Source organism: Gorilla gorilla, chromosome 22 (assembly GCF_029281585.2).
Source record: "Gorilla gorilla gorilla isolate KB3781 chromosome 22, NHGRI_mGorGor1-v2.1_pri, whole genome shotgun sequence".
Lineage (NCBI taxonomy): Eukaryota > Metazoa > Chordata > Mammalia > Primates > Hominidae > Gorilla > Gorilla gorilla.
The window spans coordinates 24166800-24238888 of NC_073246.2; the positions used below are offsets into that span (position 1 = coordinate 24166800).

The window sequence follows — 72089 nt, forward strand, 5'->3', positions numbered from 1 at the left end:
TTCAAACCTTTCTGAGGTAACAGAATATAAACAGTAACCTGCATCCCCCCCCAATTTTCCTAAAAACATTTTGTCTGAATTTGTACAAATAAACATAAAATGTAAACCTAGGTGAAGTTTTTCATTGTGAGCTATCTATTATATATTCTTGCCATTCTGCAGTCATCATAGTGTTAAATTCTAGGAAATATGAGTTGTTATTTATTTTCTAAAAATGCTTATTTATGATTCTTAATTACTTTTGTGTTTTATTATATAATAGCTTCCCATGGTTATGTTATCTGTACATAGTGAAATGTGATCGAAAAAGTTTGATTACAATACAAATGTAAAATGTGATATAGATCTTGTTTAACCGAACATTTTAACATTTGTTATAGAAATAAAAGTCAAAGCTAATGGGGATAGCATTATATAGACTTAGTAGTATGAGATAAACCAAATGGACTACTTAAGCTGTAGCCTATATCAATGTTGTACATTAAATGGTATATAACTTTTATGTGACTGATATAGTTTGAATGTTCTTACCCTCCAAATGTTGAAATGGGTTCACCAATGTTGGACGTGGGCCTAGTGGGTGGTGTTTGTGTCATGAGAGCAGATCCCTCATGAGTGGCTTGGTCTTACCATTGTAATTGGTCCCACCACTGTAATGAGTTCACATGAGATCTGGTTGTTAAAAAGTCTGGAGACCTCCCTCTTCTCTCTCTTGCTTCCTCTCCCACCATGTATCATGCCTGCTCCCCTTCATATTGTGTCATGAGTAAAAGCTTCCTGAGGCCTCACCTGAAGCTGAAGACATGCTTGTGCCATGGTTATACAGCCTGCAGAATCATGAGCCAAATAAACCCGTTTGGCTATGAATTTCCCAGCTTCATGTATTCCTTTATAGCAACACAAAATGGACTAATACAGCTACTACATGTGATGGTTGTTTATCAGTCTAAAATTCACTGACCTATTGACAGCATCTGCAAACCTTGAGATTTTTCTTCTCTCTCCCTTTCACCATTTTGTTTCCAAGAGACAACATTCTCTTGCTTAACCTTAATATTTACAGCCCATACTCTTCCCTCACACTAGTCTCTTTACTCTTCTTTATCTCTGTGAATCCTAATAGTCAAGTGTCTCATCAGTAATTCCATATACAATGACTCCCTAATTGATCTCATTTTCTCTTGTTGCTTTATAAAGCATCTGTATGCTGATTTCATTGAAAGGTAATTCTCCATGAATATTTTCATCTTTAGTCATAGTCTGGGCTTTCTGAGAAAAGGGCATTGACAAATTTGGCTTAAAGATGATTCAGTAGTAAACATGTTATGTGTGGTAGGTGGAATAATACCAAAAATTTCAGTTTGCTATTCTTGGTAATTTGTAAATTTTTTGTATTACATAACAAAAGGAAAATTAAAATGAGATTGACATTACTAATCAGATGATCTCAAAATATAGAGATTATCCTGTACTATTTGGGTGGGCTCAGTATAATCTTGAGGGTCTGTAAATGTTGAAATGGTTTGAATGTATGTCCCCACCCAAATCTCACGTTGAATTGTAATCCCCAGTGTTGAAGGAGAGGCCTGGTCTTAGGTAATTGGATCTTGGGGGAGAATTTCCCCTTTGCTATTCTCATGATAGTGAGTGAGTTCTCACAAGATCTCTTTCTTTAAAGTATGTAGCCACACCTCCTCCCACAACCTTCACTCTCTTCCTCCTACTTCAGCCATGTAGGATGTGCCTGCTTCCCCTTCACCTTTTGCCATGACTAAGTTTTCTGAGGTCTCCTTAGCCATGCTTCCTGTACGGCCTGTGGAATTGTCACCCAATTGAACTTCTTTTTCTAAATATATACATGACCAAGCCTCAGGTAGTCCTTTATAGCAATGCAAGAATAAACTAATTTAGAAAATTTGTACTGGGAAGTGAGGCATTGCTATAGCGATACCAGAAAATGTGGTGGCAGCTTTGGAACTAGGTAACAAGCAGTAGTTGGAACAGTTTAGAGGGCTCAGAAGAAGACAGAAGGATAAGCGAAAGTTTGGAACTTCCTAGAGACTTCTTAAATTGTTGTGACCAAAATGTTGATAGTGCTATGGATGATGAATTCCAAGCTAACGTGGTCTCAGATGGAGATGAAGAACTTACTGGGAATTAGAGTAAAGATCACTTTTGTTATGTATTAGCAAAGAGACTGGTGACATAGTGCCCTGCTCTAGGGATGTGTGAACTTGAGAGAGATGTTTTAGGGTATCTGGCAGAATAAATTTTTAAGCAGCAAAGCATTCAAAAAGTGTCTTGGCTTCTTCTAACAGCATATGCTCATATCCATGAGCAAAGAGATGATCTGAAACTGGAACTTATATTTAATAAATAAGCAGAGTCTAAAAGTTTGGCAAATTAACAGCATGACCATTTGCTAGAAAATAAAAACCTATATTCTGGGGAGGAATTCAAGCTTGCCTGAGAAATTTGCATAAGTAAAGAGGAGCCAAATGTTAATTACCAAGAAAATGGGGAAAATGCCTCAAAGGCATTTCAGAGACCTTCAGGGAAGCCTCCACTATCACAGACTTGGAGGCCTAAGTGGGAAGAATCATTCTGTGGGCTGGGCCCAGAGACACACTGCCCTGTGCAACCTTAGGAAACTGCTCCTTATGTCCCAACCACTCTAGCTACAGCCATGGATAAAAGTACCCCAGATAAATGTCAGGCTGCTGCTCCATTTGTTGCCAAACGTAAACCTTGGTAGACTTCTACGTGGTGCTAAGCCTTAGGATACACAGAGGGCGAGAGTTGAGGCTTGGGAGACTCTGCCTAGATTTCAGAGGATGTGTGAATATGCCTAGACGTCCAGGCAGAAGTCTGGTACAGAGCCAGAGCTCTCATAGAAAACCCCGGCAAGGTCAGTGCAGAAAGAAAATGTGGGCTTGGAGCCCCTACACAGAGTCCCCACTGTGGCACTGACTAGTGGAGTTGTGAAAAGAGAGCCACTGTCCTTCAGACCCTGGAATTATAGATGCACTGGCAGCTTGCACTATGTGCTTGGAAAAGCTACAGACACTCAACATCTGCCCTTGAAAGCCACCATGGGATCTGAGTCCCACAGAGCCACAGGGGTAGAGCTACCCAAGGCTTTGGGAGCCCACCCCTTGCATTAGTGTGGCCTGGATGTGATGACACATGGGGTCAAAGATTATTTTGGAGCTTTAGGATTTAATGACTGCCTTGCTGGGGGTTGGACTTTCATGGGGCCTGTAGCCCCTTTGTTTTGGCTGATTTCTCCCTTTTGAAATGGGTGTATTTACCCAATGCTTTTACCCCCATTGTATCTTTGAAGTAACTAACTTGTTTTTTATTTTAGAGGCTCATAGGTGGAAGGAACTTGCCTTGTCTTGGATGAGACTTTGGACTGTGAACTTTTAAATTAATGCTGAAATGAGTTAAGATGTGCGGGACTGTTGAGAAGGGATGATTGCATTTTGTAACATGAGAAGGACATGAGATTTGGGAGGGATCAGTGGTGGAATGATATGATTTGGATTTGTGTCACCTCCCAAATTTCACATTACATCATAAGCCCCAGTGTTAGAGTTGGGGCCTGGTGGGAGGTGATTGGATCATGTAGGTGGATTTCCCCTTTGATGCTGTTCTTGTGATAGTAAGTAAGTTATCATGAGATCAGTTTGTTTAAAAGTGTGTAGGACCTCCTGCCCCTTTCTCTTCCTCCCGTAAGATGTACCTCCTTCCCCTTCACCTTCTGCCATGATTGTAAATAAGTTTCCTGAGGCCTCCCCAGCCATGTTTCCTGTACAACTTGCAAAACTGTGTCAATTAAACTTCTTTTTTTAAAAAAATAAATTATCCAGACTTGGGTAGTTATTTATAGCAATGTGTGAACAGACTAATATAACTGAGCAAAAGAAAGACATAGAAGTCCGTGTTAGGCAAGATGGCCAAATAGGAACAACTCTTGTCTGCAGTTGCCAGTGAGACCAACACAAAAGGCTGGTGATTTCTGCATTTCCAACTGAGGTACCCAGTTCATCTCACTGGGACTCGTTACGCAGCGGGTGCAGTCTACAGTGGGCAAGCAGAAACAGGGTGGGGCACTGCCTCACCCAAATGTGCAAGGAGCCGGAGACCTCCCTCCCCCAGCCGAGGGAAGCTGTGAGGAACTGTGCTATCCAGCGGAGATACTATACTTTTCCCATGGTTTTTGCAATCTGCAGACCAGGAGATTCCCTTGTGTTCCTACACCACCAGGGCCCTGGATTTCAAGCACAAAACTGGGCAGTTGTTTGGGCAGACACCAAGCTAGCTGCATGAGTTTTTCCCTTTTCATACTTCAGTGGTGCCTGGAACTCCAGCAAGAGAGAACCGTTTACTCCCGTGGAAAGGTGGATGAAGCCAGGGAGCCAAGTGGTCTCACTCAGTGGGTCCCACTCCCACAGAGCCCAGCAAGCTAAGAACCACTGGCTGGACATTCTCCTTGCCAGCACAGCAGTCTGAAGTTGACCTGGGACGATCAAGCTTGGTGGGGGAAGGGGTGTCTGCCATCACTGAGGCTTGAGTAGGCAGTTTTCCCATAACATTTCTGCAAAAATTTGTGGGTTAAGAAGAATGTTGGGTAGAAACAGCCAAGGTCATGTGTGTGACCTCAACCTTTTATTTTACTTTAGTTTTCTCTGTCATGGTGGTTAATAGGTATAAAAATGAATAGTATTATTACTCTTAAGAATGAAATCAAGGCAATTTGATAAGAATATGGAAATGCATGACATTTTGTGACAGACATTTTGTCTATTAGCCTTTATTCTTTTTTTTAGTGAGTGTATTACATTATTTGCATATTTAGTGTAAAGATAATAGGTTTTCTCTACAGTGAAACTCTTTTTGATAATTTATCCATAATTGAATTCGGCTCTTAGTTGGTATCTTGTGTGTATGTAAGTTTGTGTAGTTTAGCATCCTTGTATTATATTGCATGGGTTACTGCTTCAAAAAATTATGCACCAAGGAGATAAATGTCAAGCTCAAAAAGTTCAAATTCTTAATTAAATCACCTGCCTTTTTTTCTCAGGCACAGTGCATAGCAAATGGTCCAAATTTTAAGCAACACTGAGTTACTCTCTTCAATTTGACTAGCTTTGTTTTTTAGCTACAAAATCTTCTTAGACTTAACAATATTTAACAAAAATGTATTGTGTGATACATTTACTTTTGGAGTGTGTGATCACTGTCAGTTGTCTGATATTTTGCAGTGTTTTCAGAGAAGTGTTGTATATTAACAATGATTGTATCCTTAAGTTGAATGATTGAATAATTGTCTTTTAGAAGTGATTTGGAAATAGTAAAATGAATGTGAGTTGACAGATACCAGTGATTTTAACAAGCCATTCAGAAACTACTCCATGTGATTCACGTGAGCTTTAACCCCTCAGTTTTAATGTGAGCTCAACTGAATGGCCAAATATATTGCAATCATTTATATATTGCAATCCCCTGGGATTCTAGAGTTTAAAAAATATAGGATTGTTCTCTTAGTGCTAGAAGGTTAAATCCTTTAGAGAATGTACAATAAGTTTTTTAATAAGAGCAGTGGTGACTACAGCAAACCTACTGTGGAGTAAGCTGTTCCTATAATCATTGAGTAAATTAAAATTTATGAATTTATGAGTTTTATCTAATACACGAAACAGATAATGAATACATTAGGTACATATTGTCTCTATACAGTTGTCCCTTGATATCCACGGAAGATTGTTTCCAGGATCCCCCATGGATACCAAAATTCACAGGTGCTCAAGTCCTTTACCTAAAATGATATCATATTTGCATATAACCTATGCAGATCCTCTCATACACTTTAAATAATCTCTGGACCACTTATAATACTTAAGGAGATATAAATTCGATGTAAATAGTTGATAAATGGTATTATTTAGGGATTAAGGACAAGAACAAAATGTCTATACATGTTCAGTACAGATGCAACCACCTATCTCTTTTTTTCCCTGAACATTTTCTATCCCTGTGGTTTTGTGGTTGAATCCATGGATTCATGGAACCTATGGAGGGCTAACTGCATTGGCTTCCCTGTATCCTTTGAGAAACTGCTTCTCCTTTGCTCCATATAATTAGGGTGAAGCCGCAAGTCCTACGATCCTGCCTTTCATGTCGTAAAGATGCATATAAGACCCACATTGGCCTATCTGTGTCAATTCCATCTCCTTGGATACGTGATTGTGTGGCGATAGGGATTAGTAAGTGACTAAGCAAAGCCAGAAAGCTTTCACTGATTAAGAATGTAAAGATGTTGTCTGAATGAAGCGACAAATATCAGTTTTAAAATTTAGAACAAACTGCCTAACAGGTTAGTATAGAACAAATCAGACCTTATGAAGAGAGAAGTGTAAGGGTATGAGAATATGTGTGCAGTTACGTGCGTGCATGTGCATATAGACTTGCGTGAGTTTGGCTGAAGGGTAAATATTTGATGATACTTTCTTTGTTCACACTGCTTGAACGAAATACCACAAGTTGGTAGCTTATAAATGACAGCAATTTATTTCTCAAAGTTCTGAAATCTGGGAAGTTCAAGATCAAGGTGCTGGTGAGTATTAATTCTTCAATGACCAAGATTTTGTTGTGTTTTTACATAATGAAAAGGGCACACAAGCTTGCTTGGGCCTCTTTTATTAGATCACTAATATCATCCATAAGGGATTCACCCTCGTGATCTAATCAACTCCCAAAGCTCCCACCTTTTAATACTATCACACTGGGAATTAGGTTTCAACGTAGGAATTTTGAGGTGATGCAAACATTCAGACCATAGTAAGACTATTTGATTTTAATTCTGTTTTGGATTAACCCATTTCTTTTATTTTATTGTAGATGACTACAAGCTTAAGATGAGCACTGTCCTCCGAATTACTTACAAGTGTACAGAATAATATTGCTGAGTGTAGGTACGATGTTTTTCAGCAGATCTCTAGAGCTTGTTCATCTTGCTTGATTAAAACTTCACAACTGTCGATTGGTACTCCCCATGTTTTTTTCCCCCAGCCCCTAGTAAACACCAATCTACTCTCAATTTGATTAATTTAGATAACACATATAAGTGAAATCACAACATATTTGTCTTTTTGTAGTGAACTTATTTCACTTATAGGTTTTCAGGTTCATCCATTTGTTGTCTATGCAGAATATTTTCTTTTTTTGACTGAATAATATTCTTTTGCACACATATGCTTCATTTTCTTTATCTACTCGTCTGTCAATGGACATTTGGGGTGTTTCTATATCTTGGCTATGGTGAATAATACTGCAATAAATATAGGAGTACACATATCTCTCCGAGATCTTGATTTTAATTCTTTTAGATAAATATTCAGTATATATCCAAAGGACTATAAATCATACTGCTATAAAGACACATGCACACGTATGTTTATTGCGGCATTATTCACAATAGCAAAGACTTGGAACCAACCCAAATGTCCAACAATGATAGACTGGATTAAGAAAATGTGGCACATATACACCATGGAATACTATGCAGCCATAAAAAATGATGAGTTCATGTCCTTTGTAGGGACATGGATGAAATTGGAAATCATCATTCTCAGTAAACTATCACAAGAACAAAAAACCAAACACCGCATATTCTCACTCATAGGTGGGAATTGAACAATGAGATCGCATGGACACAGGAAGGGGAACATCACACTCTGGGGACTGTTGTGGGGTGGGGGGAGGGGGGAAGGATAGCATTGGGAGATATACTTAATGCTAGATGACAAGTTAGTGGGTGCAGCGCACCAGCATGGCACATGTATACATATGTAACTAACCTGCACAATGTGCACATGTACCCCAAAACTTAAAGTATAATAATAAAAAAAAAATAAAAATAAATTCAAAAGTGGGATTGCTGGATTATATAATAGTTCTATTTTACAGTTATGTGGAATATCCATATTGTTTTATATAGCTTCTGTACCATGTTGCCTTCTCACCAACAGTGTGCATGGGTTCTAGTTTCTCTATATCCTTAAAAATATTTGCTGTGCTTTTTTTTTTTTTTTTACATAATAGCCTTCCTGACATGTCTAAGATGCTATGTCATTGTGCTTTTTATTTGCATTTCCCTGATGAATAGTGAGGTTGAACATTTTTAAATATACTTATTGGTCATTTGTATGTCTTCTTTGGAGACATGTCTGTTCAATCTTTTCCCTATTTTTAAAACAGATTATTGATTTATTTACCATTGCATTGTAGGAGTTCCTTATATACTTTGGAAATTAATTGCTTATTAGAAATATGGTTGGCAAATATTTTACGCTATTTCGTAGGTTGTCTTTTCACTCCATTGGTTGCTTCCTTTCCTGTGCAGTGAATAAAGCCACTTCGATTTCCATTTATGAATTAAGTTTTTGTTTTGTGTTTTACTTCACATTTTTTAAAAGTTGATTTAAGTTTAATATCTATTACTAGGAAGCTTTATTAATTCGAAATTATACTCCCAACTCAATAAAATATTTTAAAGATTATCTGACAATTAAAATGCTGTAACAATAGTATTATTTTTTATGAACTACAACTACAATATGTGAGTGCCATTTTTGTTTTTCTCCTAAATGTCATTGAAAAAAAGGAGAACATTTTTGCCTCAAAATGTATATTTATGTGTTCCTTCCCATAATAAAATAACACTTCAGAATAGCCAACTTTACCTTAAAGATTTTGTTCTAACTCTGTATGTGTGCAATAAATACATTATTAAGAATTTATTATATACTAGATAGAGAAAGAAACTGAAAGCCAGACAGAGACAGAGGTTACAACCTTCCTTTGTACTTGTGGAGTAGTCGAGGAAATGGTACAAAGAAAGTAAGAAGGAATTCAATAAAAAGAAGTCAATAGACTAAATTTTTCGACAGGAGTGAAGACATAATTTGTGTTTAAAGGTATTCCAAAAATATTGTGATGAACAACCATTGACCACTTTAAGGGAGAAGCATTTTCTAACACAGTGGTGACAGCCTCAAACAGTGCTTACATAAATAGCATATGATAGACGGCAATTAAATATAGAAAAGCTTACACAAAACCCAGCTTCACTCAATGATTTACTGGATAAAGAAAACGTGGCACATATACACCATGGAATATTATGTAGCCATTAAAAGGATGACTTCATGTCCTTTGCAGGGACGTGGATGAAGCTGGAAGCCATCATTCTCAGCAAACTCAGCAAACATCATTCTCAGCAAACACAGGCACAGAAAACCAAAAACTTCATGTTCTCACTCATAAGTGGGAGTTGAACAATGAGAACACATGGACACAGGGAGGGGAACATCACACACTGGGGCCTGTCCGGGGGGTGGGGGCAAGGAGAGGGAGAGCATTAGGACAAATACCTAATGCATGTGGGGCTTAAAACCTAGATGAGGGGTTGATAGGTGCAGCAAACCACCATGGCACATGTATACCTATGTAACAAATCTGCATGTTCTGCACATGTATCCCAGAGCTTAAAGTAAAATTTAAAAAAAAAAGAAAGAAAAATCTTCTTTGTCAGGGATTATCACTACATTTTTCACTGATTTGAGAGAAACATGCAGCTTTCTGTCTTTGAATGAATACAATTGTGGGAAATCATATTTATTTCCATCTTAAAAGTACATTCCTCGTGAACAGAGATACACCAAAGTCCTAAGAAGGCCTCAGTGACTAGTAGGTGTCATTTAAGTTTGCAGTAGGTGCACATGGAAGGCAAATCAATGATTTTTTTTTTCTGTAAGGTTTAAGCAGATAAAGAAGAACTTTTGCAAAATGTCACTTGAAACTCAAAATAAAATAGAAACTTATAGACGGTTCTCAAGAGAGTGAGAGTAATGAAATACTTTCTCCTTAAATCTCAAACAGTGTTTATTAACTATAAAAATAGAACAGTCAAAAGTCAGAACACTGTAAGATCTTTTCACAAGCTTGTTTTTTCTCTCTACATACACAAGCTTTACTTGCTAAGCAGGAAACTATGGAATTGTTTTTCCTTGTAAGTAAAAAATTAAATAGTTTTTTACCTCAGAAATAACTTGTATTACTAGTGGCCTTCTACTATGTATTACATCATACACTCATTTATTTCTTTATAAGGAACTTAGGATTTTAGCATCTAATATATACAATGTTCTTTTCAAGGCACCACAAGGCTATAGTTTTTGATACGTTTGACAAATCTTATGCCCTCATTGAAGATATACTCTAGTAATAATATAATAATAGATATAATAAGCAGTGATATGATATATACATAATAAAAGTAACTTTATGATTATATTCGTATTCATCTTTATTTTCATTTTAGTAACTACTTTGTATAGGTTATATAAACATACATTATGTATTGTTATGAATGAGTAGCTTTGTAGCCTTGGTTAATGTTGAGTGATTTTAATATGGTAAGTATGGGAGTATTTTGAACAAAAGTAGTAATTGCTAGACAAATATTTATTTTAACTGCTATTATATTTTAAAAACACAGTTGCACTGAAATATACTGTCATTATTCAATTTAATTGAGTGCATTTTAGGACCAGGTGCTTGCTTACCCTCCCACTTAATTGGGTACTTGTTTTTTCCACTTTAAAGATTTTTCTTCAAGTGCGTTGCCACGTAACCAATGTATTTTCAACTTATAGTCAGTTCTTGATTACCTCCTGGGATTACTCCATTATGGATTACCTGTAACAAACCTTGCTTTTCAATACTTATTGACATTGCTATCTTCTACACTTCTAATTAAGTCATTTCCTGACATTCAGGCTGTTTCTCCAACTAGTAAAGTCTGTTTTAAAAGTCAAACTAGTTTCTGACTGCATTTATACATTGTAAATTTCAGCCAACCATCATAGTTGAATAAGTTTTTCAATTTAAGTATTCAAAATTTTCAATGTATTAGGGAATATTTTCTTATATCCAGGAAAGTAAATCCAATAAATCAAAATGTTTAATGGCCATATTCAAATCTAAGTCATTACAAACCAGAAATATGACAATTACTGAGAGACATAAGGTCATAAAAGATGTATAGTTTTTCCTCATGTTGTTATGCTTGAAGAATGTGAGTGCGTTGCAAGGGTACAGGGATCCATTCTTTGATTCTTCTCTCAAAGCATCTTTTCCACCGATTAGCTGATTTTTAAAATTAAATTTTAAAGAAACTTTTCCTAATTATGCATAGCATTTTAATGCAAATTACTAATCTCAGAAATGAGTATTTCTGAGATCAGTAAATATTTAAGCAAAATTCTAAGCCTTTGTATGTGGCACTCTTGAGAGGGAAGTAAGACACACATTCTCTCTCTCTGTTTTCATTAACTCATCTTCGAGGGTCAAGTCCTGTGGGTACAAATGAGTCCGTGACATTTTTCATAGTCACTTGCTCACCTGATGCTAACCTCACCCTCTTCACTGCTGAAATGCTATTTTTGTAATCCTACTCACAGCTCCGTGCCTTATTTCTTAGCATCTCTGGAATTGTCTATATTTGCTCATGTACAAATCCTACGACATTGTTTCACACATGACTTACAATTGCATATTGATTATGCCTTTTCATGTTGTTTCTACAAGTGCTGCCTTTTGTTAGAGGAATCTTTCTCTTCCTAAAGTGTTCTACACCCAATACTCTCAAAGTAGTAAGACCCAAAAACTAAACAGTGCTGTGTTCCTATGAGTATTTACTGAACTGGGGCTGCGTGGAAATACATCCACATATAAGTCAAGTGGCCCTCTCCTATAGATTCAATTAGACTCTTAAAGTCCATAAGAACAACATCTATAGTTTAAATTTAGGTAAGTAGATGCCCTGCCAAAAATACTTAGGTAATTATATATTATATGTCACATAAATGTAATATAATATAAAATATGTATTTATTATATTATTCTAGATATGCATAACTACAGAGACACAAGCATTCATACACATACACATGTATACACATAAATACATATAATTACATACGCATGTGTATGTAATTATGTATGTATAATCACATATACGTGTATGTAATTATGTATTATAATCACATATACATGTGTATGTAATTATGTATGTATAATCACATATGCACAAGTATGCATATGTAATTATGTATATTATATGCATAATTACATATGCCCATGTATGTGCATGCAATTATGTATATTATGTATGTACAATTACATATACACATATGTGTAATTATACACATATATGTATTTATGTGTATACATGTGTATGTGTATGAATGCTTGTGTATCTATGTAGTTATGCACATATAGCATAATGTAATAAATACATATTTATATATATGCATTCCAGTTCTAGCTCTCTTGCTTAAAATTTCTTCCTCCACTTACCTCTTTCCTCTGTCACTTTACTGTAAGTACCAAGAAAAAAATGAGCTGCATCTTCAGCACTTGCTTGAAAATTTCCTCCAGTAAATATCCAAATTTATTGCTTACAAATTCTGCTTTCCATATATCTGTAGGTTGCACGTTTGATTCTATCACAAGCAGGATATCAAGAGTTATAAATAGTAGGCATTTGACTTAAGAGCTAGAAAGAAAGCTAGGAAAAGTTCAAGTTTCTAAGTCATCACTTAGGGATAAAGTACATGAAGCAATTCCATTGAAATGAATTCCCTCAACATTAAAATAAATGTTGCAAAAAATTATCCTCACAAAATATATTTTTTGTAACACTCTTCATTCTTCTAAATAATTATCTAAACTTTTCTTGTCTTTGCTTACTATTGACTACATTTTCGACTTTTTGTTAGACTGTAAATATTTAAATATTTACACTTTTTCTAGGAATGCTGTATATATGCATCATGTCAATCAGTAGATGAACAAAATAGAAGAAAAGAATGTGATCTGTCTATATCACTTAAATATGAGATACTTTGCATCAATATCTTAGGTTTTCACATATGTGTACCTTTTAAGGAGAATTAAATAATTTTGGCATGAATAAAATATGAGTAAAGAACTGTATACCCAGTCTAAATAGTTGAAAATTCAACACAAGCTATTTTGAGTAATATTGAAAATTGCCTAAAAATGTCTTTGGTAGACTTTTAGTTTATCTATTAGCATCTATCTATCCACGTATCATTTATCACTTATTTGCCTATCTTTCTATGATGTACCTATATATTTTTGTATCCCTGTATTATAAGTAAATATAAGCTTACTAAAAGGATCTGAGCAACACAACTGGGGATATTTCTAGCCAAATAGAAATTAAAAAAACACAGAAACTGGTTTTGTATTTCGTGTTTTTTTGAGACGGAGTTTCACTCTGTCGCCCCAGCTGGAGTTCAGTGGCAGGATCTCAGCTCACTGCCACCTCCACCTCCCAGGTTCCAGCGATTTTCCTACCTCAGCCTCTTCAGTAGCTGGGATTACAGGTGCCAGCCACCACACCCAGCTAATTTTTTGTGTTTTTAGTAGAGACAGGGTTTCACCATATTGGCCAGGCTGGTCTCGAACTCCTGACCTCAAGTGATCCACCCACCTCAGCCTCCCGAAGTGCTGGGATTACAGGCCTGAGCCACCACTGGTTTTGTATATCATCAAAAAAATTACATTTCGATAACTTAGTCATGTCATTCGTTCAACCTTCTTTTTTGGGGCGGGGGGGTGGGGGATGGAGTCTTGCTCTGTCGCCCAGGTTGGAGTGCAGTGGTGCCATCTCCGCTCACGGCAAGCTCCGCCTCCCGGGTTCACGCCATTCTCCTGCCTCAGCCTCCTGAGTAGCTGGGACTACAGGCGCCCACCACCACGCCCGGCTAAATTTTTTTTTGTATTTTTAGTAGAGACGGGGTTTCACCGTGTTAGCCAGGATGGTCTCCATCTCCTGACCTTGTGATCCGCCCGCCTCGGCCTCCCAAAGTGCTGGGATTACAGGCGTGAGCCACCGTGCCCTGCCTGTCATTCAATCTTCTTATACTACAGTTTCCTCTTCCAAAAGCAGGGCAAATACCTACCTAATAGAATTATTTCAAATGTCATGTATTAAATACACAATGGTGTTCTTTTTTTTCCCTTGCTCTCTGCATATACATCCTGATTAGTTCTGTTTCCCTAATCCTTCAAACTTACCATCAAAGCATAAATAAAATTGCAGCAAGATATTTTTAACTATAAAACAAAAGGTTCATTGCCCTTTGTGTTTGATTAATTTATTTATTCATCGAAGACATACTTTGGTAAACATATGTATATGCCACCGTTATAGGTACTAGAAAAAAATAGTTTTAAATAAGAAAGACAAGCTATTTTTTTCTAACAGTTTACTGACTAGAGGAGAATATGGATAATAAATAGACTATGAAATGAATTTAATTACAGTGGTATGTACTCTAAATAAATCAAAGCATGGTAATGAGATAGAGAATCATGAAAGTCTATTTTATATATTTTATATAGTACTTAGGAGGGGTATTTTCAATTAATTCCTATTAAGACAGAGACCTGAAGAAGTGGAGAGACAATTATGTGAATATTTGGAGAATAATTACCTAGGAAGAAAAAAAGTTGAGAAAGCCAAAATAGCATTGATATAGTTGTATTACACCAGTTCGGTATGATTATAGAAATAAAAGTTTAATAACAGAGGAACTTGACAGAAAACGAAGCTGAGGAAACACATATAGATGGAATCCCAGAAGGCCTCATGTGAATTATGGTAAGAATTTTAAATTGTATTTAATATTTAAGGTGCTAGAGTATTGAGACCAAATGACAAAAAAAAAAAAAATGAATTGTGTTTTAAAAAGAATTTTCACTGCTGTGTGGAGAATGTAGAGAAAGAAGAGTAGAATCATGAAGACCACTTTGAATCTTTTGCCATGGAATGCATTACATTTGTTTACGGGGGGATGAGAAAATAGACACATTTTCCCCCAAAATAAGTCACTTCACTATCATCAAGCTGATAAGGACATTTTCATTAAAAATAGAAAGAAAAATATGGTCTCTCTCCACACTTAATGACTTCCGTTTGTTTGAAAAAATACAGCATAAAAGTCACTGGGCATAGTGCTATAAAATGAATAATTATGGATAAAAGATTCAAGAATTATGGACATATTTCTATCCCAAAAGATAAAGGTATTGCTAAGTTGATGGCACTACTGGCTATTACCCTTTGCTCTTTCCTTATCTACACACTTTCAAGTGTAACCTTACAGTGCGGTCTATAACGGGCAAGGCTTTCTGCACTGCCCCTTAATTCTGAGCTCAGTCACTTGATTAACTTTTTTTTCGTATAAATGTAAGGGTATAAGTGCAGTTTAATTACATGGATATATTGCATAGTGGTGAAGTCTGGGCTTTTAGTGTAACCATCACCCAAATAATGTACATAGTACCCATTAAGTAATTTTTTCTCCCTGACACCTCTCCAACACTGTCAACATTCTGAATCTCCGGTGTCTATTATTTCACATGCTATGACCATGCGTACATATTACTTAACTCCCGCTTATAAATGAGAACATACAGTATTTGGCTTTGTGTTTCTGAGTTGTTTCTCTAAGACAGTGGTCATCAATTCCATCCACGTTACTACAAAAGACATAATTTTATAATTTTTATGGGTAAATCGTACTCCATCTATATTGCTGCAAAAGACATGATTTTATGGGTAAAGAGTATTTCATTGTTATATCACATTCACCTTGAAATGTTAGCAAGCATGACAAAGAGACAAGGAAGAATACTTTAGTATTTCAGGTACTGCACTTTTCCTCTGCTATCAACACGAGGAGGACATGCCTAGGCTAGCCCAGGGTAAAGTATTAGAAATATATGGGCCAGAGTGATGAGGCATTAGATTTCTTCACCAAAACTATCATAGATCAACACAAATCTAACCAACACCCAACAAGCAGATACTCATAGCCAACCTAGCTTGTATCAGCTAAAGCACTCAAATTCCTGAGCTAATACTAATGTCAATCAGGTTGTGCGATTGTAATGCAACATAATGGTCACAGTATGTAACTGATACAATAGTGCAGAGACGTGAAGAAAATAACTATATAAGAAACTTTTCTGAAAGGACATTAATCCATTTTGAGGCTTGAGTCTCAGCATTTGGAAGTCTTCGGTATTAAAAATATCTTAATCACCATAGGCTTATGGATTAAAATAGCAAAGAGGATTACTTTCCTATTTCCCATTTGGAACCCTAGAGAAAGTTTCACAAAATGGGAGAGTTCTAAGTGATGCAAAGGGGTTGGAAATTGCAGGACAGAAAATCCTCCAAGTCTGTTAACATTCCTCATTCTATACACACCCTACTCTTCCCCCTCCATGACTGTCACTACCCTTCTGTTTTGTTTTTATAGGACCTGGGATGGAATTCTGAAATTATTGTGAGCCCCACTTCAAATCCACACCCCCTCCAAAACAATACTTGAGAGAGACCTTGTAGTATTGATGCAGTGAGTTACCTGAAGGTCGGTAGAAGTTTGCGTGGGGCTGAGAACAGAATGTAATCTTAAAAGGAGATTCTTTGGGAGGCCGAGGCGGGCGGATCACGAGGTCAGGAGATCGAGACCATTCTGGCTAACACGGTGAAACCCCGTCTCTACTAAAAATACAAAAAAATTAGCCGGGAGTGGTGGCGGGCGCCTGTAGTCTCAGCTACTCCTGAGGCTGAGGCAGGAAAATGGCGTGAACCCGGGAGGCGGAGCTTGCAGTGAGCGGAAATCGCGCCACTGCACTCCAGCCCGGGAGACAGAGCGAGACTCCGTCTCAAAAAAAAAAAAAAGGAGATTCTGTGCCAGCAGGGGAAGATACTTTGGGTACTCCAGCAGTAGATGCAGTAAGGATAGAGACAAAGCACAGAGAAAAATGTTAATGAACTAGAGTGTACCTTTGGATAAAGGGAGCATTCAAAAATTCTGGAAGACTAAGTATTTACCACTTAATAGACAAAATCTAGTTCTTGTTTATTCGACATGTATTTACTGATCAGCTGGTATGTGCCAAATATTGGTCTAGACTCTGGGGATGCAGCAAATAATTTTAAAAAGAGACAAAAGGAGAGACTGAGTAAATCTGAGTTACTGAAATAAATCAGAAGTGATTGTTAATTTACATGAATTTCGTTAGGTATGATGCTTGTTTTCTGGATACTGAGTGCGACTGGTAAATTATGAGAAAGTTAAACAGTTATGGAGAAAAATAGTTAATTTCTGCATATTTGAGTTAATGCTCCAGAACTGAAACCAATGCCAAGAATAAATGGTATATTTGATCTCTGATGAATATTTTTATATTAGCATGTTTATGAAGATATTTGGATTGGAAAGTAACTCAAGAAAAACAGCATGAATTTTCAGAATAAGTGAACATTGCCTAATAACAGAACATATCATTTGACATAACTATCCTTATTTATGTATTTATTTTCTTTGCTGTAATGGAAAAACAAAAATTAGCAACTTAATTCAGGAAAGTACTGAGTATTTGTTTCTTTCTTGTTATCTATGAATGATAGTCTGAAATGTCAAAAGTGGTAATTATATGCAAAATAATATGACATAACTTTATAAACATTTAAAATGCATTAAAGTCCATTAAAATTATGCTTTGGTTTCTGAAAGTACAAAATGTCTTTCCTAGAAATACATGTATGTTGGACCTGGCAGAACTACAATTCTTTCACATTTTAAATAAGAACAATGTAAAACAAGGCTGCAGCTGTCTCAGAGGAACACTCAATCAATTGTTTTTCTGCTTTTCCAGACTCTCATTTATGTAACTGAAACAGATATTACCAACAGAGCAACTCCAAGAAAACATTACAAACCATTAAACAATAAGGGTTTCTGACCTGTTATTTTCTTCCACTAAGGGGAATATAAGGATTGAAAATAAACTGAAGAAGTCAAATAGCCAGATTCATTCAAAACAGAGCATGAAAAAAAAATCAGAGCAAATTGGAATGTAAAGCTATATCTCTAGCAGCTTCAGATAAACAAATACATAAACTTTTCATACAGTAACCTAAATAGTGGATTGACTAAGGCATAAATAGATAATCTAGGACTTGTTTATTCAACGTGTATTTACTGATCTCTTGTATGTGCAAAGTATTGATCTAGATTCTCGGGATGCAGCAAATAATTTTTTAAAAGAGACAAAATTTTACTCTTTTGGATGTGACAAGATAGTATTTTCTTTCTTCATTTTTTCCTTTTATTCATTTATTCAACAAATATGTAATGAAGACCAATGATGAGGTGATAGTATGATGGTTCCTAAATCTACTTTGATGAATAGACAGGTTGATTTTCTGCCCTCATAATGCTGGAAGCATAGTGCATTTGCATGCCTCTAGAGTTGTAAAAAATAAGTGACTTGACTTTCCTTTCTAAAAATATTTATCTAAACTTTGAATTCAGAATGGTAAAATATGGGAAGTAAATTTAATTAATGGATCTAAAGTCTTTAATTGTGTAAGTACCATGGGTGTTGCGAAGTTGAAATTCTATTAGTCTCCACTCTTTAGCAACCCTTTGATATATCCAACATTTTAACATCTGTTTTAAACTAATGATCTCTATTGAACTGTTACTGACTCTTGGTGCAAAAATGATTGCGGGTTTTGCCATTACTTTTAATGGCAAAGACAATAAAACAATATTGTTTGTATTTAAATAATACATTACGATTTTTGTTTTTAAAGTTGTAAAAGGCATATTCATGTCAACATAGTACAAATTCCTGCTTTGTGGACAGTGAAGGTATTTCATTATGATGCAATATGATTTTGTATTTAAAGTTTTAAGGGGCACATTCATAGTTAACATAATTTAAATCCCTGCTTTGTGGACAGTGAAGGTATTTCTGTTGATGAGATCTCTCTGGCTCAACTATCTACTTATTTACATCCAGCTGGGCAGACTCAACTGCCAAGGCACAAAGAAACTCATTTAGTAAGTGAACCCTGGCCGAGATAGAAAAAGAACTTCTTGGTTCTCATTTTCCCCACCCTATGCATGAATAGTTGACCAACGTCTATATAGAGTCTTCAAAATTATTGCAGCTATCATTTCACAAATTGCTGTTTTCCTGACAGCAAAGACTCACTCAGTTTTCTGAAATTTTGGAGAGACTCTTTACGGGAATACAAATGGTGGTTGTCAGAGAAAAAAAAAAGCGTGCTTTTTCATCAATCTGACTCAATAGAAAATGAAGTCTACCGTAAAGTTGTGCTTCTGTCATTCAAGGTCAAGAAACAGTTAAGTAACATCACTCAAAGGATTCTGAAGCTAGTCGTCCCTATTTTTGTTCCAGAATCTATGAGATTGCTTCTTCCTTTTTATGCCCTTTACCAAGGGGGAGTAAAGCAATTTTATAAGAGGGAGATTTTATTGCATAATAGAAGAAAATATATTTTTATGCCAGAGTGTTTCTATCCCTAATGTGGTCCCCAGGTTTCATTTACCTTCGACTCCACTTGATTTTACTCTGTACTTTCTTACACTATGCTCTGTGCTCTGGAACCCTGGCTTTCATATTCTGTATGAGTTATTGTATCCTCTGGCTTCTGGTTAGATACAGCTGTGGGAGTGAAAATTAGGGCATTAGCAGAAGAAGCCATGGAGGGTGGGTATTCGGTGCTGGCTACATTTAAGATGGGCAAGAGGTAGAGTGTCTGGATTTCTCCATGGAAGCCACAGTGCCTTTGGGGAAGTTATCTTTTACTATCATTTTCTCTTCTCAAGTTCAGGCTGAGAAGGACTTTCCCTATATGAGACTGCAGAGCTATCTGAACTGTTAGTATTTCTAGGCTGGAAAGAGCCGAGGAAGCAAAAAAATGCAGAAAGGTGTATTAGTCTGTTCTCACACTGCTATAAAGAACTACCTAAGACTGGGCCATTTATAAGGAAAAGAAGTTTAATTGATTCATAGCTCCACAGGCTGTACAGGAGGCATGGCTGGAGAGGCCTCAGGAAACTTACAATCATGGCAGAAGGGTAAAGGAGAAACAAGCATGTCTTCACATGGTGGCAGGAGAGAGAGTGAAGGGCGGAAGTGACATACACTTTTTATGATCAGAATTATAATTCAACATAAGATTTGGGTGGGGACAAAGAGCCAAACAATATCAAAGGGAGATGATTATCTCTCGCCAGTCTCTCTCAGCTCCAGCAAAGAAGCACTTTGACTCCTCAGTTAGAGGGTGCTTTGGAAAAATTATTGAATCTCTTGCACTGTGGGATGCCCTAAAACTCTGGTTCCAGCACCAAGGACACACGCAACAGAAAGAGAAAGACCAGAATTTCAATTGACTTGTAGAGCAAGGTACAATTTTTGAAAAATAAAATAGAAAAAAGTCTGAAAACATTAGTTAAATTATTTTCACTTAACATTTTCACAATATTTATGTTTCTAGAATATAAGCCTAATGAAAACTTTATTTTGTTTTCATTTTATTTATTAGTTATTTTTTATTGTGGTAAGGCCACACATGATATCTATCTTCTTAACAAATTTTGAATTGTACAGTACAGTATGGTTTACTATAAGCACTATGCTGTAGAGAAGATCTCCAGAATTTTTTCGTCTTCCTTAACTGAAACTTTATACCATTTGAAGAGCAACTAGTCATTTCTTTCTCCTCCCATACAATGTAAATTGCCATTCTATTTTCTGCTTCTATGAATTTGACTATTTACATTATCTCATAAAAGGTATCATGCATAAAATACATATCTTCATGAAAGGTATCATGCAGTTGCCGAGACCAGCTCGGTCGGGGAGACCCTAACCCAGTGGTGCTAGAGAAATTAAAGACACACACACAGAAATATAGAGGTGTGAAGTGGGAAATCTGGGGTCTAACAGCCTTCAGAGCTGATAGCCCCTAACAGAGATTTACCCACATATTTGTTAACAGCAAACCAGTCATTAGTATTGTTTCTATAGATATTAAATTAACTAAAAGTAGCCCTTAAGGGAAACGAAGGGATGGGCCAAATTAAAGGAATAGGTTGAGCTAGTTAACTGCAGCAGGAGCATGTCCTTAAGGCACAAATTGCTCATCCTATTGTTTGTGGCTTAAGAATGCCTATAAGTGGTTTTCCACCCTGGGCGGGGCAGGTGTTCTTTGCCCACATTCCGGTAAACCCACCCACAACCTTCCAGTGTGGGCGTTAGGGCCATTATGAACATGCTACAGTGCTGCCGAGATTTTGTTCATGGCCAGATTTTGGGTGGCTTGCTCCCAACATACATATCTGCATAAAAGATATCATGCAGTATTTGTCCTTCTGTTACTGGCTTATTTCTCTTACCATAATGTCCCTGATGTACATTCATGTTGTCACAGATCACAGAATTTCTTTCTTTTAAGGCTGAATAGTATTCTATTTGATGTATACACCATAATTTCTTTATGCAATTATCAGTCCATAGGCATTTTAATCTTTTCCACAGCTTGACTATTGTAATTAATGCTGAAATGAATATGGAAATGAAAATATATCTTCAAGATCCTGGTATCAATCTCTTTGAATGTATACCCAGATGTAGGATTGCTGGGTTATATGGTTATTCTATTATTAATGTTTTAAGAGAATTTCATACTACTTTTTGTAGTATCCATACCATTTTACATTTCAACTACCAAAAAAAAACATTTAATTGCTCCACAAACCCACCAATATTTATTTATTTAGATAATTATTCTAACAATATGAGATGACGTCTCATTGTGAATTGGGTTTTTATTTCCCTGGTTATCAGTGATGTTGATCAATATTCATATAACTGGTGGCCATATGTCTGTCTTATTTGGAGAAATGCTGATTTAAGTCTTTGGCCCATTATTTAATTGGGTTACTTAAGTGGATTTGGTGGTTATTCTTTGCTTTTATTATGTTTTGCTGTTGAATTATAGGGTCCCTTATATATTTTGGATAATAACCTCTTATCAGATAAATGTTAGGCAATTAATTTTTCTCATTTTATTGATTGTTTTCTTTGCCATGCAGAAGATTTTTAGTTTGGTGTTATACCACCAGTCTACTTTTACTTTTCTTGCTTATGTTTTTACTCTCATAGCCAGCAAGTCCTTGCTAAGACCAATGCCTGGAAGCTTTTTCCCTATGTATTCTTCTAGGAATTTTGCAGTTCAGATCTTAGGTTGACATCTTTAATCCACTTTGACTTGATTTTTAAGTAATACGTAAGATAAATGTCCACTTTCATTTTTTTCCATGTTGATATCTGCTTTTTCATATGCTATATATTGAAAATACTATTATTTTCCTATTGTGCATTTATGGCATCATTTTCAAAAGTCAGTTGACTGTACATGAATGGATTAATTTCTAGCCTCTTCACTCTGTCCCATTGGTCAATATGTTTGTCTGCATGCTAGTATCATACTGTTTTAGTTCCTGCAACTTTGAAGAATGCTTTGAAATAAAAAAAAGTGTTTGCTTTAGTTTTGTTCTTTATCAAGATTGTTTTCTCCACTCAGCATTTTTGTTGTTCCATACTAATTTAAAGTCTCTTTATTCTATTTTTTAAGTAGAGATTTTGAAAGAAACTGCATTAAATCTGTAGGTCACTTTGGGTAGTATGAACATTTTTAAAAATGTAATACTTCCAATCTATGAACATGGGATACTTTTTCAATTATTTGTGTTTCCTACAATTTCTTTCAGCAGTACATTATAGTTTTCCAATTACACATTTTTTATTCCTTGGTTAAATGTATTTCTAAGTATTTTATTTTTTGATGCTATGGTAAATGGGATTATCTTTTAAAATTTCTTTAAAAACAGTTTGTTGTTTGTGTGTAGAAACAAAATTGATTTTTGTATATTGATTTCTACCCTGTAAATTTACTGAACACATTTATTAAACTGGCAAGTTTTGTTGGTGGAATCTTCAGAATTTTCTACATGCAAGATTATGTCATCTGTGAGCAGAGTTAATTTCACTTATTTCTTCTCAAATTGGGATGTGCTTTGTTTCTTTTTCTTGTCTAATAGCACTAGCTTGGACTTTTTGTGCTATATTTAATAGAAGTACAGGAGTAGACATTCTTGTTTCTGATTTTAGAGGAAAAGCTTTCAGGGTTTTCATCTTTGAATATAATATTAGCCAGAGGCTTTTGAAGGTGGCCTTTATTATTTTGAGGCAATTTCTTTTTATACAACATTTGTTAGAAATTTTTTTAATCATAAAAGGGCATTAAATTTTGTCATTTTTTTCTTTCTGCATCTTTAAAATGACCATGTGATTTTTAGCATTCATTCTGTTAATGTAATGTATCAAATTAACTAATGTTTATATGTTAACACATATTTGCATCTTGGGGATAAATTCTACTTGGTCATGCTTTATGATTCTTTAAGTGTTCTCTCTCTGGAATTCTGTTGGCTAGTATTTTGACGAATTTTACATCTATACTGATAAGGTTAAGGGAGGAGACCACCCCTCATATTGTCTTATGCTCAATTTCTGCCTCCAAAGAAAAAGGAAGTAAAAACTAAAAGGCAGAAATCAAATCCACAGGTAGTCAGCTCGGTGCCACACGCTAGGCCTGGCAGTTAAAGATCGACCCCTGACATAATCGGTTATGTTATCTATAGATTACAGACATTGTATGGAAAATCACTCTGAAAATCCCTGTCCTGTTCTGTTCCGTTCTAATTACCAGTGCAGGTGCATGCAGCCCCCAGTCATGTACCCCCTGCTTGCTCAATCGATCACGACCCTCTCACACGGATCCCCTTAGAGTTGTAAGTGCTTAAAAGGGACAGGAATTGCTAATTTGGGGAGCTCGGTTTTTGAAGATGTGAGTCTGCCGATGCTCCCAGCTGAGTAAAGCCCTTTCCTTCTACAATTCGGTGGGTTCTTGTCTGCAGCTCATCCTGCTACAAGGTGTTTTGACCTACGTTTTCTGACAGTGTCTTTTTCTGGCTTTGATATCAGAGTAATATTGGCCTCATAGAATGAGTTTGGAGAAGTTCTTTCCTCTTTAATACTTTGGAAGAGTTTGAGAATGATTGTCATTAATACTTCTCTAAATATTTTATAGAATTCACCATTGAAGTAATCTAGTCCTGAAGTAATTTAGCTTTTTTGTTGGGAGGTTTTTGATTAGTAATTCGGTATTCTTAATAGTTAGTATTATCTTCAAATTTCCTGTTTCTTCATGATTCATTGTTGGTAGGTTACATCTCTCATGGAATTTATCTATTTCTTCTAGGTTATGCCATTGTTGACATATAACTGTTCTTAGTAGTTTCTTATAATAAGTTTTACATCTGTGGCACTGGTTGCAATGTCTCTTTCATTTACATTTCCATTTACTCAAATCTTCTCTTTTTTTCTTAGTATAGCTAAAGATTTGGCAATTTTGCTTGTCTTTAAAAAGACAATTCAATTTGTTACCTCTTTTTATTGTTTTTCCGTCCTTTTTTTATATTTCTGCTCTAATCTTTGCATTTTTTTCTTCTACTAATTTGAGCTTAGTTTTCTCTTCCTTTTTTAGTCTCTTGGGATGTAAAGTTATATAGTTTATTTGAAAACTTCTTTTTTTAAATGTAGGTACTTATCGCTGTAAACTTTTCTCTTAGTGCTGCTTTGATGCATGTTATAAATATTGGTATGTTGTGTTTTCATTATTGTTTCTGCAAGATATTATATTAGATTATGTTAGATTTTTCTAATGTTGATAAGATATTTTCTAATTTTTAAAAACTTCATGTTTGAATTATTGGTTACAAGTGTGTTGTATAGTTTTCACAGATTTGTCAATTGTTCAGTTTTTCTTCTGCTCTTGATTTCTAATTTTATTCCACTGTGGTCATAAAAGACACTTGGCATGATTTCAGTCTTCTCAAATTTGTTAAGGCTTGTTTTGAGACCTAACGTGATCAGTACTGGAGAATATTCTGTGTGTGCTTGAAAATAATGTTCATTCTGCTGCTGTTTTGTAAAATGTCTCCATGTTTCTATAAGTTCAATTTTCTCTTTAGTATTGTTCAAATACTTGGTTTTCTCATTAAATTTCTATCCAGATATTTTATCCATTTTGAAAATGAAGTAATGAAATCTTTTACTTTTATTGTATTGCTGTCTACTTCTCACTTCAGTTCTGTCAATGTTTGTATCACATATTTAGGTGTTCTGATATTGGGTAAATATTATTTAAGAATTTTTTATTTTTATGGTGAATTCACTCTTTAATAATTACATAATATTTTTCTTTATTTCTTATGATATTGGTTGACTTAAAGTCTGTTTTGTCTAATATAAGTATGGCTGCCTCTGTTCTCTTTAGATTACCATTTGCATGGACTAGTTTTTCCATTCCTTCACTTTTAGCCTATGACTGTCCTTAAATCTAAACTGAGCTCCTTGTACACAGCATATATTTGGTTCTTGTTTTTTGCTTGTTTGTGTGTTTTTAAAATGCATTTAACTATTCTATGGCTTTGAGTTGAGGAGTTTAAAACATTTACATGTGAAGTAAATATTGATAGAAAAGTATTTAATGTTGCTATTAAATTGTTATTTTTTTTCTGTTTGCCTTGTACTTCTGTCCCCTTTCCCTCTCTTACTATCTTTCTTTGTTTTTAGTTAATTTTCTGCAATAATATAATTTGATTCCTTTCTCGTTTTCTTTCGTGTTTCTTATCTAAGTTTTTTAAATGATTATCATAGATTTACACAAAATGTTGTATAGTTATAACAGTATATTTAAACAGATAATAACAACTTTAATGGCATACAAAACCTTTATACTTTTACACTTCCTGCTCTTCATTTTATTGCATTTATGTCACATGTTACATATGCTTATATGTTTTACCCCTTAGCGTTTTAATTTTTATACATTAATCATTTAATTTGTATACTAGGATTAAAAGTAATTCACATACTACCTTTACAGTATAACATTTTGTACTGTCTATATATTTTCCTTTATCAGCTTGTTTATGCTTTCATGTGCTTTTATGTTGATGCTTAGCATCCTTTTGTTTCACCCTGAGTAACTCATTTGTTCCTTTGTGTGGATTATGTTTCCTTATTACTTTATTTTTATTTACTACTTGTTTTGGTATCGACAGATGATAAGAACAACGGCCTCCTCTCCAAGTCCTCCCAGTGTGGCCTCATATGGGAGAAGGCACTCATCATTAGCCTAGCCAGAGATTCATGGGGTCTTTAAGACCTCTCTGTGTATGCATCCTCTCTGGACTTGTGCATGTACATTTCGAACGTGATTTTCTGCTTTCTTTTTTTAGAAATGTATAATTTCTTGCTTCCTCTGTCGTCTATCAGCTGTACCATGTGCCTTCTGGAGTAGCAGCATGCACTAACTCATTTTCCTGTTATCAGTACCCCCCAGGCATCTACAGTGTGTCAGAATCCACCTATGCTCTGAGACAGGTGAGACTGAGTTCATTCCCTCAGGCAACCACCTAAAAAGTTTTAAATTTGACAAATGTGTTAGTCATATCTTTCTCTCCCCAGAGATAAACCAGTCACTGGGAGTCTTCTTGACTATGTTATGCTGAGCTGGGAGTAAGCCTCTGATGGATGAGTTTGTACTAGCCTAAACTTTTGCCCTGTTCTTAGCATTCAGGCATCTAGAGTATGCTAGTTCCTACCAGTGTTCCCAGAGAGTTGAGACAGAAGCCAGTCCTTGGTGCAGCCTGCTGAAAAATTGGAATGTTGCATGCCAGGTCCAATGCTTTTCCTCCCCTAGGATAAGCTATGAAAAGAGGTTTCTTCCCAATCATGTGGCACTGTGCTGAGGGACAGGCTGTGAGAGGTAAGTGCACACTTCAAGCTGTTGCTGTCTTCAGTGTTCCCCAGTCATGCAGAGTGTACCTGATCTCATCAGCACTCTGAGACTGGAAAAACAGAAGCCAATTCCTGGGTCAACCCCACAAAATTTGGAATGTTGGCTACATCATCCAAACTCTTTCCAGGGAGAAACTGGAATATGGAGGTTTCTGCAAGCTCGATCTGTGCAGAGCGAGAGAAAGGGGCTATGATAAATGAATATATGCTATTAAAAATCACCATCTTTGTTCTCGGAAGCCCCCAACCTGAGATCATCTTCTGTCAGTATCACTTGGTCAGCCTCCAGAAAGTGAGAACGTTGGACATATGTTCCACTCTTTTCCTTTTTTTTTCTCCAGGGAGAAACTTTGATCTAGGGTTTATCTTCACATGGTGAGGTTGTGCAATGGAGAAAGATAACAGTGTGACGGTGCTTCAAATATTCCTACCAGCTTCTATGCAGCTGGTTTTGTGTGCTAAAGTGCAGGAGCCTCTCAACTGGTTCTTGGATTTCTCATAAGGAATAGTTTTTCCTTATGTTGTGAAATTGATGTGCCGTCTGGGAAAGCATGGCTTTGTATTTTACCTTCTTGCTGACAGCCTTCTGCAAACTTATTTTTAAGGCCTGTTTGCTCTTCACAAAAATTTGCTAATTTTTAACATATTTTAATTGACTAAATTTTAATTTAAAAATTTGCTAATTTTTAACATATTTAATTTATTAAAATTTATGTGACTCTTATGACTTAATTTATCTCTTTTTAATAAAAAGGACAAAAGCAAGTAAATAAATGATGATGATAAAATAATTACTCTGTGATTATTATAGTAATGTGTTACCTTACTGAGATTTATCTTCAAATATTAGCTGAAGGGACAAAGAAGTGGATGATTAGTCCAGATGTAGTATAAAGCTGCAGGATAAAAACAAAGTGAAAATGGTAGGAAGAGGTAGCAGTGAGGGTAGAACCGAGATGAAGTATCCTGAGTGCAGTGCTTTCGGTAACACATATTTTCTTTGTTTATTTGTTATTATTCCCATACAATCCAACTAGTTCAGTTGTATTTTTTTTTTAAAGATAGATATCTGTGCTTCAGTATCTGGACCAGATAGAATCTTTAAGTTTCAAATTATTTTAATGGTGATTTATGCATGAAAAGACTAAATGTTCTATAATCCATATATGATAAAATATATACTTAATATAAATACATTTCATAAAAATATGTAACTGAATATTCATGTGACAAAATTTACAAAAGAAAAATCTGTATTCATATTTTAACATGTATTAAAGTGATTATAATTTACTTAGGGGTTTGCGGATTAACAAAGAAGTACACAAGTAAACTTTCTTTACATTACAATATTTTAGTGTAGGTACAAATAAGCATAGTTTATTTATTTTTATTTTTTAGAAAATGCTTATCCTTTTAGAAATGCTCATTATTTATCTGAGAATTTTTTAAAAATGCTCTGGAAGGCGCATAGGTTTCAGAAAGCACTGGCTTCTCATGCTTTAGTTATCTAAGTTTCTAAGGGGAAGTAATTTTTCTGTTGTTAAGTCTTTATACTTATTCATTTTAGTTCACCTTTTGGTTAAAGTCTCTTGGATTAAACAAAACAGAAAGAAATGTCTTATCTAATGCCTTTCTCTGAGTTACATTGCAATAATATGCACACAGTAAAGTAGTTTACTTACCAAGACATGAAAACTGCTTTTCAGCTAGAAATACAGATGTTCTCCTTGATTGAGTTTTAATGAAGACAGATATATACATCTGCAAATGTATATAGAGAAAGAGAGAACGCAGAGTGCTAGTAAATGCATTTATGAGCCAGCAAGATGTGCAGGCTTTCTTTGTCTGATATTATTGTAACCCATGAGTTTGGATGTAAGTGAAGCATTAGTCTTACAGAGCAGCTTTTCCTACCACTCTATTTCTCTTCTTTTCAGCCTAGTGTCAAGCTTTCAAACCAAGCCCTCTTTTTCAGATTATCTGATCTATCTATATCAGCCTTTTCTCAGCAATGAATATAAATGTTACATTATTTTCTGAAGTGTTATATTTACCACCCATATTCACTTTCTCTTTTTTATTTAGCCAAATATAGCTGTCCTTTGGTCTTTATAGACCTATAGATCCATCCCCCTGACCATGAATGAATAGGCTTAGATTCAGTTTCTTCAATCTAGCAACTTTGCCTGCTCTTCTGTAAATTTAAATTTGAATCCTTGCTTTGAGATTATTGCACAAGTCTGACAATCAAATAAAACATAGTCCTTCTTCTATAAAGTGCTATTTTCTTACACGTGTCCAAACACAAACACTCACAAACCCTTAAACATGCATGTATTCCACCAAATTATATCATATTAGAGTTATCTTTCTTTAGCACAGTCTCTTCCAAAATATGACTACCAAAATTATTGTCTTTTATAAGATGAATAAAATCAGACAGTTTAATATTTAGAGCTGATGCCTTTAATCTTTAGCATTTTGTAATTTTTTCCCTTGACAATCTAACTTCTTCCCCACAGTTCACCAAGGCTGTAAACTATAAGTGAAGTAGAAAGGTATGACAATAATATTACAAAATATTGAAAAGGTTAAAGTAGTAAAGCACCTTTCCCAGGATATATGAGACATTAAGATTTTGGTATTTTATATTAGTGAAGAGATTACATTGAAAAAGGTAAATGGCACAACAAAAAGTCATTATTTTTAAACAGAAAGTTCATGAGGATTCTATATGATAATCTTTCTTTTGGTCTCGAATCTTAAATAATATTTTTATAGTGATTTTAACTTAATTTAATTTAAGCACAGCTAGAATTTATGTATGCATACATGTTTATAAGTTAAATATATATGTATTTATCTCACACTTTACTGTCTAGACTCACTATAATATTGTCAATTGTCAATCCAATATTCTTTATATTAAAATAAGATTTTTGATATCTTTGGGGGTTACATTCTGTATTATAGAACCCTAACTGGCTTTACTGTTAAGAGTTCAAAGAGCTTTTTAGCTGTGACAGTCCTTCCTGTATATTTGTGTTGAAGTTTGATCTCACTTACATTTCGCCGTAGCCATGTTCTCTTGCCCTAAGATCCAGATTATTACAGCAGAGGTTAGTCAATGCCCTCAAGACTTCCAACCCTGAGGACTTAATGAACGTGGCAATCTAAACACAGGAACTTGTCTAATTGATTATTTCCCAGGATGACAGTGAATGCAATTTAAGGACAAACTTTTATGGCAAGTTGTAACTGAGATTTACATTCATTCACTCAAAAGCATTACTTTAACGTCTACTGTCTGCTGGGGCATTGTTCCAGACAAGCAATTCTCGAAGTGTGAACCATGTTACAATACAAGGGTCCTAGAGATTAAAAAAAATCATAATAATATTATGATGTCTGCTTTTTTCACTTTCCATATCTCAAGAGAATAAAGTCTTCAAGTGAAATCTTCCAGGAGCTAAAAGATACATCACAAAAGATTGTATATAAAAACTGTTATGAGAATCTAGCTGCCTTCTAGTGAGTCAGACATTAAAGAGATGCACAAAAATATAATATAAAGCCACTATTTCTCAATAAACATTTTTGTTTGGGAAAGTGTAATCTTTTAAGTAAGTTATTTTTGCGATCATGTGTAATTATAGTTAATTAATAACTGGAATAGAATAACTAAGTTTAAATATTGCTAAGTCGGAATTCCTAATACCATAAATTTTGACAGCTATACACAAAAATGACGTGGATTCATTAATAATATTTAAGGGTATAAAGGGGTCCTGACATCAAAAGATTTGTGAGCTGCTGTTCTAGGTTCTAGAATCTTAATCAGTTTTCTTCTCCTGTTCTCATGAATCCATTATGGAAGTAGTATAGACTATTTTAGAATGATCCTTAGCTATGTTACTGTTATTTCCTATTTTAAGCTTTGAGAAAAACTTGTTTTCAACTCTCAAGCAGTTCATGCCAGTTCCTGGAATAAAAAGAACATCTGGGAAAAATCCCAATTAGTGTTGTTTTGTCCTAGTTCTCTTATTTCCAGTTTTTCCTTAGAGATACAAACGAAAGACCCCTAATTATAGATTTTAAAGTTTTCCTTATCCTCTTCCATTTGGCTACTAGGTGATTATATTGTGTAAAAACTTAGCTCCACCTTTGCACAGTGGAAGTATGGTAGCTGATGAGGTTTATCTGAGGTGTAAGTATTGCTAATTCAAAACTTTTCCCAATAACCGGCCATGATGACTTGAAATATGGCCGACATTGGCAATTTTCGACAGTCTCTACAGAGAATGAACCATCTTTGTTTAAAAAAACGAAAACAAACAAAAAAACAAAAAAAAACTTAGCTCCATGTAAAGGACTTTACATCTAACTTTGTGTTGAATGTACAGTCACATAATTTTACAAACCTCTTCCGTTTAACTTGCCCAGCTGTGTAATTAACGATGGTACAATATGCAGTTCTAAGACCCTTGCAAGTCAAATTACAAGTCTTCAGACCCTTACAAGTCTAAGACCCTTACACTTCTAAGACCCTTACAAGTCTAATTATTTTGCGTTTTTTGTTTCATATTTACTGCCCCACAAGACAATACATATCCACATTGTAATATACAAATTATATAAATTCCAGGCCGGCCACGGTTTGTTTTTTTTTTTCTTTTGCCATTGTGTTTTCTGGCTCTACCACTGATTTGTGCACATGCCTTTTTCCTCACAAATATTTTCGCATTCGGGCATCAAGAGAAACCATTTTCCACAGGCTTTGGAGAGAGACCTTGGTTGGAAGCCCAGCTCCGCCATGAATTACTTATTTGATCTCTGGCATGTTATCAGCATTTCTAGATCACTAGTTTTTCATCAATGGAATGAAAATAATTACAGTACCTCTCTTATAAATTTGTTATTAGAACAATATGGATTAAAGCATGAAACTATTTTGTAAACATGCTAGCACAAGGAAAATTTTCAAGAAATGCTTGTTGTTATGATTTTTTTTGTTTATTGTTAAGCCACCAAACCTGATGACTTTCATTTCTGCCCATGAATGTCTCTGTATTCTGAAATCTTTCAGTCTAAAACATGCATTAATGTTTTCTTTGCAAACTTGTATGCAAGTTACTTGTGAAACAGAGCAGGCTAAGGCCGATTGGTGTTGGAATTTTTTAAATGAATACTATCATTTGTTATATGGATTTTTAAATTTCAGATATTAGTTGTGCTCTTTAAGCTGATATGAAAATAATATTTTGGTATTGTTTTAAGATGAAAGCTGAAATTTGGAATCAAGATGTTTTTAAGTAAAGATAAAAAGGACATGCAGCCAATCAAATCAAATCAAACATGAGATTATAATTATGAAATAATTTCATGTGAAAATCCTAATTCCAATTTTGTCATGGACGAAGATATCTATTGCTAACATGAAATTCGATTAAAATGTGAATTATTATTTGAGCTAACTAATCCAAACCTAGGAAAAGTACAAAAGCATCAAAATGAAAACAGGTTTGAATGTTTGCTTTATTGATAATTATCCCATTAATCACTACCAAACTTCAATATTTTAAAAATAAAAATCAGCCTCATGTATTTAGTTTTTTGTTTGCTTGTTTGTTTAAAAGTAAGCTCAGCTGGACAAGAAAGTAATTTTAGCAGGAAGAACCTTTGGCTAAGAACTAATCTACCTGTCCTTGAACTTTAGACATCATATGTTCCAAAGTTATTTCAATTTTAAAATCTATGCAACAGGAAAGTAACAATATGCTCTATTGTATTGGTTAAGTCTCACAAATAATGCACTTGCATGTATATGAGTTCTTTCACTTATTCACTTCTTTTCTTAAAATATGATCTCCTCAGAGAAGACTTAATGACCACCTGTCATTAATAGCTGCTTTCACTCTCTTCATCTTACTCTGATTTATTTTTTCCACAACAATTTTAACTCCTGAAAAATTGTATTTCTTAATTTGTTTATTGTTTATTATGTATCTCCACTAGATTGTAAGCCAGCGAAAGCAAGGGTTTGTTTCTGTACTCTGCTATACATATTTCCAGCTTCTAAAAGCAGTCCTGGTATATAATAGGTTCCTAATAAATATTTGTCCAATGAATAGATCAATGAGTGTATTTAGAAGTAGAATTTCATTAAACATTTTTAGAAGCATTTAATATGTTTTAGATATCTTAAGATATAATTTTATTATTATATTAACTCAACTTTGCAAGAGTGCACGAATAAATGACCGTAATGAATACATGTACATGTTTTTAAAAACTGGGTAGTCTGATTCAATGGATGTGAGCATAAACTTATTTCAGAGTTTATTCATATTTAAGTGTCTTCCTTATAAAATACAATGAAGTTATGAAAAGTACGGGTCTATCATATTTTAAAATATTTAAGAAAAATTTAAAAAGTTGTCTAATTCATCCATTTTTTTGAAATATATGTTTTAAAATCTCAAAATAAGCACCCATTTAACTAAGTAAATATGAGTGCTAGTCATTACTGGTCAGTTACATTTTTTCCACCTTGAAAATTGTACTTGAAGTTTGAAAATAGACTAAATAATTGCAAAACTTTAAGTAAAATATATGCATATTTGCTACAAGTCTACCAAGTGAAATTAACAAATACAACTGCTTTTAAATAATCATCTACCATTTAAAATGTCATATTTTCATTTATTTAAATTCTAGGATTTATTTTTCTTGAGTTATAACAACACCCCCATTTATTATTTCACAGTTTCTATCGATCAGAAGTCAGGCAGAGTGTAGCTGCTTCTCCGTTCAGGGTGTTACAAGGCTAAAACCAAGGATTAAGCCAGATTGCATTCTCATCTGGAGTATAGGAGCCATTTTTAAAGTGGAAAACGTATTGATACCTAAATAATCTTTCTGTACTACTTGTTATTTGATGCTTTTTTAGTATCAAATATTTGATACACCTTACACCTTTCAGGCATAAGGTGATATTTTAGTGACTTATCTAACCCTCCTGAAATTTATTCAACTTTTTTCTCTATTCTGTGTCCTATAACTTTCCATCACTTGATTTTTCATCCTATTGCTAAATACTACACTCAACTTAAAAAGTCTTGACTGGGAATGTTTCTGTGTTTTTAATTTCTAGAATTATAATAGGTATCTTATTTCTCACAATATATTTAATATTTGAAAAAATGATTTTTGAGTTATAAAGTACTTTTAAAACTTTGAAGTATTTGACATTTTAAAATAGAAAGATGTTTATCATGAGAATCATTAACTATTTGGGTTTTAATAATCCTCTAAGCACTATTTACACAAAAAATTCTTTTTTAAAAAAATTCAACAGGATTTTTGGGAAGAGGTGGTGTATGGTTACATAAATAAGTTATCTAGTGGTGATTTCTGAGATTTTGGTGCACCCATCACACGAGAAATGCACACTGTCTCCAATTAGTAGTGTTTTATCCCTCACCTGCCTCCCACCCTTTCCCCCGAATCCACAAAGTCCAATGTATCATTCTTATGCCTTTGCATCCTCATAGCTCAGCTCCCACTTATGAATGAAAATATACAATCTTTGGTTTTCCATTCCTGAATTACTTCACTTAGAATAATGGTCTCCAATTCCAGCCAGATTGCTGTGAATGCCATTATTTTATTCCTTTTTATAGCTGAGTAGTATTCCATTATATATAAATATAATATAAATTATATATTATAATATGTTAAATATATATTTACATTATATATAATTATATATAATATAAAAATAAATTATATACATTTATGTATAAATATATACTTATATGTTATATATAATTAAATGTTATATATAAGTGTATACGGTATATACACATATATATTTTATATATGTATAAGTATATATATACTTATACCATATATACTTATACTATGTATGTGTATATATACTTATATATAAGTATATATACATAAGTATATATAAGTATATATATAAGCTTATATATAATTATATATAGTTATATATATTTATATTTTTATAGCTGAGTAGTATTTATATATAAATTTTTATAGCTGAGTAGTATTTATATATAAATTTTTATAGCTGAGTAGTATTTATATATAAAGATATTTATATTTTTATAGCTGAGTAGTATTCCATTATATATATTATATATTATACATTCCATTATATATTATATATAAAATATATATTCCATTATATATAATATATAATATATATTCCATTATATATAATATATAATATATATTCCATTATATATTATATATAACATATATTCTATTATATATTATATATAACATATATTCCATTATATATAATATATAACATATATTCCATTATATATAATATATAATATATATTCCATTATATATAATATATAATATATATTCCATTATATATAATATATAATATATATTCCATTATATATAATATATAATATATATTCCATTATATATAATATATAATATATATTCCATTATATATAATATATAATATATATTCCATTATATATAATATATAATATATATTCCATTATATATAATATATAATATATATTCCATTATATATAATATATAATATATATTCCATTATATATAATATATAATATATATTCCATTATATATAATATATAATATATATTCCATTATATATAATATATAATATATATTCCATTATATATAATATGTTTTCCATTATCTATTATATATAAAATATATTTTCCATTATCTATTATATATAATATATTTTCCATTATATATATTATATATATAATGGAATACTACTCAGTATAAAAATTGTATTTATATATATATAATTCCATTTTATATAACACTTGTTGATTGATGGGCATTTGGCTTACTTCCATACTTTTGCAATTATGAATTGTGCTGCTATAAGTGTGTGTGCAAGTATCTTTTTTGTATAATGACTTCTTTTCCTGTGGGTAGGTACCCAGGAGGGGGATTGCTGAATCAAATGGTAGTTCTACTTTTAGTTCTTTAAGAAATCTACACACTGTTTTTCATAGTGTTTGTACTACTTTACATTCCCACCAGCAGTGTAAAACTGCTCCCTTTTCACCACATCCCCACCAACATCTATTATTTTTAATTATTTTTTATTATGGCCATTCGTTTAGGCATAAGGTGATATTGCACTGTTGGGTTTTTTTTTCTTTTTCTCTTTTTTTTTTTTTTTAAGACGGAGTATCTCTCTGTTGCCCAGGCTGGTGTGCAGTGGCGCGATGTCGGCTCACTGCAAGCTCCGCCTCCTGGGTTCCCGCCATTCTTCCGCCTCAGCCTTCGGAGTAGCTGGGACTACCGGCGCCCGCCATCGCGCCCAGCTCATTTTTTTGTATTTTTGGTAGAGACGGGGTTTCACCGTTTTAGCCAGGATGGTCTCGATCTCCTGACCTTGTGATCCGCCCGCCTCGGCCTCTCAAAGTGCTGGGATTACAGGCGTGAGCCACCGCGCCCGACCTATTGGTTTCTTTTTTTGACACGGAGTCTCACTCTGCCACCCAGGGTGGAGTGCAGTGATGCAACGTCTCCCTCTTGGGTTCAAGCAATTCTCCTGCCTCAGGCTCCCAAGTAGCTGGGATTACAGGTATGGGCCGCCACACCCAGACAATTTTTGTATTTTTAGTAGAGAAGAGTTTAACCATGTTTGCCAGTCTGGTCTCGAACTCCTGACCTCAAAAAATCTACCCATCTTGGCTTTCCAGAGTGCTGGGGTTACAAGTGTGAGCCACTGCACCCGGCTTGCGTTGTGGTTTTGATTTGCATTTCCTTGATCATTAATGATGTTGAGCAGTTTTTCATATGTTTGTTTGCCATTTGTGTATCTTCTTTTGAGAATTGTCTATTCGTGTCCTTTTCCCACTTTATGATGAGATTATTTTTATCTTGCTGATTCGTTTGAGTGACTTATACATTCTGGATATTAGTTCTTTATCAGATGTATAGATTGCCAAGATTTTCTCCCAATATGTGGATTGTCTGTTTACTCTGCTGATTGTTTCTTTTGCTGTGCAGAAGCTTTTTAGTTTAATGAAGCCTCACCTATTTATTTTTAGTTTTGTTGCATTTGGTTTTGGGTTCTTGGTCATGAGGTCTTTGACTAAGCCAACGTCTAGAAGGATTTTTCCAGTGTTATCTTCTAGAATTTTTATGGTTTCAGATCTTAGATTTAAGTCCTTGATCCATCTTAAGTAGATTTTTGTATAAGGTGAGAAATGAGGATCCAGTTTTGTCCTTCTACATGCGGCTTTCCAATTATCCCAGCACCATTTGTTGAATAGGGTGTTGTTTCTCCACTTTATGTCTTTGTTTGCCTTGTCGAAGATCAGTTAGCTATAAGTATTTGGGTTTATTTCTGGGTTCTCTATTCTGTTCCGTTGATCTATGTCTATGTGCCTATTTTTATACCAGTACCATGCTGTTTTGGTGACTATGGCCTCCCTGGTGTGAAACCCACTTGATAATGGTGGATTATCTTTTCGATATGCTGTTGGATTCAGTTAGCTAGTATTTTCTTAAAGATTTTTCCATCTGTATTCATCAAGGATATTGGTATTCTTTTTTTTTGTTTTGTCCTTTCCTGGTTTTGGTATTAGGGTAATACCAACTTCATAGAATGATATCAGAAAGATTTCATCTTTCTCTGTCTTGTGGAATAGTGTCAACAAGATTAGTACCAATTATTTTCAAATGTCTAATAGAATTCAGCTGTGAATTCATCTTGTCTGTACTTTTTGTTGGCAATTTTACTGTTTTATATACTTAAGCAGATAGACCCCATTACGTACATTTTCTCAAGATAAGCAGTAACTAGTTCTCAAGTAAGAGGACTTAATGGCATCTTTTATTACACATCCTAAATTTATATGGAAATTGGGGTAACCATCTATGTTAGCACAATTGAGCAACCAGTTAACAATAATTTATTGTATATTTCATAATATCTAAGAGAAGATTTGAGATGTTTCCCCCCAAAAAGATAAATATTTAAAGTGACAGATATCCCAATTACCCTGATTTGATCATTACACTTTTTATGCTTCTACCAAAATATCATATGCATTTTATAAATATATACAACTATTATGTATCCATAAATTAAAAAACAAACTTTTTAATCTCAAATAGAGTAAAAAACTAAGGAACAGAGGCAAAAATAGTATATGTGTCTTCGGGCAAAATATTAGTTTTGAAAATAAACAAATAAAAACACAAATATAGCAGACATTGGATTAGACCTCTAAAGGAGGTAGGATGTTTGAATTGAAGAATTACTCCCTTTACTTTTACTTGTTTCTTTCTCTGCCCTTCTTGTTGTGATCTCAGTTGCCACAATTATATCTGCAACCCAGAACTCTGTGAAGGCATATTGGTGAAGGCTCAAAGTCATTAAATTTTGAACAGATGTTTATCATTTGGCGCAGCACCAATGTTGACAACACTAGTCACTGTCACAATGACACTGGCTTGTCGAAGGGCACTGGTGGAAATGGAGAAAAATTAATGACATAACATTTGCAGAGAACTTACTATACTTACTGTGTATCTGACACTGTGTTCAATACTTTGCCAGAATCTCCTAACAACAGCTCTGAGATACAGGTTCTATCAATAATTTATCATCAATGTATAGTTAAAAAAAATTTGGGCTTATTCAAGATCATACTGATAATAAGTGGTGGATCCAGGATATGGGTCCAATTGATATGCGGCCAGAGCCTGTGTACTGTGCAAATTTCTAAGGTGTTATACTTGTCTAGTCTCCCCATCACTGTATGCATGTATGTCTTGAAAATTGATGAAGCCACCATTGCCACTGCTGACACTTCACATTAGCCGTGCATTCCTCTTAGGAATAGCTCACCTCAATCATGCAAATTTCAATAGATTAAAACCTTAACACCCTCCTAATCTAATAACCTTTGTTATACGTCATTAATAAAACATCTCCTTTGGTTTGACTTTTATTTGCAGTGTTTGTCCTTAAAACTTAGGCATAATGAAAGAATCCAAACTGGCAAGAGGCAGCCATTATGGTCTCTTCAAAATTTCTTCACTCTATTTTCCTTTGTCCTAGAAAACTCCTGAGTTCTCCCTGAAAGGAGACTAAAGAACAATCCTCTCCAGATGTGTCTGAATCCTAAAATGAACTTAAGGTATGTCTAAGAAGGTTCCACAAGAATTCGTAGACTTCTAAGATATTTTTGTATTCCAATATTTAATGTAGTATTTATATTAGATTGTGTATAAGTTGCTACTTGTTGGGAAATTTTGACTTATTGCCTTATTCTCTTCATTTTTAGATTTTTAGTTCATAGGAAAATAAATTGTTTAATTCTCAATGCCAAATATTTGATGAGAATCCAAAGAGGAATTAAAACTATATTTGTTACTGTCATTCTAAAACTTTGCTACATGCTTTAGCTTTTCAGATACAATTGTGAAAGATATAGTACACATTGCTCTTTTGAAAAGTTTGAGTAAAATAAAATAATGAAAATGCAAATATTTAAACTTATAAGCTAATTTTTCTGTTTGGTGAACTTGTAGCAGAACTCTGCTTCTGCACATAATATTCTTTTAGAAACCATGTGTTATTTCTCAATGTTGATTTATATTATCATATTCTTATAAACTGCACTGTGTTTCTGTCGTATGAATCCATTTGTACAACTCTTTGCATATGCCAAGCTTGAATAGGAAGTATTGAAAATAGAGCAAAGAGGATTTTTATTTAATCTGGAGGAAAGATTATATAAAATATATATTTACTTTTGATAAGTAAGATTTTATGTTAAATCTCACCTGAGGTATTTTAAATAGCCCAGAGTTTGAGAAATGCCTTACTGATGATTGTCCTTTTTGGGGTCATCAGAATTGACTACATTTCTTTGGGTAAATGTGGGTTGTTTCCCTGAAGGTATGGATTCCCCAGCAGACAGTCTTTTGTGGAATATGAAAATTTATTACCTAAAATCCTGCTGTGGGAAGGAGACCACAGGCTGGAGAGAGGAAAAAAAAAAAAAGACCTTCTTCCTTCTGCTGGTGTGCAGTTAGTTTGGCCCACATTCTAAGGGATGGACAGAAAGACCTGAGACTCTCAGTGATGGTGGCATGAGGGGTAGGTGAGTTCTCCTTTGCCAAGTGGAGAAATGCTAAAAGCCTGCCAAGAGGTGGCCTGCAAAGGGACTTGTGACGTGTTTCAGACTGTGCAGTACTTGAATATTATTTTTCACGGTAAGTTCTTTCATCTAAGGGAAAGTTTTGAATACCGGCTTATTAAATGAAGTAATTTTAGTATTCGTGAAAGCAATTAGGGATTTTTTTTTGTCTATTCTTGGGGTGAAGTATAAATGTATATAAAAGTGCATATTCACTACAGCACTCTTTGGGCATTGCAACCTATCAGTCTCACAAGGGCCAGAGACAGGAAGCAGGGAGAAGAAGAAGAAGGGCTCTGAACTAAAGAATGCCTAAGACTTGTTTTCAGTATGCATAAACTGGAATATTGGTACCTTCCAGAAGTAGTTGGCAGGTAAAACTAAGGGAAACTAATTTCCTTAGGTAAAAATAGGGTGGGTGCAGTAGGACCATGAATACAGAATTTGTAGCATATACATCTAAATTTGAATTTAGCAAAGAATCCCAAGAAGAAAATTACATGCAATCACTTTCTACAGTAATTTTCCTCTACGTTCCCTGTCCTTAAAAGAAGCTAATATGATGAAGTGGCTGAATAGACCTAGTAGGAAGAGATGCTAAAGAATGGATTATAGTAATTTATTATTCAATCATCTATAAGATAGTTTTACCTATATGTAACATACATTAGGTAGCAAAATTACCTGGGGAAAAATAACATCAGTCTAGTGGCTGAGAATGAAGAAATATCTACAGGGAAAACTCATCTCTGGCAAGCAGAAAAGATGAGATTTCATAAAATGAGGTTTAAGGGGAATAGTTCACTTTCATTGGTTTTTTCCATGAAGCAGCTCAAGATATTAGAAAGTAAAAAAACAAGATTACCAAAGGATAAAGAATGGGAAATTAAATAAAAGAACACTATCAAGTTTGAATTAAATTCAACACCTATTTAGGTGAGTTACCAGAGAGCTCAGTTTTAAGAATCAAGCAAATCTTGAATGTATACCTAGTAGATACATCATGATGCATTGTTTTTTCTTTTAGAACTATTCTTTTATGTTTTTTTCTTTCCATTTCCACGTGATTTGTTTGAGACAGTCAGTGAGGACACCACACCCTTCACCCAACCCCAGTACATACATAGTAACAGAAGAGGCGTGTTTGCCAGTTTTCCATAATGTCCATGATGGGCCAATGGGACTTTTTTACTTGAGAATGAGAATTTTTAGAAAAGATACATGGAATTTTAGATGGCTATTTTTAAGTGACCTGATCAATGAATGTGTTTTAAAAAAGGCTTTGATAAGCCCTTATGCTTTATGTTATTATTTGTATATTTGCAATATATATACAGTCATCTGCCACATAACATTTCAGTCAGCAATGGACCTTGTATACAATAACGGTTTTATAAGATTATAATACTCTATTTTTACTGTGCATTCTCTATGTTTATATATGTTTAGATACACAAATACTTATCATTGTGTTACAACTGCCTATAGTATTCAGTAGAATCACATGCCATACAGATTTGTAACCTAGGAGAAAAAGAGTATAACACATAGCTTGGATTGTTGTAGACCCTACCATCTAAGTTTGTGTAAGGATACTCTGTGATATTAGCGCAATGATAAAAATCACCTAATGACACACTTCTCAGAGTCTATTCTGTTTTTAAGTGACACATCACTGTACATATATTCTTTTTAATGATTATTAATTTCTCAATTTGGACCCATGAAAAACTATTATATTCTTTTAATAACTGCTCACTCTTTTACTAGAACTTCCTGAAAGCTGGTTCTATTTTCCAAAGTCAGATAACATTATCTAATAGAGGATATGATATAAATGTTGCCAGAAATTTGTCCAGAAGGACAAATTTAAGAATGTTAAATATTTCATGCAGTTCTTGTGAGTAAGGTACTATGGACAATATACTACCATATAGATACTCACAAAAATTATAGGTTAAGATCAAACATGAGATGACAGTCAATTGCATTCAAATGATTACACACACACACACACACACACACACACACACACACACATATATATATAATATTGATTCATGAAAATAAATATCTTACTTTATTGTAAGAATGAGAATATAGCCATGTGGCAAAATAGGAATTAAAAAGGAATTTGTCAGTGGAGACCTTTGCTGTAATATGAACATTTAGATAAATTGTCAAAGATTTACAAAATCTTCTACTACTGTCAACTTGCTCATGCTAGATGACTCTTTCCTAGGTAGCATATCTCATCTAAACAAATTCAAAGATTTGTAGTTGAGTTAAACAAAATACATTTGAGCACATTTTCTGTTGAAATGTTAATTTATACAGTAAAACATTAATTTACAATTTGGAAGAATTGCAAGTAGAAAATCATGTTATAAATGTACTGAACCATGTTCTCCAATGCCTAGTCCATATATATCATTTTTCCAAATTTAAAGAGGGCAGATTTTTAAAAAATATAATGTTTTTTGAATCTTCCCATGTTTAGCTCCCCTCTAATTATTTTAAGAGCTAATGTCATTATTAAAGAAGACATTTTGAAGCTCCTCTTCCAAGACTCTTCCAGGCATTTACTAATTTTGTGACACATTTTTGTTAGAAAGCATCTGGAAATTGGATCTCAGTGAGTTACCAAAAGAAATTAAATAAATACATACATATATGTGTGTATACATGTATATATGTATGCATATATGTATATATACATATATGTATATATATATGGTTTTACATTAAAGTACAAGGAATAACATTTAAATACCTGTGCACTGTCTTCTTTAATATAACATTGTATTTCAAAAAAGAAAATATTAGATCCAATTTTTATTATGCTACATAAGAAAACATGGAAAATTAAATTATGGCATCTATATTGTTTTCCTATTACTGCTGTTAACAAATGATTACAAACTAAGTGGCTCAAAACAACAAAAAATTATTATCTTATGGTTCTAGAAGACAGAAATCTGAAATGTATCTTATGGGTTCAAATCAGGGTGTCCTCAGAACTGCATTTTCTCTGGAGACTCCAGAGAAGATTCCATTTTCTTACATTTTTCAGCTTCTAAAAGCTACCTGCATTCTTTGTTCTGTGACACCTTGTTTTATCTTCAAAGCACATCACTCATAACTCCACTCTTTATCTTTATATCACCTCTCCTCTTTGACACTCTGATAGTTTTGTCTACTTTTATCAAGAACACTTGTGCCTGTATTGGGCCCATTGGGATAATCCAGGGTAAACTCCCCATTCAAGGTCCTTAATATAATGACAGGCACAGAGTTCCTTTTGCTAAGTAAGATAATGCAGTCTCACACTGTATGGTTTAAGACCAACCTGGGGGAGGCATTTTTTAGCCTACTATACTGTTTCTAGCCTTAGAAAAAGGCACAATTTTTTAATGGCCAAGAAGTAAAACAGAATTAAAACCATAATCTCAGTGTTAGGATGATGTCCCTCAGTTCCATTTAAATATTCTTGTTCTTAAAGCTATGTAACAGATCAAATTATTTAGAAAATAGTGCTATTAAGTGCAAAGTGAGTTGTTGGAGAGGTCAACAACATGACGGTTGTAGGTACCTTAATAAGAAACAAACAAGACAGAAAAATAGTTTGAACTAATAATCGAACTAATTGCGGAAATTTGAAGAGGGACTTAAAAATAATAAATTAAGCAAGTTTACCAATACTGCTAAAAGAATGAGCTAAAAATACACAAATGATTGGATTGATAACTGGTAAAATAGGGAAAAATAAATTTAAAATGTAAGAAATATTTTAAAATATTGACTCAAAATATCCTTATTTTTAAGAACTAGAAAAAAATCAGTGGGGTTTTTTGACCTTCAATTCTAAGACACATTAAGTTATAATTTACAAAAGACATGATTATACTTACATTTCAAATATGAAATGCAGTGTTGTTAACTATGGCCACATTGTTGTACATTAGATCTCATAATTATGTTTATGTGGAAATCTGGAAAATTATAGAGACAGAAAAGAAATCAGTGTTTGCCATGGGTTTGGAGAAGAAGAAAGGGGGCTTGAACAGTGGAGCATAGGGGATTGCTTAGGGCAGTGAAACTATTCTGTATTAAACTGAAATGATAGGTACATGACACTATCCAATAGTCGCAGAACTTTGCAGCACAAACAATACATTAAAATACTCTAGGAGTTTGAAGAATCTCAGGATGGAATATAGACAATGATATAAAAATTTAAAATATTAAAAAGTATTACTAGTAGTGCAGGGAAAGAGGAAATGGGAAGATGTTGGTCAAAGGGTACAAAATTACAGTCACACAAGATGAATTTCAAGAAATGTACTTACATACGCCACCCTTAAATATGTGGACCATAATTTTCTACCCCATAATTGTGTCCCAATCTCTTTCAAGGAGTACTGTAGGAAAGTGGAGCTTCAAGAAAATAACTACACAGTGAAGAAGCCTGACAAACACTATTTCAGCCAGGTGACCAAGGTTAACATCATCAGTGATGTCATCCTGATAGCATGCACCTTATTATGGTGTAATCAGAATGGCATTTTACCTGTGTGGTCTTCCACCTAAGAACTCCTAATCCCAATCTAATATTGAGAAAAATATCAGAGGAACCTTAATTGATGAACAGTCTACAAAATATCTAACCAGTGTTCGTCAAAACTCTCAAGTCACATAAAACAAGGAAAGTATGAGAAATTGCCATGGTCTAGAAATGTCTAAGGAAACATGATGACTTAAATGTAATTTGATATCCTTGAAAGAATACTGGGCAGAGAAATACCATTAGGTAAAACTGAGGAAATTTAAGAAAAGCATGTACTTTGGTTCATCACAATGTATCAACAGCGTAGTGAATGTATCGTGCTAATATAAAATGTTAATAAGAGGGGAAACCGGAATGGGGTATATGAGACCTCATTGAACTAGCTTTGCAAGAATTTCTACAAATGTGAAACTGTTCTAGAATACAAATTAATTAAGGTAAATCAATTACCCTGGAAAACTCGGTAGTCTTCTCCATCATCACTTTTTCATTGAGAAATATCTTGTCCAGGATATCAATTATTTAATAATAAATGATTATTTTATTGTGATAAAATGTATGAAACTTAAAATTTGCCGTTTTAATCATGTTTAAGAGTACAGTTTTGTAGCATTACATACACTTACATTGTTGTGCAACTATTATCATTATCCATCTCCAGAACATTTTTATCTTTCCAATTGAAACTCTATTCTCATTAAACAAAAATGTCCCATATCCCCATCTCTGCAAGTTCTTTCTCTACGAATTTGACTACTCTAGGTTGCTTATATAAATGGAATCATAATAATATTTGTCATTTTGTGTCTGACTTATTTTACTAAACACAATTTCTTCAAGATTCGTTCATGTTGTGACATAGCAGAATTTTCTTTGTTTTAAAGGCAGAACAATATTTCATTTTATGTGTGTACCAGGTTTTGTTTCCATTTATCTTTCAACTAACATTATGGTTGTTTCTACCTTTTGGCTAGTGTGAATAATGCTGCTATGAATATTTCTGTACAAATATCTCTTTGATTTTCTGCTTTCAATCCTTTTGAGTATATACCCAGAAGAGGAATTGATGGATTATACATAATTCTGTGTTTACATTCTTGAGGAATCATCATAAAATAATAACTTATTATTAACAAGAGTTAGACCACCTGAGAAACATACACTATAATATTAAAAGAGGTTAAAAGAAAGATAACATTTTAAAAAACTCTTCACATAATGTTCTTTTGGCAGAAGAGAATTGTAACTAAATATTATAGAAGAAATTTAAAAGGAAGAATAAAGCACTTTAATAAAGGAAGATTATAAAGTAGACATACAAGAACACAGAGTAGATAAGGCACAAGAAAGATGAAAATAAAATATGAGTTTATAAATTGAAAGATATCATCTTATATCAAAAATAATTGATCCATAATTGTAAAAACAGAAACAAATCTTATTACTTTTTATGGAACTTTGAAAATAATGAAAAAATATTTGCACCTCTTCTTAGGTAAAACAAATCTAAGTAATTTATAAGTAGCATGATAACAATATATCAAAATTTCATGGAAAAGTTTTAGTACATAAATGTCTAAAATTAATATAAATTATGTTTTTTAAATTCCGTATGTCCTCATCTTGATAACAAACCCATTGTTCATCCAAGCAATTGAAAAAAAAATCAGATTGGCCTTGGATTTCTGTAGAGTCATTTGCAGTACCAGTAGACTGTAAAGATCTTAGACAGTTTCACGCAAACTTCTGCAAAATATAAAATAAAAAAAAAATTTGCACCTCTGCTACTCTGATGAATACACAGCCAAAATATAGCCTAGGGCACGTGCATTGACCTAATTCCCTCCTGAATAAATATACAGCCAAAAGTCCCTCAAACAAAAAATGAATGCTAAATCATCCTACTTGTATCTCTATATACTCTTTAAATGGAAATTTAATGGAGACAAAACATCCCCATGCAAATTGAAAATTGAGAATACGTGTTTAATTTTTTTCCTGTATGTAATGTATATAATATGTTGCTAAGAAACAGGGAAGTGATCTCATTTCTCTTACTACCTATCCATATTTGGTATAATTTATAAGTAGTTAAAAATAGTTAATGTGAATTAACAGTGGAAATATTATGTCTTGCCAAAATAAGATGAGAGAAAATACAAGGTACCACCTCTATCCACCCATTACACTTAATATTTGACAGTAAGTTTGTTTGCAAGAAGATAGCAAGTCTACTAAATCCTGAAATGTCTTGTGTAGCATGAAAAATGCCATTCACTTTTCTAATATTTTGTCTCAGATTTGAAACAACAAATATGATAAACATTTTAATCAGAGGTGAGAAATAAACATTTTAATCGGTGGTAAGAAATTTAATAGACTTTGAGCCCAGCCCTATAAATAATAACTGTGAGGTCACTATTAGTACTGACATCACAGGGTTTTGACTCATGGTATAAGCCTATATATAATATTATTAAATTATACATGGAAAATAATAAACTCCATATTAATATTAGCTGTTATTATTATATGAGCCATATTCAATGAATGTTTGTCAGAGTTCTTCAGTGGCAGGCAAAATTCTGAGTACTATATACCAGTGACCAAAGCAAAGAGTCTTCCCGTTGTGAAATTTTTCTCCTAGGGATATGTTGGGGAAAGAGAATACAGGCAATACAATTTTTTATAATCATACTATCGTATTTATTATGTGATAAGTGCTAAGAAAAATAAATTAAAATTGAACAAGATATACCTAGAGCTCAATAAAATATTTTTAATTTCTTCTGATAAAATAATTATTAAAGTATAGAAAAAGTTATACTAACATAGTACAATAAAATGTAGAGCAAGTTATAAGGGGTTCACAGGACATAGTTGAGAATGGTTCCACTTTTAATTAATCAGAGTAAACCTCACTGAGTAAATAAATACACAAGCTGTGCACAAATAGAGCAATAGAAAGTTGGTGGGTTAATGAACAAGAAAGACCATCTTTATTTTGGAATATTCAGTTTTGTAGCGGTATGCAAACCAAACAAAACAACTGCAGGCTGTGTTCTGTTTATCTGCTACTGTGTTTGACCTCTACTTTAAAACAGAAAATAACTCAGAGCGACTGCATTCTAAATTTAGTCTACTAGCTTTCAAAACATTTGTTTTGTCAGTGCTACACACAAGATTTTTCAAGTTAATATAAATGTGGTTGAAATGTATACTAGCTCATCCTTGAGCTATTGCATAGCCTCTTAACTAGTTGCCTCTCGTTGTCTTGTTTCTCTTTACATCTTTCTTACCCAGATAAACTTTTTTAGATGAAATAAATGAATGCTTTACTCACTTGATCACAAGTAGTCAACTCTGCAGTCTACTAAGTCAAATCTAAACAGGTTAATCTCTACCATCCTGTGTCTTTTTCCCCAACTACACTTTCAAATGGCATATCATTTCTTGCACATCACTTATACTGTTGCATTATTCAGCCTTTCCTCACTTTTGTTACTGTGCCAGGACATTAATCGACTGCATACCTTTCCACTGAAATAATATCCCATCTTTCAGTCTTATACAGCCAATTCTTCTGATTTTTACCAACAAAAATAAACTCTTCTGAAGTCCTACGTTTCTTTGTTGGTACTCTTTTTATAATATACTTTGGTTGTAATATAATTCCTCATATTGGTTTACATTCCTTGTGAGTTTGAACATTTTTTTGCAAATGAAACCTACATAGTTTTGTTTTCTACTCAGAACCAATCTCAAATAGATGATACTAAAGAAAAAAATATGAGAGTATGAGAGTTGCCATTCTTGTATCCATCACCTTGTGCTCCGAATTAAACAGATAAATTAAATAGATGAAATTACTTTTTATGGAGATACTTTATTTTTACATGGACAAATATGCATGAGAAAACTAGCTGTGCTTTATGCTGTTAATAAAGGAAAGGGTGAAAATAGAGTAGATATTACTACATAAGTAACTACCGCCTTTTATAGCTGAAAAAATTCATGTCGCCTGTTAGAAAAAAAAGAGAGAAAAGAACGAGAAAGAGAGAGAGAACAAGCAAAAGGGCAAGCACAAGAACAAGAGCATATCCAATATCAAATTCAACATAAATAAAACTGATAGACTCAATACCAATATAAGAATAATTTACATGTTATACATTATATCAAAATATCAATTATTTAATAGAAATTAACTCATGATTGTTCAAGTTTGAATTACCATTTTTACATTTTAATTTTAATAAAGTCCAGTTTATCAATTATTTTTTTCATGTATTCCATCTTTAGTATTGTTTCTAGAAAGTCATCATTATACCCAAGATCATTTAGGTTTTTTCCTGGGTTATCTTCTAGAAGTTTTGTAGTTTTGCATTTTCGTTAGGTCTGTAATCCAGTTTTATGTAACTTTTCTGAGGGGTGTAAGATCTATCTACATTTATATTTTTGTATGTAGATGTCCAGTTGTTCCAGCACCACTCGTTGAAAAAATTATTGTTGCTTCTTTCTATTGCCTTTGCTCTTTTTTCAAAGACAAGTGGACTATATTTATGTGGACCTATTTCTGAGCTCTCTATTCTGATCTACTGATCTGTATTTTTTAATTCTTTGCCAGTGGCACACTATATTACTGTAGCTTTATAGCAAGACTTGAGATTGAGCAGTGTCAGTCCTCTGACTTTGTTATTCTCCTTCAGCATTTTGCTATTTTGGATCTTTTGCCTCTTCGTATAAACTTTAGAATCTTTAGAAACTTTAATGATATCCATAAAATAACTTGCTAGAATTTTAAATGGGATTTCATTGAGTCCATAGATCAATTGCGAAGAACTGATATGTTGACAATATTATCTTTCTATCCATAAACATGGATAATTTAGTTATTTGATTTTTTTAATCTGAATCTTGTGGTTTTTCTTCATATAGAGTCTGTAAAAATTTTGTTAAATTTATATCTAATATTTCATTTTTGGGGTGCCAATTTTAAATATTATGTTTTTATCTTAACTTCTACATGTTTGTTACTGGTAATTATTATATTTTAAAGTTATATTGAGGAGATAATTGATATTAAACCTTTATAAATTAGACATACTCTCAATTTCATATAAATTTTCATGCTTTACATGTTGTCCAGAGTATTTAGCACAAATAATCTACTAAAAATAGAAACAGTAGCAGTAATATTAACAATTAAAGTGAATAAAATTAAAGTAGAATAAGGAGAAATAAAAAACTTGACGTATAACCAATAACAAGGTTATAGAATTAGTTCTCAAAATTCTTCCCAGAAGGAAAAGCCTAGTCCCAGATGGCTTCATCAAGAAAGGAAAATGTTAAGAACTGAAATGTAATCTCTAATTCTCCCTCAGTGTGGAATACATAAGATTGTACTAGATATAGACTAATGTTCTTGATGAGATTGTTTAGTGAATGCTGTTCAAAGGATGTATCTATCAAACATCTTGTCTGTGCTGTTGAAATGTTTTTTTACTTATCTATAATTGTTAAAATGCAGCAAAGGAGTGAAACTAGTCTGACACTTCAAAGAGTGTTACATGCTTAGCAAAGAGTGAAAGTGGAAAGAATGCAGAAATGAAAGTTTCTTTCTGAGTTGAGGTGGTTCCCAGTCAGCACTGATTACTGTAAAAAAGCACATTCTTGTGAAGTGTGATTAAAGATATCACTATTTATGTCTGGGAGTCGCAAAAGCCTCACTATATTCTTTCTTAAAACTAATGTACTGTGCTTCTCAGCATGATTTATAGTTTCTTATGGCTTAGGCTATCAAGCAGAGCTAACTAATTAATTTGGTGATGACACATATGCCAAAGATTTATATTAAACCAAAAAAATTGTTTGAACTGAATTTTTACGGGTAACTTAAATAAAGAAGAAATACCCTACAAATTAAAATGAGGCCAGTATAACTGTTATAATAAAACCTAACAGAGGCACAATGGTAATTGAAAACTTGAAAACAATTTCCCTGAAGACCATAAATAAAAATATTTTATATAAAACATTAGCAAATCAAGTAGATATAAGTATGTGTGTGTGTGAAAATACAAACAAAAAAGTTAGATTTATTATAAGAATGTGAGGTTGATTTAATATTAGAAATATCGATTAATTTACCACATTATTTCTGCAAAGAGAAAAATTTGATCGTCTCAATTGAAATGGAAATAATAATAATATATGAAAATTTTAAGCTACGTTAATAGTAGTTTAATTCATTTGGATTGATTGTTCTGCTGAAGGAAAAACAGAAACATCAAAACAATATTTAAAAAAATCAAAGTGAGGAATAATCTAGAAAAACTGAGGAAACAACAGAAGGCAGGTGACTCTGAATTGTTTCCACCGTGATGTATTTGGTGATCTGGTGTAGGTATCTGAGAGACTGAACTAAGATGTAATGGACTAATTTGGAGATAGTAAAACAGGAACTGAAATTCGGTGTCAGCCATACTTGGAAACCCTGGCTAATCATCTCTCCTCTGGGCTAGACCCACATGAGCTAAATCTCTTTAAATAATTTTGTTCTTATAAATGTAAATAAAGAGCTCCACATGCAGCAAACTTGAAGAGCTTAATGAATTAAGGTTGAATTCCAGTGATTGCCAGCCATTCAGTCCCTGATGAAACCCACCCAGCTCCAGATGCAGAACACAACAGCACGAGAAACAATAGTGTTGACTTTTTCTCAGCACGTCCTCTAGAGCACCTAGAAACAATGGCCCTTGATTCTGGACTGCTAACATCCACAGTGTCTAGTAGGAGAAAAGGAAAATCTGTGGAGTAAGAAAATGACATCTTAGGTATCAAATTACTTACGTAAGTAATTATTTTAATACAACATGGTGAGCATAATCTAAGACAAACAGCAAATAAGAAGATAAAACTACGTAAGTCCTAATGAGCAGAACAAGTTAAAGACAGAAATATACCCTCAAAATTTTAGTTAAAAAATTATCAGGTGCTGTCTGTATGATACATTATTATAGTTTATCAGCTATTGCTTGGAAAACCTAAACTTTTCTCTTTTTTATCTGTACATTCGTTTTGGAGAGAATTTTATTTTCTCCTACCAAGTCTTGGGATAATCAACCAATTTAAGAAGAGCTCAAATTTTATGAATAAAAGTAAATGATACCCAAATCATTTATAATAACACTGCAGAAAATCAGAGACAGATACATCGTTTTAAAAGTCCGGGTTAGGGTAGGAGGAAAGCTAGATCAGCTCTAATGAGGTAATATTCTGATAACTGAGTTTTCAGTAGAAGCAGAAAAAAAAATGTTCTATGTCAGTTAGTTCCATGTATGGAAAGACAAGACAGTAACTTGTATTCCAAGACAAGTTTAGCCCAAAGCTGCCTCTTTACATATTTAAGTTCAGCCTGAAGGTTTTTCTGTACATTGTGAAATATAACAAGTGGAAGTGTAAACTGACCCTAGCCTGCACCTGTGCCAATCACTGAGTTTTGGCCAGTGAAATGTAGCCAACTGTTTGAACTGTGTTCAAATAAGGCGCACACTGAGCTGTAACCAATCCAGTTGTTTCTATATCTCACTTCTGATTTCTGTACTCGCTTCTCTCTCTCTCTTTTTTTTCTTTGTCTAGAAGTCTTCCACCACATGGCTTTGCTGGAGTCTCTCTGAATCTGCTGTGATTCTGGGGGCTGCACAATTCGTAAATCGTTCATTGCTTAATTAAACTCCTTTAAATTTAATTAGGCTGAAGTTTCTCTTTAAACATCTCCATCTAGTAATAAAAAATTTCTTTCAAGAATTAGAACTTATGAAGATTTTTTAGATGAACCACCAAATTATAATCACTACCAAAAGATAAATAGTGCAAGAAATGTCAAGCCTGTTACACTAATAAAAGTAAAGTAATTCTAGATAGGAGCTTGAATTGCAACAAGTTATGAAGATTGAATAAATACATGAGCAGGTTTGAAAATCAAGTAAATATGTAGGTTAATATAAATGAATATTCATGGTGTCAAACAGAAACGTTTTAGGGGATTTAAAATACAAATATATTGAATTAAAACATCTGACGTGACTGTAAATTGGAAGGGTAGAAATGGAGTTAAAGTCTTAAATTACTTGCTCTTTTGAAAAGGAAGGTCAAGATAAGACAAAAAAACTTTATTAAGTCAGAGGTTCATGTTTTAATTTCTTGAGTAAAGAAGGTTCACAAAAAATGTAAACATCTTAGTTGATGGAACAAGGAAAGCTTCACTTGAGATTTTTTAAAAAGAAAATGGTGTCTTCCCTCCTTACTTCTATTCAACCTGACACCAGATGACCTAATCAGAGCAGGACAGTGAGAATATGAAATACACTACAATAATGAACTGGGAAAACAAAAAAGAAATACACTGCTACTAGTGCTGATACCAAGTTTGCTGCTTAAATTTTCCAATCTTAGTAATCAGACTGTGTTCAATAGTGTACATGTTCTTAGCAGTTTTTTTTTAAATATCTGGATGTTGCAGGCTAGTAGTTATGGGGATAGCTAGGGTGAGGGCTGATGTCTGTGTCCACTGGAGGGTTAAATTTTAGAATTTGGCTTATTTCCATTGGTTTCTGTCTTAAATAGGATGGATATTCTTTTGTGAAGTTTTTTCCTAGGAGATTTTGTTGCTATCTCAGTGTCAAAGATTGTTAAACTATGACCAGCTGTGTGAAATACCCTTACAGGAATTTTACAAGGCTTGAAATAAAGAAAACTGAAGCCAAATTTTCAATAAGTCTTTTACACTTAATTATTGAGACAACTGACATAGTTAAATAGGACAAAAGAAATATTAAGCACTCAGAAACCTTAATGTTGAAATAATTTATTTTTATAAGACCTACACGTCTGTAGAATGGATAAACTGTGGACAAAACCTTCTCAAGCAAAGTACATTGAAACAGAGAGCATTACTGTTTTGATGAAATATTCCTTATCAGAAAAATGTCACAGTTCCTTGAATAAGGCTGTATTGTTAAAGTGAAAAGAAGTCCTTTCTGTTGAAAACACCCACACTCTCTGGTTTAATGGCTACTTGACCACTATACATAATGCAAAAACATCAGTATGGCTCTATTAGGAATAGGGCCCTTTATAATTCAGTCATATTAGAGAAATTAGAACTGAAATAATATTGCAATGAAGTAAGAAGACATAGGTTGAGTCCTAATTCTCCTGTTTAGGATTTACATACTTTCAATTCCTTACTCTAAGTTTAGGGATAACAATTCTTCAGTTGCCTTCATGTGTAATAATTATACCAATAAAAACTAATACAAGTCAATTTTTAAAGTTTATTGAATCCCTGCATAAAAAACTCTTGTCACCTGGAGTTACAGAATTTTTTTTTTATTCAGTCCAAAGCATATATTAGGGAACTTAGATAGACAGAGGTCTTTAGCCTCCTTGTGATGAAGAGTGAGAAAAGAGATGTTCCATCCAGGTATGTCCCTAATGGGCTAGCTAGGTTGTATGAGGGTTGTAGGAATTTGGCTCAGGGGTCATGGATAATTTCAATGAGCTTCAAGCAACAATCTCAAAAGCTTTATCGGTGCCTAGAAATGTTCAAGACCCCATCTTGGGTTCAAGTCTGCAGGGGGAAATATGCTGCTGTCCAGGTTACAGAGTGGTCAGGGCACTCTGTTTCTTGGTCAGGTTTTACAATAAAACTTAAATGATACAAAATAATATAATTGGTCAAATTGAGAATTTTATTTCAAATTCATTTTCTTTCCTGCAATGACATAGCAATAGTCTTATCATGGTTGTAACAATAAATTAATATATTTTAATAATGTTAGGCAGCATTATTTTGGCAGCAAAATTGTGATTATCAATGAATAACTCTAGTATCTGATGTCATAATATAAATACACATATATGCCATATATAACTACGCATATAATATCCATTAAACTTATAGTATCTATAATGTTATATTTAACATAATGGACATACAGTTAACATTATATACAATTAAATTATTTTATTCAGAGAAAGTTATCTGATGAGCAATATATGATCCATCTATCGATCCATCCATCCATCCATCCATCCATCCATCCATCCAACCATTATTCCAAACTGATGACTATTTTTTAAAAAGTCATTTATTGGGAATTTAGACAGGGGAAAGTAATTAAAGGAAAAAGAAATTCTGCTTTGGCATTACAGTAATTTATAAATTCTAAAAGAACATTTTTCTTAAAAACATTTAGCGTGCTGAAGAAAATGCAACACATAATGTATTAAATATATTGCTAATCTAAGCTTACAAAAATGAATTTTCAAAGACAAAAACAAGGAAAGAACAAAATGAAGGTCATATGCATGAGCTAAAACTGGTCATTACCAGAAGGGGATTGACAATACTAGAGTTTACAGCAGCCTAAAGTATGAGAAACAAGATTGTGTTCCCATAAGTTAGGAGAAACTAAAGACATATTATGAAGGGGCAGTGCAGGGGGCTTAAAGAGATACACTCACAGTAAAATGATAGGAAATATACCTGTCAGAGTCTTAGCTCAAAGTTGAAAACTGTCTTTGGTAAGAATTTGTAATGTTAACCGTACACTTATGGACACTTGGTTTAGATTCACACTGCCTATTGACTGGGGACAATCTCAAACCAATTACTTAAGTTAAATTGATTTCCAGTGGGAAGCATCCTGGAAGTACGTGGAAGAAGCAAGTTACTAATTAAGGCTAAACAAATGTAAGTTCAACATTTAAAAATGGTTAAATATAAGAAATAAAGATAAATGAGTAATTTCATAAATTAGGCCTCTCAGAAATTCAGATATGGAATTTATCCAACATAATACAATGTGACTATTATTAAATGACTATTAAAGTTGAAATACAGAATTGAAAATGAGAGCCATAAGCATTATACTGTGAAACATTGTTAGGAAAAAAGAAATGAGCCTGGCTGCCTACTATGATACTTCAAAAAATATAAGATAGATAGATAGATAATAGTGATAAATAGATAGAATTATATATATAGAATGATATAGGTATAGAGAGATTACATAGTGGTATGAGAAAGAGAGATAAATTAAAATCTCAAATGATAGTTTGAACCACAAAGTAGCCAACAAAGAATTAATACAGAGGGAAAATAAGTAATGACTACAAAAATTAGAATATAATAGTTTATATTAGTGGTAGATTTCAACATACTACCCAAAATATAGCACCAAAAAAAATGACAGAAAAGAGATTGAAGAAAAATAGGACAAATTAAGAGGCATTGAGGACACAATAAAATTGTCTTCATAACATACACCAAATTGGCAGTCAGAAAATAGAAAACAGGAAAAACAGTGAAGCTTTAATACTGAAAGAAGAAAAGAGACAGGAGAAAAAGGGAAAGCTTGTCTTTTCAAAGATTCTCAATGAAGTTTAAAAATAATTAATTAAATGAAATTTGCTCTGAGACACATCGTAATTAAATTTTTTTGGGGGGGCTTGTGTAAAAAGAGAGAAAAGAAAGACTTACCATTTCAAAAATTAAAAAGTATAAAAATGATTCTATATATATTACTTACGGAAATCAATAGATAGGTATAGTGCTTTGGCTTCACACCAGCCCAGTGAAGGACTAAATGTTATTTTCCCAGTTACCAGTGAGTAAATTTATACCAAAAGAGTTTCTAAAATGTATCCTTAGTTATGTTAATTACTGTCCCAGCTGAGCTTTGAACTCATGCATTGAAATCTGAGAGCAAAAAGCTAGCATTAGAAGGCTTTTCTGTTGGCACTACTCTAGCTCATCCCTCATGAACTTTTCTGTAGGAGGACAGGCAATTTGACAGTCCTAGTGCATTAGGTGGTACAATCTAGTATGATTCTGAATGAAGTAAGCATCACAAGGATGCTAAAGTCCTTCCTCTATGTAACTTCCCCTAATAAATGCTTTGAACTAATACCAACAAACCAACAAAGTAAAACACACCTCTGTAATTCCAGATTACAACAGTTCATACTTTTTACATATTTTTATACAGGGATTCAATGAATCCCTTTTAAGGCATGCCAGAGGAAAATGCTTACTAAGATTTACTTATTCTTGTATAAGTAGAGGTTGGGGAAAGGAACATAATAAAATACAGTAAGGTGATAATAGAACATCACAAAGTATTTAATTGCATACATTAAATACATTAAATACACATACATTAATGATATCGCATTATTACTGAATTTATTTTAATTGTAAATGTTTTAAAATTTTGAAACAAAAAATTGCCTCTTGCTCTACAGTAGAGAGATTGTATCTCATTTTCTTTTGCACCCCATCTAAAAATTTAAATTGTTATAATCTTTACACTACACATAAAAAATTTTATATCACTGAGTATTACTTAACGTAGCAAGTCTAGTCCTAAATTTTTACACCAAACAAGGCAAAACACCAAATCATTAATGAAAAATAGGAAATATTTAAAGGTTATTTTGTATATTATTTTAAAATAAGTGTATTATATGCAGTAACCCAACATCAGAAAATTTGAAGAAAATGTGCATAGATTTGGCTAAAATATATGTGAGTAATTTAATAAACCATGCATATTTCAAAAAAGGACATTGATTAAAAGGCAATATAGTGCCAGAAAACAAAAATCTGAAAATTTATATGCCACAGCAGCATTAATAACCATAACATAAATAAGGAAAATATTAAAAAATTTCTAATAAAATTAGACAAAACAAAAAATATGATTAAAAATGCCAAATTTTCAATATCTTAAAATGTCTAATAATAGTCGTTATTAAGTTTATATTTAATAATTCCAAAAATATTATTTTTCAGTGATAGTCTTTTACATAGAAAACAGATGGCAACTCTATTATGATACTTAAAAAAAATTATCTTATGTGTGTATTTGTGGCTCTATGTGGCGGCAGAACCAAATATGCATGTACATTACCTGTCTGTCCTTAAGAAAACATTCAGAAGGATAAACCTCAAATAATAGTTATGTCATCTGTGTGTGGTTTCATGTCTATTTACTGCTAGTTAAGAAATGCTTCAGAGAGGGAACAAAAGGCAAACAGATGTATAACTTGCCCAAAGATACAGCATAAGTTATTAGCATGGAGCCGGAATTAAAAGCCAGCTTTTCTTGATGTAGTTCCAAAGCCTATTTACCATTATGTTTAGCAATAACAGGAAGTAAAATGACTATAAAACTGGTCTGCAACGTAAGCATATGAAATAATTAATATCACAAAATTCCTAAAATAAGACAGAAGCATTTTGCTATTTCAGAATAGTGGCATCAACTTGAAGCATTTTGATACTTCAGAATAGTGGCATCGGCTTACAAAAGATATAGAAAAATAAAATTTACAGAAAGCAAACCAAAAACAAAATTGTCTTGAGATTTATAGTTACCAACTTTTACAATTAGTCTTCATCTGCTATTCACTATATTTGTGATGCAAATTTTCATATATGCCATATGTGTATTGGCCAGATGAATAGTGATTAAGATTTAGAAAAGAATTTAACAATATTTATGCTAATCTCTCAACAATGTAATTGGAAAAGACTTGTTTAATTATAAAACTTATGGAAGTAAAACATCCATCTGTGCAATCATATTTGTACTTTTTGAAGTAAATCAGATACTTTTCAACTGTAACCACAAAGGGTCAGGTAAGTAAGAAGAAATAATACAAGGCAATTTTTAAAATGAAATGCATAGAAATATTTGTATTAAAAAATGATCACTTATGTCAGGTGCTATATTAACATTTTAAAGATCTAAATTCATTATTATACCAATAAAAAAGAAGACATAAAATCAATTTATGTCTCCTGTGAAAATACTATAGTCATTAACATTATAATGGCTTACTTTATCAACACTCTTATTACCAAAATAAGTGCATTGAGTATCCTCTGATTTTTAAAATCAAAAAAATAGTTAAATTATTTAGTGGTTATTTATATTTAAAAGTGACTTAGAGAAAAAACAATTACGTCAAGTCCTCACAGGGCAATGTGTAATAGTAGAAATGTGTTTCACTTTATGAAACAGTCATGTTCATAATAGATTATGTGGATATAAACCTCCTGAAAACATTACATCACATTAGGGAATTTACACTATAAATGAGTCTGAATTATTTTCCAAAGTGAAGAATTACTTCATTATGAATATCAAAATATGCACCTCATTGATTAATTCATATTTTATTATTTCAGATTTCTCAATGTCCTGAGACTATTTCTTTGAATGATTGTTGTCTTATTAACATAATTCCCTGATCTTAAACACATAACATAACTTTGTGTGTATTGCCAATTGCACCAGCAGATGTTTATGTTCTAACAATTTATTGTAATGCTATCTTGAAATCTAAAATTTTTTCTGGGATTTTTAAACAATGACAAAATATCATGACCAACTAATTTAAATGGTGATGCTTACTACATAGTTATTATGTCAACACGAACCTGCTGGCATTAGATGCTCACTCTCTCCATTGAGGTAAAAATCTCAATAATAGTCCATAATTAAAGAAAAATGTTATTAGTCCTATACAAGTTTGAGCATTTACCGTAGGGAGAACTGCAGCAAAGAGGGAAGGAAGGGGGGAAGGGAGGAAAGAAGGAAGGAAGGAAGGAAAGAAGGAAGGAAGGAAGCAAGGAAGGAAGGAAAAGGAAGGAAGAAAGGAACGAAGGAAGAAAGGAAGGAAGGAAGGAAAAAAGGAAGGAGGGAGGGAGGGAAGGAAAGAAAGAAAAGCTTAAACTCTAATTCTTCAACTTATACTGACTTCAATTAATCCTACTGATATGATCTGAGTTTGTCCCCCTACATTTATTTGTTGGAAACTTAATCCCCAAAGGAACAGTGTTGGAGGATGGGGGCTAATGGGATGAACTTAGGTTATGAGGGTTCTGACCTCCTGCATGGATTCATGCTGCTATGAACAGGGTTGGTGAGAGTGCCTTCTCTCTCTTCTGCTTTTCTGTCATGCGGGGACTCAGTACTTGTCCTCTATTGTCCTTCGCCTTCTGCCACGTGAGGACACAGTAAGAAGGCCCACAACAGATGCTGGTGTCTTGATCTTGCCAGCCTCCAGAACTGCGAGAGAATAAATCTTAATAAATTACCCAGTATTTAATATTCTGTTATGGCAGCACAAACAGACTAAGGAACCTGGCAAGTGAAGAGAGTTGACAAATTATCTGGTTCAAGCCTCTAATTTTGCAATTGAGGACATTGATATGAAGTGTGGAAAGTATCTAAGATCATTCAGCCACCTAGTAGAAAATGTTTTAGAATTGACTTCAATACTGTACTCTCCACTGTAACCTATCAATACAAACTACATTGTCTTCCTCCAAAATGTATACGTTGAAGTCATAACCCCTAATATGACTATATTTGGAGACAGAGTCTTTAAGAAATAAAGTTAAATGAGATTTGAAGCATGGGGCCTAATTAAATGTGAATGATGTCTTTATAAGAAGGGAAAGAGACATCAGGGATTTTGAGCACAGAAAAAAAATGTTACGTGAGGACACAGTGAGAAAACAGCCATCAGCAAGCTAGGGAGAGAAGCCTCAGGAGAAACCAAATCTGCTGACATCTGAATCTTGGACTTTGAGTCTCCAAAACTTTGAGAAGTAATTTTTGTTTGTTTGTTTTAAAACACCCAGTCTGTGATATTTTGTTACCATATACCTAGTGATATATTTGCTCTATTTACTGGATGTAACTTATTTCTTGATTTTTTCTATTTCATCACTCTGGTATTCATCTGAACTGACACCATGCTTCTATCAGGACACCATCTTTGTGTAAATTCTGTTCTGTGCCTTTCGATACTGAATCTGTACTCTGATGCTTTTAGTATATAATTGTAATACAGGTCTTTTGGATTGTAAAACAGGGCTCTACCATCATCCACAGGTAACTGCTTTATTTTTGGGAACAGCTCTTGGTTTGTTACTAGGTTTCAGTAGAACCTGAATGCTTCACAATAGGCCGCCAAGTTACTTTGTGACCTGAACTGTCCATTGTGAACTGGGTGTTATCTCACCCACCAAATGATGAAGTTGGGCATACACAGCAATACTCTACTGGAAAATTGAATGACATATACATGATTAGGCCTATGGAAAATTATCCAGATGGTCTTGGACCAATCTAGTTCTTCCTACATTCTTGCTCTTAGTTCTTAAGAATAAGTATAGAACGTATTGAGAATGCAGTATCCTGAGATAGGAAGGAACTGCCTAAAACATCCTGGGCCTTGTTTTTTTCCCTTCTGGGAGTGAGACATCTCGAGTTATGGAGGAACTGTCCAAGACAGCACAGTCTTTGTTCCTGTCTCATCTGGAAAGAAGGATGTCCTTCTAAGCTTTTCCCAGTGATCCACATGGCCCCTGGAGTTTATAACCTAGGGTGGCTGCCTTTCAGGGCCCTTCAGCTGTGGTACAGGTGGCTCAGTGCAGTAAAGACTCCATCTGTCCCAGGCAGCTTTCTTACTCAAAATGGATCCTAGATTTCTTTCATCCCTTGCTGCCAATCTGTACACAATTAATCTTCCTGTCTCACTGGACTCTGACAGTTTGGTAGCCAGTGCACAGAGAACCTGCTCCACAGGGCCCACACAGACCCTGAAGACACAAGTCAGATGAAAAAGGTGCCCAACTGCCCACAGTCTCCATTCCTGCTAAACTGCCTTCTCTCCCTAGCCTACACCTGTGGCCTCATGGGGAACTCTCTAAAATCAGTTAACAGAGGAAGAGAAGACTCAGGCCTGGTTTATGGATGGTGCTGCATGACATGTGAGCAGTATCTGAAAGTGGACAGCTGCAGCAGCCACAGCCCCTCTCTGGGACATCTTTGCAGAACATTGTTGAAGAGAAATCCTCTCGGTGTAGTAGTACATCAGGTTGTGCAGCTGATTGTGCAGGTTGCTTTAAAGAAGAAATGGCCAGATATACGACTACATACCAATTCATGGGCTATACAAATTGTTTGCCTGTATAGTCAAGGACTTGGAAGGAAAAGGATCAGAAAACTTGGGACAAAGAAATCTGGGGATGGGGTATATGGACAGATTATTTTTGAATGGGGAAGATATTTGTGTCCCATGTGAATTCTCACCAGTTACCTCAAGAGGAAAAATTTAATAATCAAGTGATAAGAATGATATGTTCTGGAGATCCCACTCAACCTCTTTCCGCACCACCCTATTGTCACGCTATGGGCCCATGAACAAAGTAGCCATGATGGCAAGGGTATCAGTTATGCATGGGCTCACTCAGGATCATGCACTTCCCCTCAGGGAAGGCATGGTAATTCTAAGAGACACTGTAAGACTTCCACTCACCAATGGCAACCTGTATTGACTCCTCTCCATTCCCAATCTATCAGCAGCCAAAACCAGCACTGAACCCCCAATATGGCATCATTCCCTGGGACTGGCAGCCAGCTGCTTGATGGCAGGTCAAATATACAGAACAGCTTTCAACATGGAAGGGACAGTGTTTTGTTTTTAATGGAGTAGATGCTCTGGATATGGATTTGCCCTCTCTACGTACAATGCTTCTGCCAAAGTTACCTTTCATGGACTTACAGAATACCTTATCCACCATCATGGTATTCTGTACCTCATTGCATCCTATCAAGGAACTCACTTCATGGCCAAAGAAGTGTAGAAATGGGCTCATGATCATGAAGTTCACTGGTTTTACCATGCTCCCTACCATCCTTAAGCAGTTGGCTTGATTGGATCGTGATATGGCTTTTTTAAGACTAAGTTATTGTGTTCATTAGGTGATAACTGGGGCACTTGCAAGTATGGGATAAAATTCTGCAGAGGATCGTATATGCTCTGAATCAGCATCTGATGAAACAGGAAACATGGTGCTGTTTCACTGATAGCCAGGATTCAACAGTCTAGGAATCAAGAGGTGGAAATGAGAGTGGCCCTACTCCCTATTACTCCTGTTAACCCACTAGCAAAATGTTTGCATTCTGTTTCTGTGAATTTATGCTCTGCTAGCCTAGAGGTCTTTATTCCAGAGGAAAAATGCCTCCACCAAGAGACACAACAATGATTCCATTGAAGTGAAGGTTAAATGGCAACAAGGATGCTTTGGGCTCTTCCTGCCTCTGAGTCAACAGGGCATGGAGGGTGTTTCGGTGTTGGGTGAAATAATTGATTTAAACTACCAAAGGAAAATTGGACTTCCACTCCACAGTGAAGAAAGGAAGAGGAAACAGAAGGAAAACACGAGATATCTTAGGATGTCTCTTAGTATTACCATGCTCCGTTTTAAGGTCAGTGAAAAACTGTAACAACCCAATCCATACAGGACTAAAAATGGCCCAGACTCTTCAGGAATTAAGATTTGTGTCATCCAGCCAGGTAATGATTCATGACCAGCTGACCTGCTTCCTGAAGAAAAAAGGGAGTACAGAAGGAGTAGTAGAAGAAGGTAGTTATAAATAGCAGCTATGACACATGACCAGTTATAGAAAAATTGAAATTGTTATATTTCCTCCTTATTTTGTTATGAATATGTTCTCGTGTATATGTATACATATTGAGCAAATATCTTTGTTTTCTTACTTATTCTCTTATCATGTAACATAAGATATATTGATTTTATATTAGTATTTAAATATTGTTAATTTTACATCAAAGCATTTAAGCTATGAGATATAAGGAGAAAAATAAATGTTATTCGTGGACCTTAGCTACTCTTCTGTGGAAAGGATTAGTGCATTTTGTGTTATAAACAGGGTGGTTGACTCATGTTAGGTAGAATTCTAACCTTGTTATTTTCTGTATTTGGAGATTAAGTATGGTTTAAGGAAATGTATGTGGGTGCCAAGTTGATAAGGGGTGAATTTGTGATGGTTAATTTTAAAAAATGTTCAGAAGGGTGGTAAAATTTATTTCTGGTGATGTCTGTTAGGGTGTACCCCAAAGAGAATAACATTTAAATCAGTAGGCTGAGATAAAAATATTTCCCTCCCCAATGTGGGTGAGCATCAACCAATGCTTTGAGGGCCTCGCTAGAACAGAAAGAAGGAAGAAGGGCAAATTCACTCTCTGTTTCAGCTGGGCTGTCCATCTTCTCCTGCCCTCAGATATATGTTCTGCTAAATCTCAGGCCTTTGGACTCGGACTGAATTTGTCATCAGCTTGCCTGGTTCTCCAGCTTTCAGACAGCAAATCAAGGAACTACTTAGTGTCCATAGTCATATAAGCCCTAATTCTCATAGTAAATCAATTATTATGATTTGATTTCTCAAATGTCTCTCTCTCTCTCTCTCTATATATATATATTATATATATATATATATACATATTATATATATATATATATATACACAGTCAACCTTTCTCTCTCTATTTTATATATATATATAAATATCTCATATATGAGTTATATATTTAACTTCTCATAATAAATCAATCTCTCTATATAGATGTATATATATACATATTATGTGTTATTAAGAATTATTAGAAATATATCTATATATATAGATATATAGAGAGAATATCTACATCTATATCATAAACACACACACACACATACATATACACACACACACACACACACATATCCTGTTGGTTCTGTTTTTCTGGAGAATCCTGTGATATGGTTTGGCTATGTCCTCACCGAAATCTAATCTTGAATGGTAGTTCCCATTATCCCCGTTTGTCATGGGAGGGCCCAGGTGGACATCATTGAATCATGGGGGTAGTTTCCCCCATCCTGTTCTCATAATAGTGAGTTAGTTCTCCCAAGATCTAATGGTTTTATAACAGACATCCCCCTTCACTGGGTACTCATTCTTCTCCTTCCTGACTCCATGTGAAGAAGGATGTGTTTGCTTCTCCTTCCATCATAATTGTAAGTTTCCTGAGGCCTCCCATATCATGCTGAACTGTGAGTCAATTAAGCCTCTTTCCTTTACAAGTTACCCAGTCTTGGGTGTGTCTTTATTAGCAGCATGAGAATGGACTAACACAGTAAATTGGTATTTGGTAGTGGGGTACTGCTGTAAAGATACCCGAAAATGTGGAAGCAACTTTGGAACTGGGTAAGAGGCAGAGATTGGAACATTTTGGAGGGCTCAGAAGAAGACAGGAAGATGTGGGAAAGTTTGAAACTTCCTAGGGACTTGTTGAATGGCTTTGACCAAAATGCTGAGAGTGATATGACAGTGAAGTCTAGGCTGAGGCAGTCTTAGATAGAGATGAGGAGCTTGTTGGGAACTGGAATAAAGGTGACTCTTGCTGTGTTTTAGCAAAGAGACTGGTGGCATTTTGCCCCTGCCTTAGAGATCTGTGAAATGTTGAACTTGAGATGATTTAGGGTATCTGGTGGAAGAAATTTCTAAGCAGCAAAGTGTTAAAGATGTGACTTGGGTGCTGTTAAAAGCAGACAGTTTTTTTTTTTTTTTTTTTTGACAGAGTCTCATTCTGTCACCCAGGCTGGAGTGCAGTGGCGCGATCTCAGCTCACTGCAACCTCCGCCTCCCAGGGTTCATGCCATTCTCCTGCCTCAGCCTCCCAAGTACCTGGGACTATAGGTGCCCGCCACCATGCCTGCCTAATTTTTTTTGTATTTTTAGTAGAGACGGGGTTTCACCATGTTAGCCAGATGGTCTCGATCTCCTGACCTCGTGATCCGCCCACCTCAGCCTCCCAAAGTGCTGGGAAAAAGCAGTCAGTTTTATGTATGCACAAGGATATGGTTTGGAATTGGCACCTATATGTAAAGGAGAAGAAGAGCATAAAAGTTTGGAAAATTTGGAGCCTGACAATGAGATAGAAAAGAAAACCCTATTTCCTGAGGAAAAATTCAAGCCACCTGCAGAAATTTGCATAAGTAACAAGGAGCCAAATGTTAATTGCCAAGACAATGGGGAAAATGTCTCCAGGGTATGTAGGAGGTCTTTAAGGCAGCCCCTCTTATCACAGGCCCTGAGGACTAGGAGTGAAAACTGGTTTCCTTGGCTGGACCCAGGGCCTTGCTGCTTTGTGCAGTCTTGGGACTTGACTCCCTGTGTCCCAGCTGTGGGTGAAAAGGGCCACCGTACTGCTCAGGCTGTTGCTTCAGAGGGTGCAAGCCCCAAACCTTAGTGGCTTATACATAGTGTTGGGCCTGAAGGTGCATAAAAGTGAAGGATTGAGGTTTGGGAACCTCCACCTAGATTTCAGAAGATGTATGAAAATGTCTGGCTATCTAGGAAGAAGTTTACGGCAGGAGTGGACCCCTCATGGATAACGTCTGCTAGGGAAGTGTGGAAGGGAAATGTGGGGTGATAGCCCCCACACAGAGCCCCCACTGGGCCATTGCCTAGTGGAGCTGTGAGAAGAGGGCCACCATCCTGCAGACCCCAAAATGGTAGATCCATTGACAGCTTGTACCATGTGCCAGTAAAAGCTGCAGACACTCAATGCAAGCCTGTGAAAACAGCTGGCAGGGGGTCCATACCCTGCAAAGCCACAAGGCAGAGCTTTCCAAGGCCGTGGGAGACAACTCCTGCATCAGCATGACCTGGATGTGAGACATGGAGTCAAAGGAGATCAATTTAGAGCTTTAAGATTTGGCTGCCCCACTGGATTTCAGACTTACCTGGGGCCTTTAGCCCCTTTGTTTTGGCCATTTTCTCCAATTTGGAATGGTTGTATTTACCAAATACTTGTAACCTCGATTGTATCTAGGAAGTAACTGACTTGCTTCTGATTTTTACAGGCTCATAGGCAGAAGGCACTTGCCTTGTCTGATGAGACTTTGGACTTGGACTTTTGAGTTAATGCTGCAATGAAGTAAGAGTTTGGGGGACTGTTGGAATGACATGATTCTGTTTTAAAATGTGAGGACATGAGATTTGAGAGAGGACAGGGGCAGAATGTTATGGTTTGGATGTCTCCTCACCCAAATCTCATCTTGAATTATAGTACCCATATTCCCCATGTGTCCTGGGATAGACCAGGTGGAGATAAATGAATCGTGAGGGTGGATTCCCCATCTTGTTCTTTTGATAGCGAGCTAGTTGTCGCTAGATCTGATGGTTTTATAAGGGGCTTCCTCCTATGCTGGGCACTCATTTGTCTTCTTCCTGCTGCCATGTGATGTAGGATTTTTTTGCTTCCCCTTTCTCCATGATTGCAAGTTTCCTGAAGCCTCCCAAGCCAGGCAGAACTGTGAGTCAATGAAACTTCTCTCCTTTACAAATTATCCCATCTTAGGTATGTCTTTATTAGCAGCATAAGAACAAACTTTTACACATTACTAATACATTATCAATTCAGATTCATGACTCTTGCAACATCAACTATGAAGTTGATTAGAACTTCATAGTTCTAATGAAGGAACTGTGAAAGTCTAAGCAACTCTTTGTTACAGAAAAGTAAAGAAAACATACATGAGACATTAGTTTGTAATTGGGTAAAAATACTAAACACATTAATTTCAAAATTTAATTCTGGATATTTCAATAAGAAAAGTAATTTTATTAAATTTTTTTTGCATTCCTCTATGTAAATATACAAGAGAAGTCACAATTTCTTCTAGCAAATAAGAGTCATAACCAAAAACTATTGATGTTGCTACATAACTGAGAATCTGAGAATCTTGCAGAAGATAAAGAACACAAATTAGGTGCATGTTAATAAGCCTTTGATAATAGACAAAGGATTTTGGGGTTTTAGCCTGGATATAGTATGGTGCTAGTTGCAGATGATATAAATGAAGTGAAATAATTAGGCAAGTATTTAGAAATGTTTGGCAGCAATGTGAAGGATTTAATAGATGGCAACAGACTAATGTCCAGAAAAGATGATAAGTATTTCCTGTAGTTGTCAGGTGTCAAAGTGGTTGGGCTAGTACTAATGCGACAGAGGTAGGAATTTTTTTTTAAAAAAAAGGCATTGGATTTTTTAGTTACTAAAGAAATGGTATCAAAGAAATTTTGTGACCAATTTGATGTTGGGCATAAGTGAGAAGAAAGAGCAAACAATAATCCTCAGGTTCCTGCCAAGAACCACTGGGCAAAGTTACTTACAAAGAAAAGGAGAGCAAGAGAAAAAGTACAAAAATCTTTCATCACAGAAGATAAGAATCTACCTTTTCCAACACGCTTCAAATTTCATTGTGTGCTGTTGAATTTGTTAGTCGAGGAAAAAAAAAAATGAAAGGAATGTGTACTAAAATTCAAAACATGGTAAGAGTAAATGACATAAATGTTTATAGAATTAAATTTCAACATATTTTCTGATACAAACAATATTCTTAATTAGTGAGTTTTATAGTGTTACAGAATAAAAATTATAGAGTATATCTATAATTACCAAGCATGGTATTTAATGCATGCCCAATAAAACAGATTTTACCGTTGTTTCCAAAGTGCCTCGTGAGTTTCATTTAACTGTGAAAATACCTTCCAGTTGTCAATATTCATAAAAATAGTGGCTTATCCAGAGTTGCCCTTTCAATATCAAAATAAAATTAAAACAAATGGTAAAAATGCAGATTATTCGCAAAAAGAGAATGATAATTAAAGCCTCCAGGGGTTTAACCATAATGAATCAGAATGACAAAATGGATTTTGACTTTCTGCTCAGAACTGGCTTAGAAATCTATCTATTAAAATATTGTCAGGAGATTACTCTGTCAGAACTGGATAAGAATAAAAGATGTGAGCACACGAAATTACAGCTTTGCAATTTCACAGTAATTTAAATCTGATATATTTCTTTTAAATTTTATTCCACAAAGGTTTTTTTCCAAGCTGAAAATTATTCTAAATGGTATGGTTTCTTTTAATAGTGACCTTGAAATTATATTACCCGAATCAGTTACATCTATTATTTTTAAAATTTATTGTATGATCGATGTAAATCAGACATTCCCATGCAGATATATCTGGTTTTTCTACAGCTAAAAAAATTAGATTACTATTAGTTTAATACGTTATTTCTATCTTCAGCATGCACTTTATCCTTTTCTGCATCTGGTATGCACAATTAGATAATGTATACTGAACAGCATCAACTGTAAAATATTCAAGAAGATGAATTGCTTCATATAAATTAGAGATGGTAAAGTTTGATTAGTTCATTTTAGGTTAATGCATCTTGAGAGTCCCTCTATAATTCTATAAAATATAATACCTGCAATTATACATTAGAAGTAAATCATCCTAAAAAATGGATAGCATAGAAAGTCGTATGTCACTCCTTCATTACCGTTAAATGATGTGTTTTTATAACTTGCCAGTATGGATTTTATAGAGTCATTTAAGCCCAAATGAAGACCTATTCAGACTATATTTAGATTCTTAACTTAGTATTAATTTTTTATGAAAAAACATTTTATTAAATAAAACAATCTCTAAATATTACTTAAAGCTATAAAATGTTTTATATATATGTTGTTATTATTATCAGCTAGTGCTAGGGAAAAATCAGAGACCAGATTTTTTTTTTAATTATCCATTATTCTTTAGCATTGAAATCAAGATTTTTTTATCTTGTGGTTTTTCACAGAATACACTATTCTGTTTCGATTAGTGAAAATTTTCATTTTAAATATGTTTATTCATATGGTTTGGTAGCATACCTAAATGACTAAATTTCAAGCAATATTATACCATTAACTGTTAGATTATGTTTTCCTTTTGGAATTTTTCATCTAGTCACTTAAAATAAGATTTTTATGGGGGAAGGGAGAAACGTTATGTACATAAAGCTGAAATATTTACAGTACACGTTTCAAAAGTCACTTCTGAATTTTGAATGTTTTACTGGTTATAAATACTATCCATGTTGTCGTTTTTGTTGTTATTTATATAAAATTATGAGCAGTAATCTAGAATATAATATAATGTAGAGTTAGGAAAATATAATCAAACAACTTGATATGCAGACATCTGGAAATCAGTTAGACTCTTCTAAATAAATCTTATAATCTTGTGGTAGAGAGGAAGTAATTTCACCTCGTTAGAATGCTAGTTCTTAGTTTCTGCTCTTCAAATACTGGAGCACAGAATAAAGATGTCTCTGCATGAATCAAGAATTATTTTGTTGTTGTTGCTTGTTGTTTGTCTTTTAATCTAACTTTTTCAAGCAATCATTGTATTTAGCTGACCACTAAATCTAAAGCCTACATTTGTGACTTGTGTTTAGAAAGATGATTTGAATAATGATTTTCTAGAAAATAACAAGATGAGAAAAATGTTAAGGCTATAGAAACTATTGGAAACATCTTTTCTTTCTTTCTATTCTAAGACTAAATATTTATCATCAAGAAAAAATAAGATGGAAGAAGAAATCTTTGGTATGGTATAAACCAAAGTATGAATCCATATGAGGAAATCAAGACCAATGTAAATGACTTCCTCTTTCCAGTGTTCGTGAATAAAATTTCATCTACCTTCTATACATGATGGTTCTATCTGGCTAGTGTCCAAGGACAAAGACCATCATTTTTACTACTTATGTTTGTATAGTGTCAGGAAGATAAATGAGTAAAGTTATCTGTTTCTTGTGAAATGATGAAGTATTATGAACAATATGCATGCCCAAGTTAACAAAAACATATTACATAAAAATAAATGAAATGAATGGAAATCCAGACAAGAACATGGAATCAAAAAAAGGGTAGGGTTATATTTGAAGCAGGAGATTTAAAAATATGGAACTAGACATGATTCTCAAAATTAGTTATAGAGCATTCTTTTGAAATCAAATGTACTGAGGTAAAGGTAATAGAGAATTAAGAGACTTAGATCTAGAAAGAATGTAAATGGGTTTACATAGACTATAAATCAATAAATTTTATTTATTTTGTTTAGCCTATGAGTATATGGAGAGTTTTCAAATGTTAACTGGAGTCAATGTCAGTGGTAGTGAAATATAATAAAATAGAGTTAAGTGGTTGCCTGAACCCTCCTGCAGATAATTATTATGAAATATGAATAAAATAATATTTGAAAGTAGCATTGAATGTCTTCAAAATAGACAAAAGAGAGAGGAGATTATCTTTTGAAAAACTGCAATCAAATAGTCTGTTTGTGGCTTTCTTACTTCATGGTATTTTCTGACCGTTATGATCAGAGTAGCCAAAAATCAGTCTTACCACTAACAGTTGACAGAGAATATTGTTCATGAATAAAAAAACAAAAGAAAATTTAAGGGCAAAGTTCTGAAAATAGGGGATCTTCAGTAGACATGATATATAAAATCTGAATATAAACTCTGCCGAGATGCGTTACGTACCAGTAAAGTACATACACGGTGGACGTTACAGGGGCCCATAGCAAAGACATATCAGGCAAAGACCAAACACAAAATTGCCACTGACAGTAAGAGGGATGCTGGGTAATGTTTGTAATTCTTTGTTGTTGTTTAAACTAATGCATTCCTCAGTTAGTGCTCAGCTCACGGGATAGAAAGAGGGAGTCTTGCGCAATTGATGTGCCAGAGGACAAAACCTGATACAAGAAGAGCAGGTGGAAATTTAAGATGCAGTCTCCAGAAGCAAGAAAATTACAGAGAAAGTGCTCTGTAATAGCTGAGCATGAACTTTATTCAAATCCTTAACAAACACTCAAATTACACATGAAAGAGGGGACTGCCAGGGATTTAGGCTTAAAAAAATTATATTTGCCTCTATAAGCTGTAAGAACAACAACAACAAAAAGTGTTCAGAAGAACAGAATGTAAGACAGACTTACAGTGAAGTATTATTTATGATGGCTAGTTTTCAGCCAAAAAGTATTAGACAAGCATAGAACAGGAATATATGACCCATATTCAGGAAAACAATGCAGTCAGTGGAAATTATGTCTGAACAGGACCAGATGTTGCATTTCACAGAAAAAAAGACTCAAAAGTAATTATTATAAACATGCTCAAAAAATGAAAGAAAAATATATTCAAGGAAATAAAGACAGTCTTCAGGAGTTACAGATACATTATATGATTATATGAATAGAGAAAAAGTAAACTATAAAAATTAGAAACACTCTAGTTTAGATGTACACTCTTAAAACTAAAAAAAATATTGAGTCATCTTGGTGGTAATTTAGAGACGGCAGATAAAAGAATCTGTGAACTTTAGGATAGATTAATGAATATTCCTCCATCCAAAAGATAAAGAAAAAAGGACTGATAAAAATGAACACAGTCTTAATAGACCTTTGTGATAATATAGGGAAATCAAACAGAAAAAAATTAATTAAGATCTTAAAAGAAAAGGTATGTAAGGTGCAGGTAAAAACCAAACAAATATTTGAAGAAATACTGTCTTAAATTTGTGGAAAAATATTATCTTTTTTTGTAAAACATTATCT

General features: G+C 34.0%; 1 long non-coding RNA gene and 1 other non-coding gene across 2 annotated transcripts; one reads left to right on the top strand and one right to left on the bottom strand.

Moving 5' to 3' along the window:
• Positions 1-10577: 10577 nt before the first annotated feature.
• Positions 10578-44587, bottom strand: LOC129529305 (uncharacterized). The gene is made up of 4 exons (XR_008674781.2): positions 44471-44587; positions 44033-44113; positions 12427-12572; positions 10578-10764 (listed from the first exon to the last, which is right to left on the bottom strand). It is a non-coding gene; the product is annotated as an uncharacterized lncRNA (long non-coding RNA).
• Positions 31089-31229, top strand: LOC115931872 (U4 spliceosomal RNA). The gene has a single exon (XR_004068299.2). It is a non-coding gene; the product is annotated as a U4 spliceosomal RNA (small nuclear RNA).
• Positions 44588-72089: the final 27502 nt, after the last annotated feature.